Source organism: Abramis brama (genome assembly GCF_963993115.1).
Source record: "Abramis brama genome assembly, chromosome: 23".
NCBI classification, from domain to species: Eukaryota; Metazoa; Chordata; class Actinopteri; order Cypriniformes; family Leuciscidae; genus Abramis; species Abramis brama.
The window spans coordinates 13,145,985-13,200,305 of record NC_139985.1 but is presented as its reverse complement, the minus strand read 5'-3'; the positions used below and the strand labels follow the sequence as shown (position 1 = coordinate 13,200,305).

Here is a 54,321-nt window from a genome sequence, read left to right as displayed (position 1 = left end):
AGGAGAAAATCTGAATATTGTTTTGAAGCTTTCAAGCATTAAAATAGATGCAAAAGCACCATAAAAATGTCATGAAAAACATTCCATATAACCTACATAAAAATGACTTAAATTTCAGACATGCCTTCAGATGACTTTCAATAGTCATCTAAAGGCATTTAATAGTTTGTCTTTTTTTATGCCCTACATTTTTATGACCCGTCCGTATGTAAAATAGCTTTACTGAGAGAATTAGCATTGTGGTGCAAATGACCTATGTTCTCTTCTCTGTCATGTCAGCTATTTTCTAATGCACCCATGCAAACCAAAGGTCAACTTGACTATTAAGAAAAATAGCATTTCAAAGACATGCCCCATTGCTCTTTTTAATTGTCTGTCTGAAAAACAGCCTGCTTTGCTTCCTTAGGACACCATTTCTCTCACGTTTAATATCTGCCATGGCTTTCTGCCCTGTCATTGACATCTCAGCCAGTGATATAAGACGCTCTGTTGATTGTTTTTATGTGATATATATCCAAGCGCTGAAATTGGCACAGATTGAAACCTCATCTGCTGTTCGTGCTACGTCTGTAACAGCTTTGATTACTAAGCCCACTGTGTTGTTACAAGTTTTGAAATTACATGCTTGAGAAGATGGCAATGGAAAATGGGAGACTGAGGATCGCAGACAGCAGCTTAGCCTCATTGGTCCCCAGAAATCATTTTCTCCAGTATAGAGTCATGATCAGCCGCTTGACCACTTTTAAAGTGTAATGGTGAAAAGGCCAGGCTGGTCAATTTTGGCCAGTAGCTCTTGTCAAATAACGGGTTTGCCCATCATCTATATGAGAAACAAGCAGACATTCTATATGGGTTTTAGGAGAGCTTGGGGTTAAAGCTCAGCAACTTCAAGAACCTTGCTTTGTCTCCACTGCCATTCAATTTCCACACTCATCAGTCTTCACACTCACATTTCATATTACACCCTCCACCACCCTGTTCTCTTTTCTTTGCCTGCCTCCTCTCATCCATTCAAATAGACATCAGAATAATGATGGCAAGGCACGGGTTATCGATCAAACACTGACGCTCAAACTGGCGCAGGACAAATCATCGTGCCATTTTGGTCGTAGAAAAGGGACTTAGTGAACTGTGATCCCTCCCGCTCTCTGATCCAACCCCCCCGGGTGATGTGTCCTCGTGGAGAAGAGCGTTTGGCTGCTCCACATGCCCCTGAGCTGTAAGACTGTTTAATTGATGTCAAAGCTGGTCGTGTGAGCATTTTCTACAGCGCGGATCTGAGCGTCTTGTCACGGCAGTGCATAATGGATATTCCTGTAGACATGCCATAGACACATCCATTCATCATGCCAGAGATGGCAATAAAAAATTCATTATCACAAGAAAACTTGTGATATGCTGCTAAATTGAGAAAAGCTCCGCTCTATCGCTATCTCATTGAAATTTAATACAGAATGGCTGGTGAAAATATTGTGAAGCTCTGACTATGTACTGTATGGCTCATATAGACTATAACGCAGTGCATGGATCTGAAACAGTCAGTCCGACAGTACATCTTTATACTAATAAATGTATCTAGAAAAGGCAAAGTCTTGCCTAAAAGTAAAATAAAAGAAAAAGTCTGAAGCTTTTAATGGAAGTCTACAGGATTTTTGTGGTTTATCAAAATCTGTACTGAGAGAAAATCTTGATCATTAGCACAATAAAGTCTCTGCCCAGTTTGGTGACGTTAAGGTTGTGAATCATAGAGATTTGAATTGAGAATGCCTTTTAAGTTCCAATTCTATTGCTGAATTTGAACTAAGGAATTTGAACTTGCATTTCAGTGTAAGAAAGTAATTAAAATTAATTTTAATTTAAAAAAGAAAAACACAATTTTTAACTAAGGCGTTTTTTTTTTTTTTTTGGGATGGATGGATGGATGAACACAAATTTGCAGATTTAATCATATTTCACAAGTTAACTTTTGTCAACCAGGGTAACAGAACCAACCTGATCTCACAAGAAAACAACTATTTACAAATTGGCTATTCCATACAATTTGTGTGATTTGTATTGCTGGACTCCTAAACCTAAGCATTAAAGGGCCATGGGCAGATCTTGCAAAAACACACAAATGGGATAATATAAAAGCTCAAATTTTGCTCCAGGGTTAGTGACTTATAAAACGTTCTAACAGAGTGGTGCTCAATCCATTAGATATGTCATCCCTCGTCCACAGGAAAAGTGAACCTGAATGGATATGTCTATGAAAGCATACCAAACAAAATCAAAGTCAGTCTTTCATATGCAAGAGCTGCTGGAAGGCAGGGGACCATTTAAAAGTAGCTGCACTTTAGAAGATGCATGTGACTATAGCAGCCCAGTTACATGGCAAAGGGGCAAGTGAGGCAACAACAGGTTTCATATATACTGTTCTGACTGTGAGAAAGAAATGAAGGAGAGGCGGAAAAATAGAGCAGACAGCAAAGGGGTTGGGGGCAAGAAAGGGAGACTTTTAAAAGGAGGAGGTGGGGCTACCCGGTAAGGGCAGAGTGAGAGAGAGAGAGAGAGAGAGAGAGAGAGAGAGAGAGAGAGAGAGAACACAGATCCGTTCTCTATAGATCGCCTACACAGTGTCAGAAATAGAGCTGAGTTTAAGGCAGGTGCGTCTGTATGAAACCCTAGGCGATGCGCTAATACAAAGTCGTGAGAGAGGATACAGGTTGATTGACTAACGTCAAGAAGGAAAACGAGAAGAAAAAACGCAAAGAAGAAAAAAGCAAAGAAGAAGAACAGACCGAGATGTACGCTGAAATGACCCATCACTTCACGGTAGGGAAGTTACCTTACATTTTCTCTTTAGGTCGAAACATTTACGCGTTGCATTAGAACGCGCACTGCAGTTGCTTTTCTAGTGGTGTTGACACAAGAAGGACAAATAAAATGTCTCGAGCAACCTGTCAGAAATCATCATAAGCACGTAATTCTTTAACATTTAAGGATTATTTGAGTGAGTTTGTGTGTCTCAAAATCTCGTGCGGTAAAGTGTCGGTAGTTTGAAACGGAGCTCAAGTTGTTCGATGCACTGACAAGTCGAGACTTTTCCACGCTCACGCTGCATGGCAGTTATGGTCAGCATGCAGAGCACATCGGGATAGAGTAGCACTGACTCACACATTAGCTTGGCTGAGGGAGAGGGAGAGAGGGAGAGAGAGAGAAAGAGAGGGGGGAAAACGCTTCATGCCGCATTGAAATTCCACAGCTTTGCGAAAATAAGGAAAACGCAGTGTGCGCACGCGTTTGTGTGGATCATGTATGGGGACGCATCTGTCATTTCATTTAAGTGATTAGCGTCCAGAAACTCTCCCTCCCTCTCTTCCTCTATCCTCCTCTTCCTCCTCCCTGCTGTTGCTATCCGTGTCCGCGTCGCTGCCGCTGTCGCAGTTGAATTTGCAAAAGCTAGCTTGCGCGCTCTGCTTCTCCACAGCGAGCCTATTGTTGTTGTCCTCCTCCACACTCTCCTCTGAGGGGTGTCAGCTCACGGTGCTAATCATCCTCCTCAGCCTCTTCATGTGTGGGGAGGAAGTGTGCGCGTGTGGGTGTCATCCTGGAAGACTGGACCAACACACGTGAGAGTGTTGGCAGGTGTCCGGTGCATTATGCGGCTCGGAGAGAGAGAGAACGAGTGTGCAATGAGGACAGATTGGGTGTGATAAATAGATTAGATGATGCTCAAATGTATTTCGTATTGGACGTCTGTGTGGTTGTTTCTTGTTTGTGCATACATAGGCTATATAGAGTTCAACTAAACCAAATAGCCACTTGAGGAACCGCATTTTAAAAGCTTAGGTGGTCAATGTGAACATCAGTTCTCAACCTATTTTAGTCCACAAAAGTATTTTAGAGAAAACAAAAACTTTATTTAATCCATCAAAAAATGTATTGGATTGTGAAAAGGGATGTTACACATCGGAATGTAGCCAATTTTAGTAAAGGAGGGGTTGAAAAATAAAAACTGAGGGTCTTTTAGTCGTTTTAAAGGCGGATCAAGTTATAACATTTTGTTCTATGCTTTATAACATTTTAAAAATGGAAATAAAATCAATTAGGCTATGCCAAAGAAGACCAGGAATGTGCATTAATAAAGTAAAGAGAGTAAATGTTTACTTTAAAAAAGAAGAAAAAAGAAAATATTATGGGCCTAATAGTTTCTTCCCCAAAACATAAAAAAAGAAAATCAGCCATGAAATGAGTTTTGGACATGGTGATGATGATGTGTTGATGACAGTGAATCACACAGTCCAATTTGTTATGAAGAATATTCTGACAGCTCATAAAAATGCACCCAGACATCAATGAATAAATTCTTAATAAGTCATACCAAGAAATTAAACACATGACTTGTCCTGACAACTAGACTGGAAAGATAATTGCATAGTTTGTTTATCACAATGTTGATTAGCCCACAGTGTTGTGTATGGGCATGATTACTGAATGCAAATCTTGCTCTACAGTCCTGACAGTGCATCACTGTAAACATTATTATCTTTACAGTTCCTCGTCATTTAGTGGCTTATATTAGTTCCTCCTACTCAAGATAGGAGTTTTTTACAAGGCAAACTTTAGCCAAGCCAATGGAATATTGTTATCTACAACAATAAATTTAGTGGCATGGCTTATTTCATTCAATTCAATGAAAATTATACCATGACCCTTAAATTACTCCCAATTAATGATTTAGCAAGACTTTAACCGGTTTTACGGTCCCAGTGGGCTGTATGTAGCTATATAATGTGCTGGAGTAGATAGTAAACCATAAATGTTCTCTTTTAGGATTCAATTATTTTGTCTGTGCCGAAAACTCATTTGTTCAACCCAAATCCACTTTGAATCCTCAGATGTCTTGATTCCATAATGCTCACTATTGTTCTCTAAATCAACCTTTATCGTGCTTCACATCTAATCTAGATCCAAAGGCAATCTAAATGAGAGGCAATTTATTTGAGTTCAGCTTAGAGTTATTTTGAATGTCTCCATCGCAATGAGAAAAGTATCCAAAGAAGGGCGCAAAAGATGATGTCTAAGAACAGCAGAAAAAAGTTTTTTGAACTTTTGAAAAAAGAAAGAGTTGCCCATTAAACTACCTAACTAATGACTAACATGAGCTATGATTTATTTATTCAAAAAGAAAATATATACTGTATACATATATATATATATATATATATATATATATATATATATCCCATAATCTCAGATGTCAAAAAAATATGTTAACAGTTAGTCTTGCACTCTTAAAAATAAAGGTTCCAAAATGGGCGTTTTAGCATCAATGCCATAGAAGAACCATTTTCAGTTCCCCAAAGAACCTTTCAGTCAACAGTTCTTAAAATAGCCATTTCTTCCCCCTTAGTGTGAAGAAGAACATTCTAAAAATCATAAGAACCCTTTTCCACTATAAATAACCTTTTGTGGAATGGAAAGGTTCCATGAATGTTAAAAGTTCTTCATGTAACCATCGATGTCAATAAATAACCTTTATTTTTAAGATTGTGGAGAATAAACTGTAATCACAAACACTCCTACTTTACACGTTCCCTACCGGTTCCCCTACAGAATAACACGATTGACCACTAGTGTCTGCTCTGCCTTTGAAAAACATTGGGATGGGCTCGTTAAAAGGTGACAGCGGCGCGTGTCCAGGCCTACGGTGCACTGTCAACAACCACTTCACATTGAGCATAAGACAAGAACCCCCACCGAAGGGCGAAACGCTGCCACGGCTCTGCTTTCTAAAAATAAAAACACTAGGGGCTGACTGTACAGCTGCAAACAATTATTAAGGGTTACCTTGCTTGCAAATACAAATAAAACACACCAGCTACTCTGCCCTCTATGCCACCGTTTCGTGCTGGCTTTGATGCGTGTGTGGTCTGTTAGGAGGAGTTTTTAGCTTTTAATGTCTTCATCCTGCAGGTGAGTGTGAGCTGGTTTGTTATAAACATCTGTTAAATCCTACTCATGTTAGCATGGCTAATGAGGCGGAGGGTGTGACAGAACAGATGCCTCCGAGTGCGAAAAAGAGATACAGAGGCGAGGATGGAAGAAAGGGAGAGAATGAAAGGGTGAGTGCAGCACATCCCTTCATCCCGTACAGATGAGTCTTCAGTGAGGGCAGATGTTTCCATGATTAAGAAGTTGAGACAGCCTAGGTGCTGCTTAGCAGATATATTTGCTGTTGCAAAGACATGCCCATTTGACTATAACGGCAGGGTCGATTATGTTTATTGATCTGCCACAAAGGAAACAGTCTTGTGCTATTTACCACATGCAAACGGCGCTCTCGTTCCATATGGTTGACAATGACATGCAAGAGCCTCAAACCAAATTAAGATTTGTGTGTGTGATGCCTTGTTTAACTTATCATCATTCCATGAACGTCCCTGCCATCTAGCTGCTGTAATCCCCTTTTATTATCATGGATCGGCCTGTGAACAATTTGAGATAATCCCTAATAAACTGGTTTTAATAAAAATGTATAGCAATAAAAGCCAATGGATTTGATTTGGAGAGACTTAGGGGAAAAACTCCTAAAAAGAAATATAAAGTTTATCCGTGGTTCAGCGGAATATAATATGATGACACGTTGGGAATAGAGAACTGTTTGTTTTTCAGGACTGGTTTCATACTGTAACTGAATGATTTATGACATCAGTTCTGTTAATGGATCTTAAAAAACATTCACAGATGTGAATGATATATATATTTTTTATTTTGGTTTGAGTTTGCAGTCTTTCACTGGTGCTGTTAAATTATACAAAAATATCTAATATAATAAAATCTAAATAATGAAATTTAAAATTATATATGTCAGTAAGACTTTTTTAAAGAACTTTATACTTTTGTTCAGCACACATTAAATTAATCAAAAGTGACAGTAAAGACATAATGTTACATAATATTTCTAATTCAGATAAATGCTGTTCTTTTGAACTTTCTATTCATCAAAGAATCCGTAAAAAATATATATCATGGTTTCTGTATAGATTGTCTTTAACGCTGATAATAATAAGAAATGTTTCTTGTGACTTGTGGCACTGAAGACTGGAGTAATGGCTTCTGAATATTAGCTTTGCCATCACATGAATAAATGACATTATCAAATACAAATCAATGCAGACTATTGAGCATAAGAGAGTTCTTTAAAAAAATAAAATAATAATAATAATCTTACAGACCCCAAACTTTTAAACTGTACTGTAATATATATTTATAGTACTGCTTAGTTTGGACCAGTTTTTGGGAGAGGACTTTTGGGAAAAGTACTAAATGAATCATAAATGGAATAATTAAGAAACCAGAATAGTTTTTCTGTATGATTCCCAATCCAAAGACATGTACACAAAGTCTGTCCACATCCAAGTGGATTCCCAGTGGCTTTACTTTGATGTGTATAATCTCACATGGCTTAATTATGTACAGCACACCGGACAGTCAACTTTAAGCACACACCTCTCTCTCTATTGCTCGGCTCGGTCATCCCCGGGCAAGGACTCCTGGCCATGACAAACAGCAGTGCTGCAAATGAGCCTCGTGTGTGTATGTGCAGATGTGCACAAATGTGAGCGAGCATATGCGTAATAGGGTCAAAAGGGCTGCTGGACTTCACCTCTTGTACTCGCCGAAGAGGGCAGATGAACTCAGGGCAGGAAAGATCACAGACATCTGTCTGACAGAGAAAGAAAAAAAATTCCACTGTCACAACACAGCCCATCACCACACACGCATCCAGACGCACTGTTCTGTCTGTGCGCTGAATTTTTGTAAGCACATATACAAAAAAATCAGCTAAAGGAGCTGAGAAATCCAATTGAATCAAAGTGAAAGACAGGACCAGGATGTGATGTCTCCTCTGTGTAGCTCATATGGCTCCAAGGCTTCAGTCGCCTTACAGGCACCCTACAAAAAGACAAATAAGGCTGAGTATTTTGTGCATCATATCTGCATAGGCATATAGTATGCATTGCTGTCAGAAATGAATATGTTTTGTGCTGAGAGTGGTACGGATCCGTCTGAAAGAGGAGGTGAAGACAGAGCACTGCTCACAAGCCTCAAGGGCATATCTGTGAATAAGCAAACACATCAGTCTGCCATCTTGCAGCACGATGATGAACGCAAACAGTGACAGTGAAACAACTCGAACAGATTTATCAAGCGATCGGCCATTAACATTTCATTTTGTAGCTCGACAGAACAACGTTTTCGTACATTGTAGACATACTGGTAAAGAGCAAAAAGCTCATTGAACCAATTTTTTGGATTGCTTGCACTGAAATCTGCAAAGAAAATCATTAAATATTGGTCTTTTTTATATATGAAGTATATATTTGATTGCTTTTAATTATATGCATTTTATTTTTGATAAAACGGAAACGTTTTTCCTTGCGTTTTTCGCAAAACAATCCCCATTCACACGGAACCACAAAAATGATTAAAAATGCTGTATTCTGCTGTCAGGCCAGTAATTGGCAATATCACTTTTTCAATAAACATTACGCTCCTACAGACTGAGCATGAAATACACATGCACATGACGTCACCGTTTTTGTAGTTTACACAGAGACGATAATGGTGTTGTTTTCAAAAACTTGCACATTGAAACCCAATTTCAAAAGATTGCCCCCATTACACTGTTGTCGTGTAAATGAACGGCCAAATGCATACAAAGTTTTCATATTTGATTAATAATAAACCGTTTTAATATACATTTTATGTCTTGTGAACAAAAAACTGTCAATATATTGAAGGCAAGTAATTAGCAGCTATTATAGGACTGTAAATTGTTGTTTTTAGGCAAATTGAAAAGCTATTTTTCAGTGTGTAATTTTAACACCCATCACACTGACTTAAAAGGCATGTATGCCATTTTAAAATAAAACAGTACATAAAACAGTAATGACATAACTCTGATTTGACAATCAGTTTTTAATCTTATCCTGTACTGGAGCAAGCTACAAAGATTTTGAGTTGCTTTGTGGAAAATTGTTTACTCTCGCCGTTGGTTGAATCAAATCCTTTATGACTTCAGTTTTCAACTCACAAAGCTTATTGTCTGATTCACAGTGCCATTTTAGAGCATTACATCTGAACTCATTTGGACATACAAAAAAAATGCATTTCCCTGTACAAACAAGATCATTTTTTTTTAATGAAATCTCTTTGACTTTGTTTGTGTGGACATACTTTAACAATGTGCTTCAGAAAAATAGAGAAAAGTAAGGAGGAAAAAACATGCAGTCGTGAGATAAAACTTTTTTTATATATAAAAAATAGTGTCTTAATGAGGACGTCAGAAGAACTTGCTTCAGTAACTACATTATGCATTTTTCCCCCTAAATTCTTAAATATATCCTTGCAGGCCTATAGCAATAGAACAGTTCATTAAAAAAGGCTGCCTCTTGAAAAACAAAAATAGTCAGCTTTGTCCTGTAAACTCTCTTCCTGCCTTCTCAAGCGAGCTCAGTTGTGAATACTAAGGCATCTCTTCTCATTAATTGCTCTCACAGGCAGCTTAGCCAGGGTCATCTCTGCATTTTTGACTCAGTCCAATTAATACTAATCACAGCATCAAACTGGCTGAGCGAGAAGATTGTACTGTCGGAGCAAGTGATCATTTTGGAAAATTCATTAACAAAAGAAAGAAAAAAAGTGGGACTCTGAGTGAATATGGCAATCTGTTTTGAGATTTTATTTTTCAGCCTTCAGCTTTCAAAATGTTTGGACAATTTGTCATTATCATTCATTAAGGTGCCAGTTCCAGAAAACAAACCAGGTCTTAAATGAACAGATGGACTTTGCCTTGTAGAATGGCTTAACATGGAAGAGGGAGACAGACTGGCTGCTGTCTGCTCCAACGGCTCAAGGCATTCGTGAAATATCAGAAGGTATGCAGCTGAATTATTTATAAGATACCCCCGTATATTAAATTAAAAGGAAGCAAGTCATAAACAGAGGACAACATGATAGCAGATCAAGGCTTCTGCAAAGCAGAGCACAAGAAGACAGTGATTTTGTTTGTCTTCTACATTTAATCATTTTGCTGGCCAAGTCAGACTTGAAGGTGTCTGCTTGCCATGGCAATATATTCTCTAACCCTAGTGAAAATGTTGGTATTTATTGGCCAAATAAAATAAAATGTACTTTATATATAAAAGGTGAAAATTTCCTGATTATACTCACCCCCAGGCCCTCCAAAATGTAGGATTTTCTTTCTTCAGATGAAGACAGAAAGCATTTCAGGATTTTTCTCCATCTAATGAAAGTGAACAAAGATAACCTTAGTCCATTTTTAATGTTCAAAAACCATTTTTAGGCAGCTTCAAAGTAATCCACACGACCCCAGCTGACCCCAAGAGTCTTCACTAGCGAAACGTTCAAAAATGTATATACTTTTAACTACAAATGTTCACCTTGGTCCTGCTCTGTGGTGCGCGTCCATAAATGATTTAGTTTACGACCTCTTGCGTGACCGACACACATATGTTTGCATCCCTTCTTGGCAAATAATTCTACCCCACAATTCAGCAATGAAAAGTCTAAGCATAAAACACCGTTTACCAGGACAGACATTTCCTAACGAAAACATACGACTTTCTGCCTATATATGCAGGTTGCATAATATATTCTTTACATGGCATCCTGCCACGTGCATGAATTTTCTGAGCTGCTATTTTAGTCCACATCTTACTCAAGTGTAACATTAACATCTCCTCCTATTTTAGAGCCAAAGTGGAAAACATGCATGTTGATAACCATGTTTAGACGTGCCCCTGCCCAACCATAGAAATGCAATTATTCCCACAAGCCAAGGCCATTTAAGCCATAATGGTCACACTGATAACCATAAATTGGATGGCCGGTCTCATGTCGGCAGGCTAAGTTTTCCATTACCGTGTTAGTCACGTTTCAAGGTTGGCATGTGCTTATGATATCAGAACTCTATTTTTTTCCGCTCGTGAACCATTGCGTCTCTTAATTTCCTGATAAGAAACATAATTGTCGGATTTAATATGAATTCCTAAATAATAAGTGCTTTCGTGGGCAACATATAACCGGAAAATGATTACTGCAAATTAATTTTCCATAACATTTTTAACTAAAATGTGACATTTACCAGTTGATCTTACAGTGTATGTAAATGCACAAAAAGCCCAACACAGCCTCTCATGCCATAAATGTTATTACATGAAACGATAACCCTCTGTAACCAATCAGACCATAACGGCATTGTAATTATAAAACAGGTTTTGCCAGACGACATGCTTAAGACACGCGAATACAGCATGAGACAGGATTTTTGCTGCATCGACGGCCCCAAGGTATCCAGACAGCTAAATTTATCTGCTGCAAAATTCTTCACACCAATATAAAAACCAAGTGGACAGTGCTAAACGCCTCCCTAGACAGCAGGCAGTTATACTTAGGTCTCTCAGAATGAATAAATGTTAACAACTTGGGGCCACACGCTCTAACCTTCATGCACATGCCATCCTCTCGCTTTGAGTTTGGCATTTCTTTCTGGGAACGATACAAATCTTTCTTATAAAGAGTAATTCCCATTATTGCGAGCAAGGGCACAGTGCGACCCTCTGCGGTGTGTCAGTGGGAATAAAACGCTTAATGAGTGACACAAATTGAATGTTGTTCCTCTTGGTGCAGGAAGGTGGAGGAAATTGAGGCAAACCTAATGAGCAGTCCGTTCCCTGCAGCGACACCTGACATCGATGGCTGGTGACAGGTCGCACGGCGAGAGAAGAAGAGCAGGGAGGGGACACCTTGCCCCCCTTTTCGCCCGGCCCCATGTGACATGATCCAGGCTGCCACGGGCCATCTGCGCCCAGTGAGAGACTAAGTGGCACTCCTCCCTGCATCTCCCAAAGGAATGGAAGCCTTTAATCACCACCATCAGCGTCATTGCACGCGCACACTTACGCGCTCATGCATTCGCACAACCCCTCGGCCTCTTGTGGCCAAAGAGCATGGATAAAATGGAAGAGATGGGTCGTTGCGCATTCAGTGAGAATTCTGCGTGCAAGAGCAGTAGCACTTGTTTGTTATCCGAATGCATGTTTATGTCCCCGCAGACCATCAAACGCATGTCCATTAAGCTTCTGGGCCAAAGTGTAAACAAACTTACGTAACTCTGTCTGTGCATGATTGAACAAATGCAGATATGTACTTTACAAGGGAATGGAGAAGCAAACATCTGCAATTCATTGTTCATCAAATATTTAGTTGAATGAACCAGCTTTAATATCCTCATCTGCCCTATAAGACGATACAGTGGCCACTAATCTTAAGCCATCTTTCCTTTACCTACGACTGTTATCTGATCAGCAGCAAAGGGTAATGCCAATTTATTGTACATAAGAAAATAATTATATGCAATACTTGGCAATATTCAATTCGGTAATTATTCAGCAAGGATGCACGGAATTGATAAAAGGACAAAAGTATTTTACAATACAAAAAATTCCATTTCAAATAAATGTTGTTCTTTTAAACTTTTTCATCTATCAAATAATGAAAAAATGTATCACAGTTTCCAAAAAATATCAAGCAGCACAACCATTTTCAACAGTGATAGTAATAAATAATAATTTCTTGAGCACCAAATCAGCACATTAGAATGATTTCTGAAGAAGTAATGGGCAAAGAAAATTCAGCTTTGCCATTACAAGAATAAATTACATTTTGAAATATATTAACAATTATTTTACATTGTCATACTCTTTTACAGTATTATTTTACTGTAGTTTTGGGATGGATGGATGGATGCCCTTTTAGTAGGTGAAAGAATTAACAAATCAAATAAAAAAGGGACTTTTAGAATTGTATAGTTACATTTCCAATTCTGTGGAGCTTTAATCTAAAAGTGTGTGCTGATTTTACAGTTCTCCACAGAGGAAAGTGGAACAGTCGTATAAAGAGAGATACTGTCACACATCTGCGGTTGCAAAGCATGTTGGCGTTGATAGGTAGTGCATTGATTTAAATGACATGCCTGATGTTGACGTCCCCCCATTTTACACTCCTACCTTCCTCCGCTTCCATTTAATTTCAAGTGCCATCCTTTGCCTCCAAGCGCACTACTCTTATCTGATTCATTGAGCCATTTAAACGAGAAATTAAATTATATTCTTCAATACGTACTTCAATACGCTTGTTTCCCAAAGAAAAGTTATGGCCATGCCATTTATTAAAAGCAGACAGTTCCCTTCTTAAACTTCCTCTGATTTACGGAGACTCATTGCCGATAAAAATTGGATCAGCATATTCCCACAGTTCGCAAAACCTGTATTTTCTCCTTGAATGTTGCGATGATAGAGAAACCCCTCATTCACAGCAGGGCACTGTAATAAGTCTGATTACATACAGGAAGTAATTGGAAGGATCTGGATGGATCCACACACTAATGTAAACTAATTTGTCATTTGGGGATTGTGCCAAGATAATTTCCCAAACACCTTTCTGCAATTAGACTGAAGATGCAAAACAGTGAGACTGAAAGAAGAAAGAAAGAAGACTCTACACTGACGGTGATGCTGTGCGGGTTAACGTTTCGTATGCAGGGGGCATGACCCACAAATCTTACTGAATGCTCGTCCGTTCCATGTGGCTGTCGGCAGAGATCTAACCAGCTTTTATTGATGTATAGACAAATACAACTAGGGTCATGGCCAGAGTATTTTACTGCCCTATTTATGGTCAGACATGTAAAAGGATTGAGAAGCCAGGCACTTTAATGGCCTATCGTGTAAAAGTCAAGTGTTGGGTAAAATAAAGACAGACATACGCACAGGTTTCTCAGTTGAAATGTGACGGACAAATGGAACACGGGGAAAAAAAAACTTTATATCAATCAAGGACTTTCTAGAGAGTTATCATTAGCATTTCCATTCATGCTAGACTAGCACATACAGCCTATGAAGTAAAAAACAAACTGTATGCGACTGTGATAACCCGCAAAAGGAATGTAATCTGCAACTGCCCAGATAACCAAAAATGTTCTAAGAATGTTTTGCTAACACTATGAAAACGTTATATTTATTTTCATGCTAACATTTTGAGAACATTAATAACTAACCAGATGACTTTGAACAAACGTTCTATTAACGTTACTGGAGAAACGTTTGTTTAAAACTCTGAGAGAATCTTGCCAGAACATAAGGGAAGATGTTCCCTTTTGGCAGGCTGCACATATTTATTAGTAACTATGAAAAAAGAGCCCAAAATAAAGTACAAAAAGAGTATATGGCAACACTGAAATTCATTAAAATTAGAAAAGGGCATAATAGTATCCCAATTTTGTCACGATCCACACACCAAGGAAAGGGAGAGAAACAGGTGGATCCAAATACAACACTTTTATTTGTAGGGCAATCCAATTCGTCGTCATCCATGCAGGGGTCAAAATCCATGTTAGCGGTCCAATAACAAAATAAACAAACAAGGAACAAAACAAACTCAAACCAGGACACAGACTTCAAGAAGTGTAAGTGACATAGCACAATGACTCCGTGACAAGGACTAAAACAGACAGGGTATTTATACACAGAAACTAAACAATGTAATGGGAAACAGCTGCGTGCAATGATGAGTGATGAGAACAGACAAAGGATTGTGGGAAATGCAGTTCCAGAATGAATGTGACAGTAAGGGAGAGAGACCTCTAGTGGACACCCGGGGAAACACAAACCAGACACTGTGACAAATTTGTCTGTTTAAAATAAAGCTTTTAGACATACTGACAAAATGTGCACTCCTGTCATTCATGTAGGACCGGGAAAGATTTGGTCTCAAAATCAGGCTGCTTATGGTGATGGTGTCAGTCTCCCTCCTTCATGTTTTAGCACTGCGTGAGACTTTTCCTCACTGCATATTTAAAAGCAGCTCCTTCAAGCTTAGCGCACTAATAGCTATTTAGGCCTGCGATTGCTTTCTTTACCAGCAGTCTGAGAGGAGGACACACACACCGACACGTACGCAGCTCTGTAAGTCACCAAGACAAGAAAGCAACTCTTGTATTCAATCACATGCTTTTCATTCTCCCTCTTTATCATGTGCTAATCCAGCATCTTCCTTGCTGTACTCAGGCTTTTATTTACAGAAGTGGTTTAAAGAATAAGTACACTCCTACTCATATTCATATTTATAGCACCCCAGTCCTGTGAGAAAGAGGCACGGGACACTGTAAAATCAGCCCTGCATAAAATGCATATGCAATGGCTGATACACTGATGTGTGATGTCTGCGCGAGCAGGGTGCGCAGAAGCATAAATACTTGGGTGTGAATCGTCGTGTTGATGATTCGATACGATTTCACGATGCGTTGCAATATTACTGCACAAGGCTACATTTGTCAATGAATACAAGCAGTCACATAAATGAACTCCCTTTTTATTTGATCTGCTCCAAGAAAGTTCACTTCCTGAATGTAGTCAAACAAAACTTAAGTCTGAACACAGCAGATGACAGGAGCATTTAGAACTAATACTAGTAAATACTAAAGGCACATGAAGCTGTCAAGTAGTACTTAAGTTACAATAACGCTCACACACACACACACAAACACACACTCACTCGCACGCATGTACACACTCGCACACACACACACGCACGCACATGCTGTAAAGGTTAAAATAGTAATTTTTGGTTGCCATTTTACACTAGCAAGACAAGCACATATGCAACGAATGTTGTCAGAGCAACGTCTATAATCGATTATGGTCTATTACTGAATAGATGCAGAATCGTAGAAACGCAATGCATCGTAGAAACGATTAATTTCAACACCCCTAACATGGGTTGACAGGCAAGTACGACATCCTATCATTGTATTCAGACCGAATGCAATGATTGGATGAAAATGTTTTGGTCCTGAGACTTCCACAGAAGATATGTACATTTTTTGGTTTTAGTTTTATACCACTTCTATTATTGATTGCTATTAGGATGTTTTAACAAAAGTGTTTCTGAAAAACATTGCCTATACCCTATCTCTAAGCAACAAATTTCACTGACTATTAAAAAAATTACCCTATTCATGTAAAATGCCAGGAACATACATTCTTTGGGATTTTTTTCAGGTTTCTCATTTGCATCTCTGACTTAAGACCTACGTCGTCATCTCTGACAAAACCTGAAGGCCGCGGTTAAAAGCTGAAAAATTCCCATAAGTCTTCTGTTAAGTATTGTTAACAGTTCTCTAGGGTGAGTGAAAGTTTGCGCCAGGTCAGTGTCTGAGCTTTTCTTTGCCTGTGAACTAAAGCTATGTCCTCTTTAAATGCAGGAACTGCATCCATAATATATGAGGAAGCAGTAGGCACGAAAAATGAGCTATGGGCTTTTACGTTAAAGTTTTAACCAATTTTTAAAGTTTAAGTTCTAGGAGCTGATGGAATTGGTTCAAATATAGAGAAATAGGTCAGCAGATAGTTCGACTGTCATTTCTGCCAAGCAGTTATTCAGCAGGGTAATCGAATGGGAAAAAAGATGAGAAAAATCACATATATCACAGCGCTACTTATATTACAATATGCACACAGAAAAAAAAGGCAGATGCTGTGAGAAATATTACCATTAGATTACTCTACTAAGTCAGTGATCTTCTAAATGCTCAGCCTCCTCCCATCATGCATGAAGCCCCTCTGTGAGCTAACATTTCTAAACTTTCCCTTTGGTATGTTTTGTACTACGGCCAGTGGAAAGTAGTCAAATGTCCCTTCGCATGATAGCTGATCAGAGGACGGAGAAGCATCTGAGTGACAGCTGTGACATTTCTAGTGAGCGCTGCGAGAGAAATAGAGAGATGCAGATAGAGTGAATGAGAGAGCCCTCAGGTGACCCCTCTCACTGAGCACTAGAGAGGACCATTTGCATTTAATTGAATGCGACGGACATACAGCGACTTCACTCACATCCACCACCCTTTTTTCTTTGCCATGTCCATTTCCATGTGGAGTCCCACTCAAATTGCACTGCATAAATCTCCATTGGTTAGCGTTAGCAGGTGGCATAGAGAGCTATAAGCACAAGAGTCTGCAGAACTGTGGCTTGGCCTTTCTCCTTTAGCATGAATGCTGCTTAGCATAACAGACGAACACGGACTAGGGTTTGGCTATCATTGCCAAATGAAAGCAAACAAAAGTGTGACTTAGGGAAAGGAAGGTTTCAGAAGCTGATTTTGTTTGGCAGATATTTAACAAATCTCATTTCACTGGTTAGTTTGGGATCACTTTTAGCTTGGTGTATGATCCCTAAGAAACAAACACAAAACCTCAGTACAGTCTTCACTCTTCAGTGTCACGCGATCCTTCAGAAATCAGTCTAACATGCTGATACTGCTCAAGAAACATTTATTATATTATCAATGTTGAAAACAGTTGTGCTGCTTCATATTGTTATAGGAACTGATCATTTTTTTCAGAATTCTTTGATGAACAGAAATCTTTTTTAACATAAATGTCTCTTTTAATCAATTTAATGTATCCTTGTTAAAAAATATGGTAAAACTTTATTTTACAATGTCCCTGTTAGACATCTTGCATGTACTTACTACAGTAATAACAGTAAATTATGCATAATTACAAGCAACTAAACCTAAACCAAACCCTAACCCTTAAGCACATTAACATCATTTAGTATTTATTTGTATCATTACACTGTAACAATATAGTGTTTTTCTCTGAGAGCACTACCCTCCAAAAATCCCCTTCTGTGCAGAATGTCACCTCTTGCACTCTGTTTGGTGAATCTTCTGACATTGTGATCAATTTGGCCACGATATGAGAGAGAGAGAGCAAAACCTTGTCCAGCCAATTACACAAATGCCATCGATCCCTGTGGCTCTTTTGAGGCATAAACCATAAGGATGGACCTTCTGGGTATGGATTTTTCTCCTCTGGGTTTTCCTTCTTTCCTCCAAAAGACGGGATTAAAGGTGATGAGAGAGGACAGGCAAGCTGACTGGAGGCAGACTTGTTACAAGGTCTGATCAACTCTGCAAATACACACTCTCGGCCAAGGCCTACTGCAGAACTAAAAGTGTAGAAATAGACACCTATATTCCTACAGCTTTTAAAATTAAGATAGATATCCCAGCATGACTGTGGACAGCAGGTCAGTCCTAGGTGAGACATCTGCGGGTGGTAGATCTGCCCTTGTTATCATTATCTTCAGCACCACTGAATGTGCATAGCATGATCCATGAGTCCAGCTTTCCCGCTTAATACTGGTTTCTGATCCAAGAAAAAACAGAAATGATATCAGTTTGCTTCAGGGTTAAGGATGTGCAGTGCCTTGTGCTGCTATAGGGGAGTATGTCACTTTTTCCGTTGAATAAAGGCAAGCATAATGCTTAATGTAATAAATGTTTATGTTTTAAAGTAAATGCACTCGCTAAATAAAGTCAGAGTTTGTTTTCTTTCTTTATAGAGCAAGTCAGAGGTGAGTGCTGTTCCGGATCGTTTCAGGCTAATATAATTCCTGGGAGAACCCTTAACAGAAAGATCAGTGACACATCAATGTCTTAAGTCAATTTACACTCACAAATCCTAATTATTTATGAATCATTAAGACCACAGATCTACACCAGATCTATACATTTATACCTTACAAGGGAGGATGGGGAGACCTGGAGATAATTATTAGTTATTTTCAGTAAGTCTATGTTTTCTAAATATAAAATTATATTTACAAATATTTGATTAATTATTGAATTTAATTTAATAATAATTATTGAGATGGTGGATGTCATAATTTTTGTTTGACTTTGGCAAATTGGCAAACGAGAAATTTAAACATGCATTAAACAATGAAAACAAAAATAGCAGGTTAAGAAACAAATATAATACATTTATAATATAGTGCATATATTTAATATTATTATATGGTTTGTTTATATATATGTGTGTGTGTGTGTGTGTGTGTGTGTGTGTGTGTGTGTGTGTGTGTGTGTGTGTGTGTGTGTGTGTGTGTGTGTGTGTGTGTGTACTGCTCAGAGATGCTATACAATAAGCAATACTGTATCTTTCAACATATCTTGCGATTTTCATGACTAGTATATGACTAGTAGTAAAGAGGACAAGACGATTGGTTTACTGCCGCTCTGTACTGCCGATAAATATCACATTAAATATGTTTGAAAAATGACATTTATTTTGCAAGATGTGGCTTTTTTAAAATAATTTTTTTTCAAATGTTAGTGAGATAAGTGAGATTTGTATTTAAAAAAAAAATATATATTAAAATAGAAAACAGTTATTTTAAATTCTAATAACGTATTACTGTTTTACTGTATTTTTTTTTAACAAATAAATGCAGGGCACATTTTGCATTTCACATTTTAAAATGTGTTGCCACTCAAATTCAAAAAGTTATATTAGGCTTAAAGAGTTTTATCTTTAAACCATAGTGTGTGGTGGCAGTTAAGACTAATCTCTTTTCTTCCAGAGAATGTCAGCTCATTACTGGGCAGTCATGGTAAAATGTAGTGCTGTCAAATATTGGAGGCTGCAGACAGGGGCCGTGTGCGGCAATCCAGCAGCCTTCTGTATAATTCCGGCGTGATGTGCGAAGGATTTGATTCATTCAGTTGAGAGCAGCCTCGTTTAAAAATTCCTGCTGCACACTAATGATTAATAATTGTGTTTAATTAGCCTTCGACGGTTAGCCCTCATATCTTGGTGAGTTGATAAACACACTTGCTCTGGCCCAGACAGATTTCTTCATTAACCTTCCATGGAACATGTGTGAGCCAGGTGACGGCTGGTGAGCCTGCAAAATGCTGGAAATGTGTGTATGAGACATTCTGCAGTGGCAGCCTACCTCAACAGTGTCACAGCGAGGTGAAGCTCTTCTCTCTCTCACGCTGGAGTTACTCTATCTCAGGGCTGTTCCTTTGCCATTTGATCCTTAAAGCAAAGCCGCCAAAAGCTCCTGCAGACCTGCCTCTCTCACCTCAGAACTGTCGCCTGAAATGATCCACGTTTCACTAGGATGACATTTTCAAAAACTCACAGTAGCTTTGTGACATCCTATGTGGCCTCCAACCATGCCAGAAGGCTGCTGTGCTGCCATTTGCTAGTTCCAAACACCTTAAACAGAAATAATCAAAATGAAAAGTAAATGAACATTTGCAACAATGCTGTAAATGAGTTTAGCCTAATTTGTTAACTTCTGTTAGAGTTTGCATGATCCTCCCATTGAGTTGAGTCCATCTATGACATATTATATAGTTATATAGTGATTATATAGTTATAGTTAAAAACCTTTAAAGACAGACTTGATAACTAATGGTATATGCTTTTGCTAAAGCCATCAACTTGTTTTTTTAAATAATTGTGTTCAACCAAGGATTTCCTGGTGAAAAACTACATTACCTATGATTCTGTAGAGAAATCTACACCAATCAGAGAATTACAAGCAAATCATGGCAAAAGAACTCTATAGCACCCGCCCACCCCCACGAAGCGTTGCGAATTACTACTTATACTACTTAAACTACTTAAATATTTCTATGCCTAATGCATATTTTGCAATAAACATGCATTTAAATCAATAGTTTTATATTGCTCCATTGTTTTTAATATGAATATGTCACTTGCAATGCTTCATGGGATTTAAGTTTTTAAAAGTCTCATACCTTTATCTTTTTGTCTAATTTTCAAATACTGTTTTGCTTGAAATCCAAGTTTGTAATGTTATGATTCACATCATAGCTTAGCTGGTTGGTTTGTTTCATGGATTGTAGCTCTGAAAGACTTTATTAACCACCTATTTCAGTGATGTCTCAGCAGAAACATTTTATGTGTTTTGGTGTAAAAAGCAAAGCAAAGACTACATTACAGATGGAAAATTTTATATTTTAGAAACCTCCAGCTACCTCTCATGCATCTTTCAGCCAATTACCCACTATAATGCAACCTTAAATTACATACAGTAGGCCTATCACAGTCATGTTACGGTTTAAATAGGTAGATCTTTATAGTCAATAGAACATTTTTGTTCTGCATTACAAAACGTACGTCAGCATTGGCCTTTCATATTCATGCCCAGGCCTGCTGAGTCTGGATTAAAGCTTTTAATCACCACTTACGCTCTTTTATCTCCACAGTTAGCTAACAGCATAGCTGACAACAGCATACAATCAAGTGATGCAGTGCAGTGCATCTGCTCCTCTTCCCAGAACCAATCAACATGCTCTCTAACCCTCAAACATCTCATGAAAGTGAATTACTGCACTTTACTCAAAGATTAATTCAATCATTGTCATTAATTCAAATATGTTTAATAAATTGTTGGCTGTAGGCTTCTTATCCAGCGTTCCTCTGAGACTTATCAATATTACAAGCTCCAAGAAATGAGAACTCTCCGAAGGTTTGCTGTTTTTTTGCGCAAGAAAATCCAATTCCATCTCCTAAAAAGCTGTTGGTCGCTAATAGGATCATCTCATTCGAAGATGTCACAGACCAATTTAGACCTCATTAAACGCAATTACGACACACACTGCTTTATATACGCGATGCGTTCTACAGAAATGCATCCGAGCGAGTTCACAATTGCCTGAATCACAGCTGGTCTTTACATTAGTAATATATGCATGTCAGCTCTGACTTCTGCGATATTCTGTAAAATTACAGTCACCATTTGGAGGGAGGGGGGTAAGGCCAGAGGGTCCTCGTGCTTTGGTAATCCTCAAAGCTTAATTGGCCCGTGTGGTCATAGCTGGCCTGCATGTCAGATTATTGCACGCTTGTCAGAGGAGATCCAAATGACGATGCACCACGGTCTTGTGGCCGTGCGTGCCGAGGTCATGCTTACAAAAGGGGTGCAAGTCATCTCATTTGCCGTTTCAGCTCTGATTAATGGATGTTACATGATAAGCAAAGACATCTCGTTTCTGATGAAGCAGATGCGTTTTGATGGGAAGCCAGTAATGAATAGGCTTGCTGGCTTTCTGTGGTCGCCATCTGTTCTCATTGAATGATATCCTAATTCAATGTATAAGGCCTATACAGTGTTTACTGGTAAGAATAAGCATTTCAGAAGAGACTTCTGGGGACTCAGAGAGAGGGAGAGAGTGGTTACACCCAAGTCCGCGACTCTGTCATCTCTCTAATAGCCTCGTCCTTGTGTAGATAGATGACTGCAGCTGAGCAGTGGGTTTTACTGCTGCACTCTTCGTTTTTTCTCTTTTTCTGAGTGGGGGGGTGGTGTCTGATTTATAGGCCTCTCTCCCATCTTCGCAATCTCTTCTCAACTTCAGGCCATCCCTTTTCCTTTGCTCATTTGTCTGTTTCTGAGTCTTATAAACAGCGTGTCTTGATGCACTGCACTGAGGGTCACAGTGTGTCACTCAGTCATATCTAATGTGACATGTTGAGCTTAAAGAGATAGTCCCCCCCCCCCCCCCCCCCCCAAAAAAAAAGGGGATCCGGCTGTTGAGCTCAAAACAAAAGCATAAAATGACAAAACAGCACCATATTAAGTGGTCCATATGACTTGCACTATATTACAAGACTTCTGGAGCCATACGATAGCTTTGTGTGGTGAAAGGGCTGATATTTACAGTGAGTTATATGCATGGACACCCTTTTCCATTAGGCACTTTTTACTTTATATCTCACAATTGCAATTTTATTTCCCATAATTGCAACTTTATATCTCACAGTTATGCTTTTAATTGTTGTAATTACGACTTAATATCTGACTTGTGATGTGGCTATTTCTCACAAAAGCAACACTTCATAACATTTCCCAATTGTCAATTTTATATCTTGTGGTGTAATATTGTGGTATATCTCACAAACGCAACTTTTTTTCTCACAGTTGCGACTTTATTACTCACAATGTGACTTTGTTTTTCACATATATACATCTTTTGATGTGACTATTTACTGCAGTTGTGACTTTATATCTCACAGTGATTTTTCTTCTTATTTTAAACTTTACCTTTCAATAATGTTTATTATTCTTTACACTGAGGCGTACTTTAGTACAGGTAATACATTTGGGATCTTTTCCTCATGCAAAATTATCTTATGAATATAGAGCCTGAGCTGTACGCCCACAGATATAATGTATTTCTAAATCAGCATCAAAGCTGAACATGTTAGGTATTTGTCTAAATATCAGGTCATAGTACTGACAGTAAAGCTGACTGAGAATGCAGAGCCCATTTAATTCAGATCACAAAGCAAGCTGACATACACACACACTGAGGACCTGTGTCTACACCAGAGCTGTAAACACACCTCAGAAAGTCCCACTGGATGATAGCAATGGCTTCCTGCCATCTCTTTCTGCTTGCCCCACCCTCCCTCTCTCTCTTCCCACTTCACCTCTCCTTCACCTTGAGGGATGAAATCTCTCTAAGCCCAGCATTGGATTTTTCTGGTTGATGCAAATTGAATTTTGGCCCAGTTAGGCCGACGGGGCAGCACTTACAGCCAGCAGTACTTCTCTTAACAGCGAGAGTGATCTTGGGCCTTGGCAGCGGCACAGACAGGAAATGACACCTTTGTTAATTCATCTCTTCCATTTCAGTCAAAGTGTTGTGCCACTAAAAATCTGCCTAAATTAATGGAGAATTATTATAACACATTTAATAGTTAAATGTTTAAGCATTGGTGCAATGGGGGGGCTGGGGGGGCTGGGGGGGGGGGGGGGGGCATTACTGACTAAGCTAAAATTAACTAAAATTACTAACTAATAAATAAAAACTAAATTTTAATTGAATCTAAAACTAGAAATTAAGAAATTAAACCTAAATAGTAACCTAATGATTTTTTAAAACAAAATTACAAAGGCACATAAGAAATTACTAAAAAATTTAAATGAAAATATAGAATAATAGTTAATTCAAAATATTAATAAAAAACTATATTAATATATGCAAACAAACTCTTGGCAAGCTACAGATTCAAAGGATACCACTATATTGCATTTGTGTAAAAAAAAAAGAAAAAAAAGTGAGTCAATCGTAAAATCTGAATACAATGTGTAGCAATGTGTAGTGTGTGTCTGAGAGGGAGAATTCATGTCTGTCTTGTACTACACATTCACATGTTGGAAATAAATGTTCCTCTCAGTTCTGCTTAGTTTACTGTTCTATCGCTTTAGTTTCACATATAAAGAGGGTGTGTTTATTCAACAGCTAATGGGGGCTATAAATCATTTCATTGATGAAATGCAATTACCAAGAGCTGCCAAAGCTATTTAAAAGCCCCGAATGGAAGTAAATGCATGATTTCTTGTGGCTGTGACAAGTCTCAAGAGTCAGTGTTTAGAGCATAGCTGAAGATGAATGGTATTGATGCTATGATTTATAGCAAAGCAATTTCGGCCCACAATGTACCTGCCAGTGTGTCTTTAGGCCGAGTCATCACTATTTCAGAGGGGATACTGTGCATCACTTCAGCACCAAGCAAGAAAGAATATACTGTGAAGGGAAGAACATGAATTCATAATTGCCCCTGAAATCTAGCGAATCACCTAACAGCCGGCAGCAACAAAAATGCAACAGAACTGTCAGAGGGAGCATGTAATTATGCTGGCTTCAGCAGATTTTTGGAGACGTACAAAAAATGATCAAAATGAAGACCGCATGACAGGCAAGCGCAGGGAATAATCTGTGTGCACCTCTTTTTCAACAAAAGTGTCTGTTTTAGTTTTTCATGACAATTTTCCAAACTCTTTCTGACTGTTAGAATTAATCTGTGCCTTTAAGAAAAACACTGATATAGTTTTAACCGCTCCATCATTCAATAACAGCCTCTTTGCAAATCCTCCAAAACATTGTGACAGATTTGCACAATATGCTTCATAATCTGTTAAGAAAACCCCCCAGAAAAGATCAAGGACTATGATAAAATAAAGAAAAAACGAATGTGACCCTTCAGATCTGCAGATGCTACACACAACTAAAGCACATAGTTTGACCTCATTTTACTTTTATTGTTAAAAATAAACTTCTTTATTTTATGATTAACAGTGTCTATCCTACTTCCTCATTATCTCATTGTGATTTGACAGGCCAAGTTTATGAACACTGATCTTTAAACATCAACGCCTATTCAAAAGTATTCTGCCTGACAACAGAAAGTTGCAGAAGTACAAAATTTGATTAGTTTTTTCTTTCCCGTTTTGAGTTCTGAAATTTACAGTATGTTTGGGTAACACTTTATTTCGATAGTCCACTTTAGACATTCTACTAACTATGAGTAACTTTTTGCAACTAAGTGTATATGTCAGCTACCAGTCATTAGTGTGTTATTTCTGATGCTCTCCCGATGGACATTCTATTGACTATAAGTAACTATGCAAATTACTGTACAAGTCAACTTACTAACCGTAACCTCACATTATACTAATACTGTAATGAAAGTTAGTCGTCATGTAGTTGTAAATTTACTTATTATTAGGTAGGATGTCTAAAGTGGACTATCGAAATAAAGTGTAACCATATGTTTTAATACTATAATTCTCTCACCTCAAAAGATTAATGAAAATTTGCTTCCTCATAATATGACACTTAATAAACTTATCTACTGCATGTGTATGAAATAAACCAATATTCCCATACTGTGCATTGCAGCTTTCCAAATAACACTGGAAAAAAATGCTGTCGAGGTACACCTATAATTTTTTTTTTTAAAAGCCATTCCCCTTTCGGCAGCTTAATTTATTTATGGAAAATAAATTCCATAATTCCTTGGATCACAGCTAGTTAAATACAGTAAAATCATTATGAATTGACAATGTTGCTTTAAGGCTTAGATGCAATTGGATTTACTGTGTGTTTGTATGTGCTTAACTAAACAACACTCAACTGAAAAGGGACATAACAAATGCATTTCCAAAGAACTGAATACTGTTTCAGTCCTTTATGATCCATTATCATATAAACCTCAGTATGCTAGAGCAGATGAAAGCTCATTAGCAACATACGTAATTAATGCCCTCTGTTATAGACATCAACCACTCCAAGGATACCATAGGCTTTTGTCACCAGTCACTGAAGTTACTGCAGGCGCCTTGAAATACCACACACCATCACAGTGTAATGCATAATGAAAATCAACCAAGGGGGTAAATCAAATAAATACAAGCGGAAGAAAACTAAGCGGTAACACTCGCGAGTGACACTTCTGGTTACCATGAGCCTGCTATTGTTAGCATACTGTGGGATCTACTGCAGAATGCATTAAAAAGACAAAATGCAGCTCCTATTTCCTTGTACCTGCTTTCGCTATAATTCTCCATACTCCGTATAACTTCAAACTATTGAGCGAGGTGCAATGTTGCCGTTCTACACACAAACGCGCTGTTAAAGGGCTGAGAGAAAAGTAAATGGAATCCAGTCTCAGACTCTGGTATTATTATTGATTTCTCAAACAATCTGTGAAAAGATCGACCCCCCTGGGTTGACATTGCTTTTATGTGCTAACTCTAATTAACATTATAGCACACAGACTGCAATCCGGAGAGCCCTGGATTAAAAGAGCAGCTTCAGCAAGCTAACTTAATTCATCCTTGGCTGGGACAAAGGGTTGTCAGATCTTCTGGTCCCACTCTGACCCTCAGTTTTTTTTACCAGAGGGTTCGGCCTGCTATCTGTCAGGCTTCTCAATCGATGACCCATTTGCAGATCACTCTGCAGTGTGAGCTAAGCGAAGGTTATTTACTGGAGAGCTTCAAGAGCCAATCTAATTAACAAAGGCACATCTTCACTAAATGCAACACCCAAAAGCATTAGGAAACATTTGCATGTTAAGGTTTTTTTCTCTTTGTCTGTGCGGAATCTTTTCCTCTGTAACTTTAAATATCAACATTTCACCTTTAAATAGAGAGAAAACAACAACATGGATGAATCACTTCCAAAAATCATAATGTTTTTATTCATTTTTTATTTAATTTTTAGCATAAAGAATTTAATTAAATACCTACTTAAAGGGTTAGTTCACCCAAAAATGAAAATTCTATCATTAATTACTCCCCCTGATGCCATTTCAAACGCGTATATATAGAGAGTATTGAATGATATATACTAAAATTATATATATTAGTATATTTGAGTTATAATTTTTTATACTGTATTTAGAATACATTTTTATTTTTGTATTTTCAGTTTCATTTTATTTAGTTCAAAGTTTTAGTAATTTGTGTGTTTTGTCATTTTTAATAATTATTGTTTTTTAATGTCTTCATAGTTTAATAGTTTCATGATAATCCTTGTGGATACAAGAATACATTTTGTGCTTTATACTACAATGTCAGAAAATTATGTATTTATTGCATTAACAAGAATATTAGCAGAAAAACCATGCATGTATCCATCTGAAATGGCATTTGATGTAGGCTACTTTTACCATTCAGCATTTAGGACGCACTAATCTGAATATCACACACAATGCAGGATGGATAGTATGCCATCTTAGATGGCTGAAATAAGTAATATAGCAAATTGAAAATAACTACTTTTCTTCTGTTATGGCCAATGATCATATAACATCTGCTTGACGACGGACAATATGGCATCTTGTCTCAAATGTGAGTCTTCAGTCTAGTATCTTGTCTATCTTCCCCTTAGGGTAGCCCAGAGAGAATAGAGCCTTTAAGCATTACCAAAGTAGGCTGATAGATGGCTTTGTTTCAATTATCTTAGGTGATGGGATAACACACACCCTTGGTCTCAGAGGAGGCATAGAAACAGAGACAGCCAGGAGGGCAGCAAGCAAACACAGACAGGGAATGATGAAGAGATTTTCTCAAGGCACAGGGAAGATTTCGTTTCAGTTCACAGTGATTTCAGATTTATGTGAGAGACAAAGCAAACTATTTAATAATTGACAACAACATAAGGTGGGCTATTATTGTAATCATTGTAATGCAATGAAAGCATGTTCAGCTGTGCTAAAGATGTATAGAAAATAAAGCGATAAATGAATGTTAATTTCCAATCTCACAATAGCCTTTTTTTGTGATGCTGTCGCAGTTCTTTGAGATTCTATCCCCTGTTGTAAATGAAAGCAGTCTCCTCTAAAGCTAATTAAAAGTTTATTAGTGGCAGCGCTTGTCTGCTGTGCGTCAATGCCTGGAGGTTTGAGAGGACCATATTGCATGCTGGGATTATTGCCACATCACTCCATAGCCTACTCCAAAATGGGCACTGGAAAAGGAAAGGGCGTCATTTACTGGAGGGAAAGTACAGAGGGTAAGGAAGAGGTCAGCAGCCTCCGAGCACCAGTAACACGTCATCTAAACATGGGGTATTCTACAGGCCTACATATGGTGACATAAGAAATGATAAGAAATGAATCTACTTTTACTACTGATCCACAATAAATAAATAAATGAAGGATAATATCACAAACTAACACAACAGTTAATTTGAAAATCTATTGCGCATATTTAAGCGACTGAAAGTTATAATAATAATACAAATTAAGTCTGTCATGTACTGTATTGGGGAATAATGACCATCTTTAAACCAAACCAGATCCTAAAATTAACTACTATACTGTATATTAATAGCATAACATACTACATTTAATTAACAAATAATCATCATGGGACATGGCACATTAAAACACAAGTATATTGAAGAATACATAATACACTGCAAGAAAACAATAGCAATTAACTTTGCACAAGGGGATGCACGAAAACAGGAATAAATCAAAGTGTGCTTTTCTTTCTATTGCGAGACGCCCCTTGTAACACACTGGGCATAATGATGAAATTCAGTGTATTTAGTTTTAGATCAATGCACCACACTTAAATTCATTGCCTGTGGTGTATAGATGCATTCAAATGCCTGGATTTATGCATTATTACGTAGGTGGAAGAAATACATCTTGGAAAAAGCAAAACAGAAGCCATTATGAAGCATTCAGGACTCTTACAGCTCTTGAGAACATGGTTCAGTCATGGACTGTGATATCCAGAATGAGCCAAGCGTCTCATATGTCCTCATCCAAAGTGGTCTTCTGCAAGCCAGTTTTGCCTTGTACCCACATTGTGTTTCCACACACTCTGCCAGGGATATCACACACACTGGCATGTCAGCACAGGCAGTCTATAGCTGGCCAGAATAGACACACAAACAAAGCAAACGTGATATAAGCTCAGCGTTTGACATGTGTTCTGCAGTATTTCAAAGCGAAGGTGAAGTGTAAAGGTCTATTGAGTGGTTTTCACTCATGGCTACAAATACACAAGCGCAGATACACAAACTCTCTCACACACATCCTGAAGGTTTTGAAAGATTGTGTAGGTCAGTAAATGGCTGACTGGGGTTTATGGCGCAGCAGTGGAGTCGTCTGGTTCTCTGTGGCCTGCAGGAGGTTTTAGTTAATCAAACTTAAACCCCTGCGCTGAGACTGAACTCCATTAGTGTATCCATCAGCACAATGGAAAAACGTCTCATCAATCAGTGTCAGCCTCAATCGATGGCCGCGGCTTCTGGAACCACCATTTGATTTTATTACGAAAATGAAAATAAATACGGAAACAAAGAGCGCAAAGTGGGCTTGTGAAGTTGTTGATGCAAGCATGCAGAGGGGATGTAAGCTTCATTGCATAAATATAAGTTAAACTCGTAGGTGGTGATGAAGTTGAGACCTCACACCAATGAATCCGTCAAGCTAAACGACTGCCAAAAAAACCCCATGGAGGCGAAACAAAGAAAGGCGAAGCACTCTTAAAATGAGGCACTCTACACTGCTTCTATACTTGTAAGGAAAAAAATAAATACTTACCCGGCAACTTGCAAAAAACAATCGATCAGTCTCGTTCACTGCTGACCCTCATGGACAAAAAAAGGCTCCAGCAGGTTAATATTATTCTGCATATTTGATGCATGTTTTGCCTCCAGTGCAGTGACATTCTGTAGCCTAGATTCACAGACTGAATAACATCAGATGGGAAGGCAGAAGCAGGGTGCGCTATATTGGAAAGCTGAGTTCTGGCTAGAACATCTAACATAATGCAGTAGCAGGAGATTTAAAAAAAACAACAAAAAAAAACACAAACAAAAAGTGCTGAACTTAAATTTTGCAACTGTCAGGTGTTTTGTGTGTATGTGCTTGTTTGAAAGAGAAATGTGGGCACTGAAGCTTTGTGGTGGAATGGCCCAGCAAGCACAAAACACTTTTCAAGTATTTCATATGATGGACTTTGGTTGCATTGCAGTAGTGTTTTGAAAATGCTCTAGAATACTAATCTAAAAAACAAACTAATAAAACCTGATGATAATACCAAAAACGATAAGTAACAAACTGTACATTTGTGAAAATTTACATTTGAGAAGTAAATATCACATTTTAAACAATTTGCCACAATTGTTAAGTGAACTATTTCAGATTTCTGAATTTAAAAGAGACTTTTAACTGTCACAAAACAATTTTAAAGTTGAAGTTAAAAATGTACTTTTCTGCATGACAAAATATTATGTATTGTTAAAACAACGCTAACGTATAACTGTATAAAATACCAAAATAAGTAATGTCATGACATTATGTTTTAGTGTTAAGGTGGAGAAAAAAACATTACTGTTTCAGTATTTTTTAAGCTGTTCAAATGTATTTATTTTATTTTGCAAGAAATTAATTGTTGTTTAAGCAACGATGCATCCAATTAATCATATATATATATATATATATATATATATATACACACAGTATATGACATTTATACTATGTTAATTCTTCATTGAATCATGTTGAACTGAATACCTTTCACAGCCAAAAACATTTGAAAAAAATCTAACCCCCAAACTTTTGAACGGTAGTGTATGTAGACCTGATACACCCCTTCAGATTTACATAAATCACATTATTTCACCATAGCCTATATTATCATTTAAATTTGGACAATAAAATTGGTTATGAAAACGCATACCTCGGGTCTTTAGTGACCCGGCACATCATTCACTACCCTCATCCTCATTCATTTTTTAAAGTTAGACATCAACCTTCTTAGCATTCCTCCATCAATTAATTATAAACAATATAACAAGAAAAACATTTATAAAATTATAAAAGAATGCTTGTTTAAGGCAGAAAACCATAGAATAAAAGTATCCTCAGCCAAACTTGAAATGGCTCAGCGATTTACTGCAGAGCAAATACTGAACGCAATTAAATACTAGTGTCACTGTCACTTAATGCTGGATCTGGTGAAGAAGCTGACAGCGATCAAAATATTGATTTTGAAGATAAAAAAAAAAAAGTCAAAAATTGTAGTTTTGAGTCTATGTTTGAGATTCTGAATGTACTGGGAAATGAGCTCTGACAAGGACAGTGATGATGGTATAACATCTGCTCAAACTGATCCCTTCCAAGCTCCAAAAGTTAACAAAATATGCTTCATTTTATTCATCTGTAATTGTTACTCTAATATCAGGAGAGTTTTGTATCATTGCGACAGGTAGAGACCCATCCGTGATAGATCCGGGTCGCTAAAGTAATAATAATTGGCGAAACATTCATGCTGTGTTTAAACTCTCAGCAGGGTCATGTTACGGCAGGCGGCAGTGTGCACATTTCTTGGATGTACACACAGCTCATTTAAAGCACCAAAGGATAACATTTCCGTTTCGTCTTTCTGGGTGTGACAGCAGCAGTGGGGAAGGGATTGTGTAAAGAGCTAGAGAGACTACCAGTGTGAAGTAAAGATAATCCTTACCTGTTCTGACCGCGCTGAAGCTGATAGGGATACACTGATGTGCGGCAGAGCCCTGCTAGCTGTGGTCTTCAACAGTAGCCTAGGTCCCACGCTGACCAGGAGATGGATGACTCTTTCTGTGCTGCGAACGTTAACATGCGCATGTACTGTACAGACTAGGACATAAATACTGATAAAGTAACTGCAACAAACAATGTAAACACAGGAAATACATGAATCACGCAGACTATATTCTTGTTAAACTGGACGCACAAAGTTACAGAAAATTAAAGGTAGGCTATAGTTCACCTAAAAATTTCTGCCATCGTTTTTTCACCCTCATGTCGCTGCAAACCTCTATGACTTTCTTCTTCTGTGTAACTAAAATAGTGAAATTAAGAATAATATCTAGGTCCTGAAGAACATCCAAACATTATTGGTTCTTCACTTGTTAAATTCCTCTAATGTCACTATATTTGAGAGCTGCAGTAGAGGGGAGGATTTCAGTAAATAACTATTTCAATTTGAGTTTGTTCCTCACAATGAGTTATCATACAGCTTTAGAAGACTTGGAATATATACTACTGTTCAAAAGTTTGGGTAACTTTTTATTTTAAGTTAGCCCATTACATGCACTTACTACAGTAAATTATGCATAATTACAAATAACTAACCCTAAACCAAACCCTAACTCTATAGTACATGAGGTTAATTAATATTACTCAGTACTTATTTGAGTAAGTATAATGTAACTATGTCACCTTAAAATAAAGTGTAACCAAAGTGTTTTTTTTTTTCAAGGCTGCATTTATTTGATAAAGAATGTAAGTCAGTCCAGTTTAGGACGACAGGGTTAGTAAATGATGACAAATTCTAATTTTAAAGTGAACTATACCTTTAAGCAATTATCTTCCTAGATCGATGTTTTCCTCTGCTTTGCCCTAGTTTTCCAAAGTAAAAAGGGCAGATTGCAGGCAAACATGTCTCGGATGATAGTCTGATTGAGCTCCCTCTAAGCTAAGCAATGGCAGGAAGAGGATGAAAGATGTGGCGACTGGGGCAGACAGAAGCAGAGATAGCAATGAAAGCCTCCCAGGAGTGGACACTGACATTGATGCTTAAAGCCAAGTGCTAATGAAGATGAATGTAAGGACCACAGGCAAGCCTCTGTCAATATTATTGAGGGTGGTATGACAGAAGGTCACTCTGAGCATGAGTCATCCTCCCACCAGCAGGGGACCAGCATGGAAGACTCAACCACCAGAGCTAGTTTCAGAGGACGCTTGAGGATACACTCTCTTTCATGATCTGCAAACAGCACAGGCTGACCCCTTGCTCTTGTTCTCGTCACTTTCGGTGAGGTTCGGTAATGGCTGTCTAATTGAGCTGCGCATTTGAACATATCAGTTTGCACGTTTAATTTGCCCCTTCTTTCAGCTGGAGATGGATGTATCCCTTCAACGTCACCATTTTGCCGTTATCCTGGTGAAAATAAAAAGAGAGAAGTGAATAATATATGATGTATGAAAAGTTCATGGATATCACTAAAGTGTTGGTCCAGTGATATTAGTCTGCCATTTTACAAGAACATTTACTGTAAAAGTTTGGGGTCAGTAAGATTTTTTAAAAAGAAATTCATACTTTTATTTAGCAAGGAATACATTTACAATATTACAAAGATTTCTATTCTGTTTCTGTTCTTTTGAACTTTCTGTTCTTCAAAGAATCACGGTTTCCTCAACAAATCGTGTCACTGAAGACAGGAGTAATGATGCTGAAAGTTCAGCTTTGCTGACAAAGGAATAAATTACATTTTAAAATATTAAAATAGAAAACAGCTATGTTACATTGTTATAATACTTCACAATATTACTGTTTTTATTGCATTGTTGATCAAATAAATAATACTTAGTGAACAATGTTTCTTTCAAAAACATTATTCACAGGTTTAACATAAAACAAACAAACATTTGAACAACAGTGTACATATACTGCATATATTTTTATATAACTCAAAATTGCTAGTACTGTACATATCATTAGATGTCTACCAGAATTTATTTTCTTTCAATTTCACTGGAATGGAAAACTGACGGGCACTGACTAGAAGCATAATGTTTAATGTAATGTAATGAAGGTTTTTCGAGTGAGTACACCCACTCAATAGAGATGGAACACAGCTCTGGTTTGCTCCAGTTCAATTTAACCCCTGATTTATCTTTGATATTTAAGTTTCACTTTCTTTGGCATATCCATCTGTCTCTCAACAACACCACAGCTCTTAACAGACATCCCAGAAAGACCGAATGAAAAGAAAAATGAGATGTCAGAGACATGAACACATTTATAGAATTACACAGGGCATCAAGCGGCCACTGTTCACATTTAGTAAGAGAGAAAATACTGTAATCAGCCCCCCCATCCCCCATCCAAAAACAATAAAAATTCAAAAAGGTGCAAAAATGCTGATCAAGAAAATGCATTCAGGAATCACTGCAGGGCTTTCCTGAAATATAAAAGATGAAATACGAGAGATGTTTGAAGAGCTGATGTTTACTCCACGTGTGAAAGACTTTCCCATTAATGAAAAACCTCAGGCCTCTTTTGTAACGGAAACAAATACTTAGCATTGTATCTTTGAACTAGAAAGAAGAAGAGAGTTAAAAGAGTTCAACCAGAAAATGAAAGAAAAATGTTCAGTAACACTTTATTTTAAGGTGACGTAGTTACACATACTTACTACAGTAATAACAGTAAATTATGCACCTAAACCAAACCCGTAACTCTAAAGAAAGTACATGTAGTTAATTAATATCACTCAGGACTTATTTGAGTAAGTACAATGTAACTATGTCACCTTAAAATAAAGTGTAACCAAATGTTCAGTTTTACAAAAAAAAAAAAAAAAAAAAAACTTTACAACCGACATCACTTTAGTTAGGATAATATGTACACTGTAATCATTTTGTTCTAAAACAGTTTAAAGACCCCCAGTGGTGAAAATTGTGGTTTTATATGTCTATGTGGTATTTTTAATATGCTTATGAAAATTCATAAGTCAACACCATTGCTGAGTATTTTCTCTCAAAAACGTGGTTTGAAATCGTTGGTGTTTCTGACATCCCAAACTACCTTGTAACCAATCACGTCAATGTGTGATCGTCAACGAGCTGGTGTGAGTGAGTGGAGGCGGGGCTAATTTGCATATTCATAGAACCACGGATAGTAAATGAGGCAAGGGTGTAGAGTTACATTCAAGCTATTTTAAATGAAGCATGAAGACATTCTTTTTTCAAGGAATTTTTTTTTAAATATGTAATTTTGGTGATCAAAGATGAGTTTTAAGGGATAAAATTAATCAAATCAAATCAAATCAAGTATATTTGTATAGCGCTTTTCACAATACAGATTGTATCAAAGCAGCTTCACAGTATTAAAATAAAATAATACAACAAAGTTTGTTTCTAGTGGAATTTATTGATTGATAGAATAAAATTAAATATCCCCAAAATATCCCCAACTGAGCAAGCCAAAGGCAATAAAATTAATGACTACAGAGGGACTTTTTGGGGCATAAAGAGATGTCAAAAGACATCTCTTTACTTTCTACAAAAGTCAAAGTGGCTGTTGTTTGAGAGAAAAAGCGTTTGATAAGCCCTGCTGTCATTCTGCATCTCCGTCCAGGAAACCTGCCTCGTTCATGCTTGGACACTAGTGGTCCCTCTGATGAAAAATGCCAGTTTAGGTTGTCAGTTCTCTTGTCATCACACACTGTAAGCTATAAATGAGGCCATTACAAAACACCTACATTTTTCAGTGAGATAATTTGATCAAAAGTGACAGTAAAGACATTTTTAATTTGACAAAATATTTCTATTTCAATTAAATGCTGTTCTTTTCTTCTTTCTATTCATCAAAGAATCCAGACAAAATAATTCTAACTAAAGCATTTTTGCATGTTTTTGTTTTGTTTTTTAGAACCAAATCAGCATATTAGAATGATTTCTGAAGGATCATGTGACACAGAAGACTGGAGTAATGATGCTGATAATTCAACTTTGCCATCACAGGAATAAATTACATTTAAAATATATTCAATATATAGTTAGTTCTGGTTCTCAAATCTGATAGACCGAGCACCAGCTCCAACTCCAGCACCAGCCCGGTGAAAAATCGCACAATGCGCTATTCGACTAATATCACACATTAACTGTTTCACAATTTGTATCACTCCACTTGTTTCTGCTGGATATAGTGGCAGCATTTCTCACAGCGAACGTCAATGGCAGAAGAGGAAAACCACTATACTTTTACAAATAATAATATATTATTGTGTCACTTTTTTTTTTTTTTTTTTGCTTGTGTTTATTTCCTATTGTACAAACTTCTTATACTTTTATAATGGCTATTAGTGTTCATTTTAATATCATTGTTCAATAAATAATATTTTATTTTATATAAATAATATGCCATATTTGGTATTAAGAAAGGGGTTAGTGATTGTGATTTCAACTTCAGTGAATGTCACATTATTTATTAAAATTACTTATTAGTTCCACACAAAAGATAGTTTTTAAAGATACTGTTGCTGTTTATTATTTATTTACAGTACACACTTGTGCCGTCAAACTTGTTTAAAATCAATATCACACTCATAGTCGTGATTTATACTCATATATCACGGTTCTATATCAGCACGGCTATAATTACCTACATCCTACTGGTGTTATATTGTTCATATATTACATTTAAAACATTTAAGAATACTATTCAAAACTTTTGTACAGTAGTGTTGATATTACATAGATATTACTAGCAGGTATGTTGAATTAAATGATAAATCAAGAATAAATGCATCTTCACTTAAATGTAACAATTCATTGAAATCTGCAATTTTATAATGGGGACTTAATCATTTACCAAGTCACAAATGTGGCCTGATGGACAAAATTCACACCGTACACTTTTCCTTATTGCATAGCCTGTTTACTCAGAAATATGTCCGATTATGAAAGTAAAATGTCATGTCATCTTCGTCCGCTTATCCGGGGCCGGGTCGCGGGGGCAGCAGTCTAAGCAGAGATGCCCAGACTCCCCTCTCCCTAGACACTTCCTCCAGCTCTTCCGGGGGAACACCGAGGCGTTCCCAGGCCAGCCGGGAGACATAGTCTCTCCAGCGTGTCCTAGGTCTTCCCCGGGGTCTCCTCCCAGTGGGACGCGCCCGGAACACCTTCCCGGGAAGGCGTCCAGGAGGCATCCGGAACAGATGCCCGAGCCACCTCAGCTGACCCCTCTCGATGTGGAGGAGCAGCGGCTCTACTCTGAGCTCCTCCCGAGTGACCGAGCTTCTCACCCTATCTCTAAGGGATCGCCCAGCCACCCTGCGGAGAAAGCTCATTTCGGCCGCCTGTATCCGGGATCTTGTCCTTTCGGTCATGACCCAAAGCTCATGACCATAGGTGAGAGTAGGAACGTAGATTGACCGGTAAATCGAGAGCTTCGCCTTGCGGCTCAGCTCTTTCTTCACCACGACAGACCGGTACATCGACCGCATTACTGCAGAAGCTGCACCGATCCGTCTGTCAATCTCCCGTTCCATCCTTCCCTCACTCGTGAACAAAACCCCAAGATACTTAAACTCCTCCACTTGAGGCAGGAACTCTCCACCAACCTGAAGTGGGCAAGCCACCCTTTTCCGACTGAGGACCATGGCCTCGGATTTGGAGGTGCTGATTCTCATCCCAGCCGCTTCACACTCGGCTGCAAACCGTCCCAGTGCATGCTGAAGGTCCTGGCTTGATGAAGCCAACACGACAACATCATCCGCAAAGAGCAGAGACGAAATCGTGTTGTCACCAAACCTGACCCCCTCCGGCCCCTGGCTGCGCCTAGAAATTCTGTCCATAAAAATTATGAACAGAACCGGCGACAAAGGGCAGCCCTGCCGGAGTCCAACATGCACCGGGAACAAGTCTGACTTACTGCCGGCAATGCGAACCAAGCTCCTGCTTCGGTCGTACAGGGACCGGACAGCCCTTAGCAAAGGACCCCGGACCCCATACTCCCGGAGCACCCTCCACAGGCCGCCGCGAGGGACACAGTCGAATGCCTTCTCCAAATCCACAAAGCACATGTGGACTGGTTGGGCAAACTCCCATGAACCCTCCAGCACCCTGTAGAGGGTATAGAGCTGGTCCAGTGTTCCACGGCCTGGACGAAAACCACACTGTTCCTCCTGAATCCGAGGTTCTACTATCGGCCGTATTCTCCTCTCCAGTACCCTGGCATAGACTTTCCCAGGGAGGCTGAGAAGTGTGATCCCCCTGTAGTTGGAACACACCCTCCGGTCCCCCTTCTTAAAAAGAGGGACCACCACCCCGGTCTGCCATCCCAGAGGCACTGTCCCCGACCGCCACGCGATGCTGCAGAGGCGTGTCAGCCAAGACAGCCCCACAACATCCAGAGACTTGAGGTACTCAGGGCGGATCTCATCCACCCCCGGTGCCTTGCCACCGAGGAGTTTCTTGACTACCTCGGTGACTTCAGCTTGGGTGATGGATGAGTCCACCTCTGAGCCCTCAGCCTCTGCTTCCTCAATGGAAGACGTGACGGTGGGATTGAGGAGATCCTCGAAGTATTCCTTCCACCGTCCGACGACATCCCCAGTTGAGGTCAACAGCTCCCCACCTCTACTGTAGACAGCATTGGTAGGGCACTGCTTCCCCCTCCTGAGGCGCCGGACGGTTTGCCAGAATCTCTTCGAGGCCAGCCGATAGTCCTTCTCCATGGCCTCACCGAACTCCTCCCAGGCCTGAGTTTTTGCCTCCACAACCACCCGGGCTGCAGTTCGCTTGGCCTGCCGGTACCCGTCAGCTGCCTCAGGAGTCCCACAAGCCAACCAGGCCCGATAGGACTCTTTCTTCAGCTTGACGGCATCCCTTACTTCCGGTGTCCACCACCGGGTTCGGGGATTGCCGCCTCGACAGGCACCGGAGACCTTACGGCCACAGCTCCGAGCGGCCGCTTCGACAATGGAGGTGGAGAACATGGTCCACTCGGACTCAATATCTCCAGCCTCCCTCGGGATCTGGACGAAGCTCCGCCGGAGGTGGGAGTTGAAGATCTCTCTGACCGGAGACTCGGCCAAACGTTCCCAGCAGACCCTCACAGTACGCTTGGGTCTGCCGAGTCTGTCCAGCCTCCTCCCCCGCCATCGGATCCAACTCACCACCAGGTGGTGATCAGTTGACAGCTCTGCCCCTCTCTTCACCCGAGTGTCCAAGACATACGGCCGCAGGTCAGATGAAACGACCACAAAGTCGATCATCGACCTACGGCCTAGGGTGTCCTGGTGCCACGTGCACTGATGGACACCCTTATGCTTGAACATGGTGTTCGTTATGGACAAACTGTAACTAGCACAGAAGTCCAATAACTGAACACCGCTCGGGTTCAGATCAGGGGGGCCGTTCCTCCCAATCACGCCCCTCCAGGTGTCACTGTCGTTGCCCACGTGGGCGTTGAAGTCTCCCAGTAGAACGATGGAGTCCCCAGTCGGAGCACTTTCCAGCACCCCTCCCAGAGACTCCAAGAAGGCCGGGTACTCTGCACTGCACTGTCGACAGTGAGAGACCTATCCCCGACCCGTAGGCGCAGGGAAACGACCCTCTCGTTCACCGGGGTGAACTCCAACACATGGCGGCTGAGCTGGGGGGCTATAAGCAAACCCACACCAGCCCGCCGCCTCTCACCATGGGCAACTCCAGAGTGGTGAAGAGTCCATCCTCTCTCAAGGGGTGTGGTTCCAGAGCCCAAGCCGTGCGTAGAGGTGATCCCGACTATCTCTAGTCGGAACCTCTCTACCTCACGCACTATCTCAGGCTCCTTCCCCGCCAGCGAGGTGACATTCCACGTCCCTAGAGCTAGTTTCCGTGTCCAGGGATCGGGTTGTCGAGGCCCCCGCCTTCGACTGAAAGTAAAATGGCCCTTTTAAATGCTGTAAACTGACAAAATGACTGTAATAATACGCAAGTATATGTGAAAAAAGATAAAAGATAATGTGGAAAAAAACAAGACATCTATAAATATGCTACTACCACTACATTTAAAGCATTTATTTATATTTTTAGTGGGCTGTGTGAAGGAGCAGACCTGTTATGCAGAGCTCCTTCAACTTTCACACTGACCTTGTGAAACACGGAGGCAGATCTCCATGGCAACTCTGCAGCGAGAACTGCAATAGCTCCTTCCAAGAAATAAATGATGGTGGCTCTGCAGAGGGTTACAACAGAAAGGGATAGAGAGAGAGAGAGAGATCTCACAACTTTTTTTTATTAGTAAAGCACATAAGACATTTAAACACACACAAAAAAACAAACAGCTGGTCTAGATTACACATTCTTATAGTGAACTGCTTCTTGTCCCGCTCTGAAAAGAAGCTGTTATCAACTCGCTGCCGCAGCACTCATCTAATTATTACAAAGGTCAATATTCCTCAGGAAGGTGAATGAGAATATACGACACTCTCCTGAGATGCAGGTGGGGGGGGGATGCTGCGGTAAGGTTGGAATAATTCTTGGTCATATATCCTAGTTTGCATCTATCCAGCATATAAAACTGCTTTATAAAGAGCAATGTGATGGACATATGGACAATAGCTATTATATATAGGTATAGTCAATATGCAGCGCTGTCAGTTAGTTTTAATTGATGACCAGTGTGCCTCTCAGATAATATCTATTCGTAATATATATTAAACCTGTCGCTTTAGTATGAAATCTTTTATATGGAGGATAACTTTCAATAAAACATGAAGAAGAAAGGCCAATGACATTACATGTTACTGATCAATGTCTTTTACATTTACACCACCGTGATTTGAAGATGGACAGACAAGCAAATCGGTGTAATCTGTGATACGTGAGCAGCTATTCTGCACAGCTTTTAAGGGCAATTTTTTATTCACTCTCTAAATGACTCCATCATGTTCCATCAGGTGCATTATAATTACACAAAGACGCTTATGAAAGGGGCTTAGGGGTCGTTCACACAGGACAAGCTCTTGCATTCAAAAACAGCTGCAACTAAACAAAATGCGCCATGGTAAAAGACGTCCATGTACGTGAAAGCCATTATAAACAGCGTTCTCGTTTCTCTTCAAATGCTGGTGGGCTCATCCCAAATCATGTGTCTAATCACATTTTTTTTTAAATGGAGGCAGCGAAGTTCCTTTGAAGTCATGATAATACAAGAGTGCTCACCCTTCCGTCCCCTGGAGGAATTGCCCAAAGCCTCGGTAAGACAGACTCACGCTGATGAAGGCAAAGATAACAAGATGAAAATCCCCAATCAGATTCCATCTGTGGCGATGGTGGATTAGCCTGGCTTTGAGTCACCATGACACCAAGTCGATGTTTACGAAGCAGCGGTTGACGCTGGACAGCCTTGGGTAAATCCAATGCTGACACGCTCAAGGGCCCTTCTCCATGCTTCTCTCAGCCTCTTCTGAGAATAAAGAGGAATATTCAATTAACTTGTGCAGTTGCAGCTTCAGGTGTTGTTCCCCTTGTTATTATTCAAATGCTTTCTTCTTTGTCTCAAGGGTTAGTGAAACCAGGTGTGGATCTCACTTTTTGGCTTAAACCAAGCTTGCGTATGCATAAGTTATGTGTGTGTGCGTGCACATGCCTCGGAAACAAACAACTCTTGCAAAGACTGGAACAAATAAGGATTACTTGCAACCAAATAAACACAAACAGATACTGGGAAAGCAGTAGCTTTGGATAATATTGGAAATCTGGTCACTATTGCACAGGACATTAGCATAGATGAGTCCCCACCACAGTTTGCCATAGTAAATTTTGTCACTACTACATTATTAATTTATGATTAAGTCATCTAATACAGAACAAGCATCTCCAATTGTTGAGCAGGAGGTTTTATTTTGTCAATGCGTTATAATGAGTGGCAATATGGTGCTGGAATTTATTTTTTAATGCTGTGTGGTTGTTATTGTTGTTATTAACAAGAAAAGTAACAGGGGCAATATGTTCTCTCAAGCACACAGCTGTCCGGCTCCAATCTATCGCTTTTCCATTATTCCATTTACAAAAAAGCACACAAATGTGTACAGATGCAATTATTTTTTTTATTAGATTAAGATTAAAACCATTTATTCACTGCTAGATGTAAGAATTTATCCTCTGATTTACACACACACACACACACACACACACACACACACACACACACACACACACACACACACACACACACACACACACACACACACACACACACACACACACACATATTCATTTATTTAATAAAACAATAAAATATCATGTTAGATTACATATGTATATCCTAATTCATATAATGTAATGTAATATAACAATATACAATCAAGAGCTATAAGACTTTCCATGATATAAGACTCTGTGCAAGTTACTCCAGGAAGTTACTTCAGGGCCACCGGAAGCAAAAGGGGTCAAAATAAAGTTTTGAGAGGCAGAGAGACACAGTATGTGTGGCAGTAGAGTCAGCTTGTGCTTTCAGAGCTTGAAATTAAGTTGGCGGAAAATAGGCTGGCAAGGTCAGTGCAGGTGAAAGCAGAAGGAGACAGACAGTAAAGTTCTTTCCATTCCAATGTTACACACACAAAAACACACACTTACAGAAAAACACACAAGACAAACTACTATCTTAAAGATATCTACGTTTTTGGACATTTAAGCCACACTTATGCATGTATGTATAATAGACCTTAGTCAGGGTAGTGCCATGTTTAATTTTTGGAATAAAAATGAGGCTGTGAGGGATAGAAGTACAGTGCATTCAATGGATTGTACTGTTGTTTAAAAACAATCCAATTGTTCAGCTGATGAAACGTTATTCTAAAAAAAAAAAAAAAAGAACTTGCAGGAGACAAAAACGTTGTGGGTTGTGAAAATTATGTGATCTAAGACTTTTATACAGTGGATGCCGTTGTAAAGACTAAGACTATCCCTCATAACCTCATTTTTCATCAGTGTCAAATTCAATATGGTGCTAAACTGACTAAAGTCTAAGTAGAAGTAATTTGAATAAAAAAATGGGCAAGAAAGATTAAGTTAGTTTTGAGAAAAGCATTTTTTTTTGTGTGCAGATGTCACTTGGTTTCATATTTTGTATCTAATGTAATTGCATTTAAGATTATAATAAATAATGTGCAAGAGTGACATGTCCATAGGTGTTCGAATACATCTTGGGGTCAGGGGTCAGGATCACGATAGTTCGTGGTAAGACAAATTCTAAAGTATTCTTTTTGAGTCTTCTCCAATGAATTAAGACTGTCAGGTCCATTCAGTATCTGTGAACATCATACACTCTGCAGCGTCTTCTGTATTCATGTGAAAGAGAGGACCATTTCACATCCCATAACAATTTATGGATTCTACATTGATTCAGATATTCCCTTTTATTTCTTAACCTGAAGCATGCTTCATAAATGATGAATACTGCCAGTCAATTCAGTCCCTTGATGAAACATTAATCAGCATACACATTTTTTTTTTTCAAAGAGAAAATGGCTCGAAGAAGAAAACCATGATAATACACGAGGATAAGATCGTTTTTTGTTTTGTTTTTGTGATGGTATGGATTATGGACTGGAATTCTAATGAGATAAAAGCATGCAAAAGCAAAGGAATTAAATAAATAAAGCAGGTGTGAAGTTATTACTTTGGCACAGAAAAAACATACATAAATAGTGTTCGACCCAAAACAGCCGTTAATGCAATGTACAAACTCACCTTTGAGGACCGGGCAATCGTTTCCAGGTGTGTGCAACCACAAAGAATTATTCATAGAGTCTGGCAAATCTGCATTACTACTAGAGTGCAAACAAACCTTTTTTCTTTTCCACTCACCGTTAAGCTCCGAAATGAGTTGTTGAAGGAGAGGACAGGAGGAGTTTTGGCACAGAGATCCAGGCATCAGCAAGCAGCCAGAGGTGGCTCGTAAACTCGCCTATCAGCAATCATGCCATGAATGAACATCAGGGCCGTAAGGAAACCGGCAGCAGCAAATTCGGTTAATCCCTGCAATCTGCAAAGCAAATCAAGAACATAAATTGAGATTAAACTGAAACAAAGCACGGTTTTATTTGGGTTTTAAAAGAATCTGACAGAAAAGAAAGATTTTGCAGGAATGCATTTGTCAGGGTAGTGACAGGATTGTATGTTTCATTGGTCAAATCACAAGCTGGTGCCAAAATGTCTTTAATGTCTTGCCATTATATTCCCAGGAGAGATAATAGTAGCTTGCACAATCCATTGTTAAGGTCAACAAAAGACGATTATTATGAGCAGGAAGCTTTCAGGGCCACATTGAAACATGTCAGATCCATTCTCATTTGTGCAGACTGCATCAGACATCACAGAATCTGACTCGAAAACCTTGAGGAGCGGAGAATGTGTCCGTAGAAACACATTCACCACTCTTGTGGTAGTACAATTCATGAACAAATCAAAAACAGAGCGCAACCACTATAGCCACATTGTCACAAACAAAAGATACTTTTGAGCCAGTCCTTTTAAGGACTCGTTGAGAAAGACTGAATGAACTTTATATATTTATATACTTTATGTAAGCAAAATGGACACAAGACTGAACTGAATCTGTATTGCTATCCAGCCCTAATGACGCTATGACAGCAAGAGGTGAAAACACATTTATTTAGAGACGACAAAATGGTACCTACAAGATGGGACCACCTGTTGCATGGCATCACAACAGCTGTTTCCTTCTGGAGGCCTCCTGGACGCACTTTGTCTAGCCTAGCGTGCTTTTTTTATGGCCAAAATTAGAGCTAAAAGCAGTGAAAAGAAAGATTAGTGGGCGAACTCTGCAAATGCATTATTCAGTATGCACAAGTGAGCAGCCCACATGCAAACGTCTCCATTCTCCTCACATTAGGGGCACTCAAGACACCCTCACAATTTATTACGACGCAGGCAGGGAATTGACAGTACGCAGCATGTCCCAGGACCAGCTGGGCCAAGGTAACGGGGTGCATCAAGGGCCAAGCTTCTGCTTGAGAAGTTGACACTTTGTAAATGAGCTTGAAGTTGACGTGCACAAGCCGATGGCTGGCGGGGGAGAGATCAGGGCTTGCTCACATGGGCCCGTTGATAGCTATGGATCGCTCTTCTATCCCTCCACGCCAGTGTGCATATATGAGAGAGAGCAAAGAGGAAGCACAAATAGTCTCTGAACAGGCAGGTAGATCCCTGGGGGACAAAGGAGAGACAGAGAGAACATTACGACTAATTGGGCATTCAGGAGAAGGATGGATTGCTGTGGCAGAGCTTTGAGGAAGGGAGGAAAAGGGTGGATACTATAATCAGAGCTAGTATTTCTGCCATTCTACCATGTAGATGTGGTGTCTAAATGACGCATGAATATTGCATGGCTGAGGTGCATGAGGTGCTGTGAAGGGGCGAAAGTCATCTCCAGAAAAGAATATAATATGCATTGTTGTCTAGACTTATGCAGTGTCATGCATGTTATCTAAACCCCAATGAAGATTTTTGTTTCAAAGATACAGTATGGTTAGTTTGAAGGGTGTGAGGTAAGAGCATACACTAATGGCAGGAACTAAACCAAACCAGGCAATTTATAGTGCAAAAATAAAATTGCATTAACTCCAAAGCTGATGTTCTGAAAGTTAACTATGAAAAGGGTTTCTACTCTTCTCCAAAAGTAGAGAAGCTCTAAATCCAAAGAAGACAGTTTTGAAAGATTCTCTACGCAGCATGTCACAAAGTTTAAACAAAGTAGGTTAGACCACAGTCAGAGTTTCCTTTTCTTAATGCATTTTTATGTCCCCTCTGAGTCCGAGTCTTGTGAATTTAGCCAAAAACATCCAGCCTCCAGCATATGAGTAATACCAGGGCCCTGATTATTTGCAGAGCTAAATCCTAAGCCATGAATTAGGCTCACTAAATTTCAGCCTGCATTTCTCTCGTATTTTCACAGTAGTCATTTTCCGCCATCTACAAGACGTGCAGAGAAATTCAACTGCAATGTCCCAGAACTAATTTAGAGGAGGTCTTTACAATATACAGTCTGAGAAGCATGCAAAGTGTGTTGAAAGCAACCAATATATTTTCCATTCTTTACAGTAACAATTTATAACAATGACTTAACTACTATATTGTATTCTAGTTTTATTTACAAAAAAATTAAATAAAAAATGCCTGCAGTGTAAGGGGATTATTGAAAAAGGACAACTGTGGAACAAGTTTGTTGCAAACAAAGTGAAAAGTGAAACAACATATGAAGCTACTGCAATCATACAGCATGCTCTGGCAAATGGAATTATAAAATCTCATGATATAATTGTTTTTTTCTTTTTGTTTGTTTTTTTGTCTTTTCCAGGTGTGCCCCTAAACCAATCCTAAAACTTACTCTACTGTGCTAGGATGTAAGATCATTGGAGTGAGACTGGAGAGAATTGAAGCCATCTGAAGGAGACGGAAAGGGGATTTTGAGATACTCGTGTAACTACTTCACAAGACTGGAGATGAATAAACGCTTAGTCTTTGAGACAACTTTCTTAGCAAAATTCAACTAAACCCTTGGCTCTCCTGTTACATGAACCTGAGAGATAAGTGAGAGACTGGTATTAAAAGCAGACAGAAGGGTCTAGCTCACAGTGAATCTACATCAAATTATATCAGTTTATATTAATTATGAAAATGGGACAGATTGCAATACTTCTCATGCACACACATCTGCTGCTTGGAGTCGCAAGCTCCCTGGTCATTCAATCCATGCCCTGGAGAGTGCCCTGCCCTCACCAGTGTGTCTGCCAGATCAAGCCCTGGTACTCTCCCCAGTCTGTGTACAGAGAGGCTCCTACAGTAGACTGCAATGACCTGCTACTTATCCAGCTGCCCACTTCCCTCCCTCAAGAGACACAAACCCTCCGGCTGCAAAGTAACCTCATCAGTTCTGTGGACCAGAGTGAACTCCAGGGCCTTGTCAATCTGACAGAGTTGGATCTCTCACATAACAGCTTTACCAGTACCCGCAACCTGAGAATAACTGACCTGCCAGCTCTTCTTAGCCTACACATGGAGGAAAACCAGCTGAGACACCTCCCAGAAGCAGCTTTCTTTGGTCTCCCTAGCCTGCAGGAGTTGTACCTAAATCACAACAGGCTTCGAAGCATCTCCCCTGGGGCCTTTAAGGGTCTGGATAAACTTATAAGGCTTCATCTTAACTCTAACCGACTGGTTGTAATTGATCGGCGCTGGTTCCATGCTATGCCACAACTGGAGGTGCTCATGATTGGTGGAAACCTTGTGGACACTATTCAGGACCTAAATTTTAAACCACTGGGCTCTTTGCGTAGTCTTGTCCTGGCAGGCATGGGCTTACGTGAGATCTCGGAGCGAGCGCTAGAGGGACTTCAAAATCTGGAGAGCATTAGCTTTTATGATAATCACCTAATAAAGGTTCCAAAAGAAGCATTGCAAAAATTGCCAGGCCTAAAGTTTCTTGACTTGAACAAGAACCCCATTCAGCTAGTGCAGAGGGGAGACTTTAGAAACATGCTTCACCTGAAGGAGCTTGGCTTAAACAACATGGAAGAGCTGATCTCTATCGAGCGCTCAGCAATGGAAAACTTGCCTGAACTGACCAAACTGGAAATCACAAACAATCCTCGGCTCTCCTATATCCACCCTCAGGCCTTCCAAAAGTTATCGAGTATGGAAAGTCTAATGCTGAACAGTAATGCCTTGAGTGCCCTGCATAGCCAGACAGTAAGGTCGCTGCCCAGCCTTCAAGAAATCAGCTTGCACACCAATCCTATTCGCTGTGACTGCCTGATCCGCTGGGTGGGAGCCGACAATGACAAGCCAGTCCGTTTCATTGAGCCTCAATCCACATTCTGTTCTGAGCCTCCTGAGCTGAAAGCCCGGCGAGTTAAAGAAGTCTCATTCAGAGAGATGGCAGACAGCTGCCTGCCCTTGATTGCCCCTAGCACATTCCCCTCTTACATTGAAGTCAAACATGGAGACAACGTAGCCTTACACTGTCGAGCACTTGCAGAGCCAGAGCCAAGCATCTACTGGGTCATTCCCCAAGGCGTGAGGTTGACTCCATCCAGCAGTTATGGGCGTTATCAGGTTCTCACAGAAGGCACATTAGAGATTTTTGGAGTCACTGCTGAAGAGGCCGGCTTCTACACTTGTGTTGCGCAGAACCTAGTGGGAGCTGATACTAGAAGCTTGACTCTAGAGGTGGAGGGGGGTGACATGATTCGGGCAAATACTCAAAAGACAGAAGATAGCTTTGAAGTTCAAGATGTCAAAGAAAGGTATGCCTTACTGACCTGGCAAGCAAGCCGTAACATTCCAACTGCCCATCTATCTTGGGTGGCCAATGGTAGTCTAGAAGAACATCATAGGTACAGCACTCGAATTCTAGCTGGTACCAGGAGATTCAACCTAACCCGTCTGCAACCAGGCACTCACTATAAAGTTTGTCTACACTTGGGGCCAAATGACACCTCATGTGTCCATCTAAGGACCAAAGAGGTGCCCATGCAAGATCCTTTACCAGACCTGACCCCAGCAGTCCTGTTGGCGGTATCAGCTCTGCTCCTTTTATTAATGGCCCGAGCATGTAATGGGGGAGCCTCATTCAGTTGGAAAGACCACATGCTGGAATTTGAGAAACCCTACACCACCATTATGACCCAAGAGGCGAAGGCTTTCATGACTTCTCCAATACCAGTTAAGCATCTGAATCAGCAAGACACAGACAAAGTCCTATCAGATGGCAGAGGGAAAGAATTCACAAATACTTTGCAGGGGCAAGATTCTCGGGGGCTAACAAAAGAGGCATGCTGAGCAGAGTTCAAGAAGGATGGACATAAATCTGATCTGATCTGACAGTTAAAACTACTGAAAGTCTGAAATAAACAATACTATAAATTTACATAGCAGACCTGCTTCACATAACAGCGACCCTGTTTCAAGTATAGTATAATAACAAAAAGAAAGAAAAGAAAAAAGATATTTGTATTTATTTTGTAACAAAAAAGATACAACACATGTATATTAAAAGCATTTGTTCATATATTCACATTCAATATATCATCGAAGGACACTAAAGCTGTGCTGCCAATCATAAATAACTGTTCATATAGAGTCTGTTTATATGCAACCACCCACCTTTTATGAGCCTGTGTCAAAACAGGCCAAATGGTTGTAGAAAGATACGCACTTATATATTTTTAATACTGAAGACGACAATGACTTGACACAGAAAAGCAAAGAAAGGTGAAAAGGTGAGAGGTGGTTTTCTGAAAGGTGGTTTACAGGCTGAGGGCAACAATTCACTTTTCTTTTTTGTGGTGAAAAATTAAACTGACTATCTCAAAGCAGGCATTATGAAAAGTGCTGATATAAAGGGAGATGTCTTAAATGTTGTATAACTAATGTTGTATGTACTCTCTCTTTAACAGTGTGTTAAATTGTGCTCTGTACAAGGACCCCAAAATAACACTCCAAAGTTAAAAACCCTCCCAGAGAAAGGGAAAGTTTTTAGCGCATAAATGAAAAATCTTGTTCTCCCCTAAATATAGACTGATCTATACATTGACAAGGGCCACAAACTTGTGACCTAATCTGCTCTGTGGGATGTGTGCCTATGTTGGTTCCCTCATTCCTGAAATATTGCAGACCCTTGGTTAGAAAACCAACCCAAGTGCACAGATGTTCCAGTGATGGACACACAGCCTCGACATATGTGTCAGCCTCTTTGTTCAAACATGTCAAACAAGAACAAAGGGTCATGGAGAAACCGTGAGGAAAATGACGCCATTCCTTCCAGCAATGAAGGCAAACATTTGGTGACAGGGAAGAGATCCACGTCTACATGCACACTGTTTTGTACAAAGCAAGCACGTCAGAGATCCCATCTCTTTCAGTACTGATGAAAGGAACGGATCCTGTCAGGCTGCTAATGGGACACACTTCATGGAAATGTAGTGACAACTCTTTCTGTAAAAAGAGAAAATTGAATTCAAAATGGGCTTTTTCTTTACCCATTTGTCAGGTGACTATTCAATGCACAGTACATGAGCGCTGCTCTGACTGCTGGACAGCTACAGTAATGAGAGACATATCCAGTGAAAGAAGGGTCAGAGGGCACCGGTGAACCCCTCTTTTATCCGGGAAAGAAAATAAAGCAGCATTGGGGATTGTGAACGGTTCTCTTATATTCTCAAATATGGGGAAATCCATTTTTACAGGCTGTCATTTTACAGTAACTTTGTTTGCTTTGATTTTTTTTGTTGTCAATTTGTGGTTGATGTGCCCTCCTGTTTCAGTGACACTCTCTCTAACTTGACTGTCTCGTCCTAAAATTGGTTTCCTTTCATTTTTTGTTGATCATTGGTCTTTTCCCAACCCCAAAGCTGTACATAAGTCTATCTGAATTTCCTATTCAACATACCACTTTCTGAAATAATTTAGATGACTGTGTGTTAAATTCTATTTTGAGCTATTATTAAAACATTTTGGACTGATATCAAGGTTTCGTCAATTGCAGGACACCTAGTGTGTTTACATGCACTTTAAAAGTTTGATTTCAGTCAGTCTAAAGTAATAACATATATTTCTGAATGTCATATAAACAGTCAAAATAAGTACCAGTCTGGTTTTTGTTAAGTCTCAAAAACAGAACTAGACAATGTGATTTCTTTTTAGCTTGGCTTCATCTAGCATGCATTATGCCTTAATCGGACTACAATCGGCCTTTTGCACTTAATCCAAAATAGAGTGTGCAATGAGTGCGCATTTAATCTCCTTGTCAATTATACTTGGAAAGACAGTTTTTAACTGAGCATGTAAACATATAGTATGGACATCATATATCACCTCAATGCATATAACCTTTAAATCATGCTGTTAATCAGGATTTTGGGCTACGTTTCCATCTGTTACCATGTTTCATGGAGCCCTTATGCCGTTGGTCTAAAAGGGGCATCATTTCACAGAAAAATATCCTCCACTTATAATAGGAACAAATATTCAGTCTTTTGAAATGGAATCATCACAACGAGTTACTCCAGTTTCTAGAGATTTGCAAAACTGCCCTCAGCTTCTTAAATTCACTGAGAAAAGAGCATCAGGCTGGTGATGCTCTTCTTCTCAGCAGCAAATGGTACATCCATCTTCAGTACTCCCTGCTCCAGTGCTCTTACATACCTTAGAATTACCGCAAAGAGCCTGTTGTCTAAACACAGGAAATTTGAGAGATTGATTAATGCCTGAAGAGGAAAAAAATAGGACACATGTTTGGCAGGGGGCAGTGGTTTATAGGCAACATAATAGCGTTATGCTTTGCAGAAATCATACATAATTGTGGATGACTATAATTGCACATTACCATTATTTAAGAGAAAATTGAAAGTGGGATGGCAGGGTTCTGTTTTGTAACACTTACTGCATCCTTCACACTCAAGTGGACCCTCTCCAATCTATCAAGGCTAGAAATGCCAAACTATAAAGCTCAATGCACCACTGAACAGTAACTGTGCCATTTAATGGAGGTAAAAAAAAAAATATATATATATTATAAAAGGAATATTCCAATCAAGTGAGCTCAACTACAACACTATCTGTAGCCAAAGTACATAAACGGTGGGTTTGCTGAATTGTGATTTAATAAATGACCTTCTCGATTCAATTTTCTGATCAATAAGAGATAGAAGTACATTGGATTTCATTGCCTCAAGCTTGAGAATCGTTTATTTGGTTTTAGCCCAAGTCAAAAAATATGATTCACAATTAAATGCTACGCTAGTCAACTGATATAATGTGACATTTGGTCTATTACTGGCTCAGGTATCAAGATGAATATATATAACTTTAAAGAAATAAAGACTCGATTTTTGGAAATTGAAAATTCCACAATGACAAAAAGACAAGAAATGTTGTATTTACAGAAGCATGCAGTCCCCGTGATGCAAGAGGTCACAAGTTTACATTGATGAAAAAAATCATCTTTAATGAGGACATTGCTTGGCCATTCTGCATAAAAACTCCATTCCACTGTTAAGGAATCATTACTCACGTATTGACAAATGAATGTTTGGATGTCACTGCTGGATAAACTATCATGAAGCGCAAGCACCATCAAAGCACTGCCTGAAAATGATTGTCCATCAATACTCTCTGCACAAACAATGAGAAAAAAATCACATGTTCTTTCAACAAGGCAATTACACCAAACATATTAACAATAGAGGGACTCCAGAACAAGTATTAAACATCAGGTTTTGATTTTTTTCTTCTTTTTTTAAAAAGAAAAGATTCAAATATTGTTATTTTAAAAGTCCTCAAAGTTACACATTTTAAAATTTTAACATTGAAGGCAATTTTCACGTCACACCACAGATATTCTACATTGTTCCATGACAAAGCTGTACATTTTAAAGCAGATACTAGCACAAACAGCCTACTACTGTGCTCACTTCTCAACTACTGTCAAGGACAGAACAACAGTTTGAAGAGAATCTTGCAGAGTATGTTAGATCTTACAAACATTTTATTACTAACCCAACTAAATAACAAATCCATTTAAAAGACTTAGACTTTGCTTTCGGGACACTACCGCTTTGAGTCGGTTTTGAATGTTTTTGAAAGAAGAGATTTATGTTCTCTTATGCTCACCAAGGCTGTATTCATTTGATCAAAAATACAGTAATACAGTACTACAATTAAAATAACCATTTTGAATTGTAATATATTTAAAAATGTCATTTATTCCTGTGATGGCAAAGCTGAATTTTCAGTATCATTACTCCAGTCTTCAGTCACATGATCCTTCAGAAATCATTCTTTCTTATTACTATCAATGTTGATTCTAGATAGTAAAAAGAACAGCATTTATTTGAAATCAATTTTTTTAAACAACAAAGTTTTTACTGTGACTTTTGATTAATTTAATCCATTATTACTGTATAAACGTATTAATTTCTTTAAAAAAAAACACACAAAAAAATTAAACAAAATACCCCTAACCCCAAAGTTTTGAACGACGGTGTATATAATCCTCGCCATAACTGCTAACTGGCTTATAGTCCAGTCATTTTATGAAAAAAGGTTGAACAAATTGCAACAGAAGCAAACTCAACTGATTTTGTATCCTCAATATGTCCTGAGTAAGGAAAAAAAAAGCCCCGAAGAATCCCATTAGAGGGGAAAGTTTTGAAAAAGACCCAAATATAGCCTATATTCATACGCCTATTCATTCTTTTTCTTATAAAGGCTGGTTTCTAAAGTACTTCTTCCTGCCTCTATGTCTTAATGTTCATGGGTAGCCTAAATGGGTTCCATTCAGACCTTAACATTAAGTATTTTACTGTTATGTGTCAGCAAGATTCAACAAGACATTTTCGCCTGGCTATACCCAATGTTTAGATCTGTTGTGGTATTTATGCAAATTAGCACATACGTAATTAGATTATGCACCGTTTGTCCATGTTAACAAACCATTTAAAAAAACTTGTAATACATTTTTTTGTTTGTCTTGATGCAAGTAATCAACTCAGTAATTTTCATGGTGATATCTAAAGGTTAAAATTTATACCCTATTCACGTAAGAAAAATAATGAATAGGCTATATTTGGGTCTTTTTCGAAACTTTCCCCTAATGGGATTCTTCGGGGCTTTTTTTTCCTTACTCAGGACATATTGAGGATACAAAATCAGTTGAGTTTGCTTCTGTTGCAATTTGTTCAAGGTTGACCCCCATTTTGGCTTAAAATGACTGGACTATTATAGCAACACTTCTAGCAATGTTATACACAACATTCACCTAAAAACTTTTCAGGCTACATACTACAACCTCAGCCGTTCAAGACCAGGCCAGCAGGAATCTGAGCACTTTAAACATCCTGTTGCTCTCTTTTTCCTTTTCCTTTAAAGCGTTCCCATTTTCAAAGCCAGGAAGCAGTTTTGTGGAACGATGATAGAAAAATTGATTGTGAAATCTATTTAGTGTGGCTATCGATTTCCCCATAAGGGGAAGGAAGGCAGACCGTGTGAGTAGGATAATGGAATATGGAACGGGGGAGCAAGAGCCCAGAAATGGGAAGTGACACTGGTTAATGGAGTAGAACTGGGCTGTTTTAGGTAGGGCATGTGAGCGTGTGCACATATATCCATGTGAGAGGTCTCCACATCTACTATAACACTCCACATTCAGCTTTGCATTTCAACTCATCTATATTGAAAGAATAAACAAAAATTTGGTGATAATTTATGCACTCATATTTCAGTTTCAAATAAATGCTGTTCTTTTGAACTTTCTATTAATTAAAGAATCCTAAAAATAAAATAAAAACCTAGTTGCACAACTGTTTTTCAACATTTGTAATAATAAGAAATGTTTCTAGAGCACCAAATCAACATGTTAGAATGATTTCTGAAGGATCACGTGACACTGAAGACTGGAGTAATGATGCTGAAAATTCAGCTTTGACATCACAGTAATAAGTTTCATTTTAAAATGTTCAAATAGAACACTTATTTTAATTAGTAAAAA

General features: G+C 39.0%; 1 protein-coding gene across 1 annotated transcript; it reads left to right on the top strand.

Annotated features, from left to right (window-relative positions):
* Positions 1-2,567: 2,567 nt before the first annotated feature.
* Positions 2,568-50,688, top strand: lrrn2 (leucine rich repeat neuronal 2). The gene is made up of 2 exons (XM_084100304.1): positions 2,568-2,814; positions 46,132-50,688. Exon 2 carries the CDS (start codon positions 46,446-46,448, stop codon positions 48,612-48,614), a length of 2,169 nt encoding a protein of 722 aa, XP_083956430.1. The 5' UTR covers positions 2,568-2,814; positions 46,132-46,445; the 3' UTR covers positions 48,615-50,688.
* The last annotated feature ends 3,633 nt before the right edge of the window (positions 50,689-54,321 follow it).

What these genes read in the sequence shown, in the direction of transcription:
- lrrn2 (XM_084100304.1), top strand. Translation starts at nt 46,446, where the DNA reads ATGAAAATGGGACAGATTGCAATACTTCTCATGCACACACATCTGCTG.